At 40.2% G+C, this 57238-nt stretch overlaps 3 protein-coding genes across 6 annotated transcripts; 2 read left to right on the top strand and 1 right to left on the bottom strand.

The window, feature by feature from the left end:
- Positions 1-233: 233 nt before the first annotated feature.
- On the bottom strand, positions 234-11736 carry seh1l (SEH1-like (S. cerevisiae)). The gene is made up of 9 exons (XM_047361808.1): positions 11346-11736; positions 10967-11017; positions 9936-10082; positions 9637-9848; positions 7813-7911; positions 7581-7721; positions 7226-7380; positions 2227-2380; positions 234-533 (listed from the first exon to the last, which is right to left on the bottom strand). Exons 1-9 carry the CDS (start codon positions 11454-11456, stop codon positions 353-355), a joined length of 1251 nt encoding a protein of 416 aa, XP_047217764.1. The 5' UTR covers positions 11457-11736; the 3' UTR covers positions 234-352.
- Positions 11737-13305: 1569 nt separating this feature from the next.
- Positions 13306-27883, top strand: ptpn2a (protein tyrosine phosphatase non-receptor type 2a). 4 transcript variants are annotated; one of them, XM_047361293.1, is made up of 9 exons: positions 13310-13573; positions 15175-15265; positions 15353-15453; positions 15573-15671; positions 19643-19780; positions 21983-22192; positions 24820-24984; positions 25953-26125; positions 26831-27883. In XM_047361293.1, exons 1-9 carry the CDS (start codon positions 13517-13519, stop codon positions 27015-27017), a joined length of 1221 nt encoding a protein of 406 aa, XP_047217249.1. In that variant the 5' UTR covers positions 13310-13516; the 3' UTR covers positions 27018-27883. The 4 variants fall into 4 exon arrangements, with proteins under 4 accessions (XP_047217250.1, XP_047217251.1, XP_047217249.1 ...); XM_047361292.1 differs by having other exon boundaries at positions 13317-13573; positions 25941-26125; XM_047361294.1 differs by lacking the exon at positions 26831-27883 and having other exon boundaries at positions 13306-13573; positions 25882-26082.
- Positions 27884-38977: 11094 nt separating this feature from the next.
- cep76 (centrosomal protein 76) lies at positions 38978-54633 on the top strand. Its single transcript, XM_047362086.1, has 13 exons — positions 38978-39166; positions 43542-43697; positions 43922-44006; positions 44103-44327; positions 44410-44595; positions 45800-45897; positions 46917-47045; positions 47282-47470; positions 51497-51663; positions 51968-52127; positions 52348-52521; positions 53076-53293; positions 54241-54633. Exons 1-13 carry the CDS (start codon positions 39104-39106, stop codon positions 54377-54379), a joined length of 1989 nt encoding a protein of 662 aa, XP_047218042.1. The 5' UTR covers positions 38978-39103; the 3' UTR covers positions 54380-54633.
- The last annotated feature ends 2605 nt before the right edge of the window (positions 54634-57238 follow it).

Raw genomic sequence — 57238 nt, 5'->3', positions numbered from 1 at the left:
CAGTTACTCATACATGGAGTCTGGTTTGGACGCAATAAAAATGGGAAATGGCTTAAAATGACTTAAACTAAGTTCCGCAGCACTAAAAAAAAAACATCCCGTGAGCTGAATTCACACATAATTATTTTAGTGAAGCGCTCCCATACCTTACTGTAAAACATTTCCTTTCAATACAGTATAACCCATTCTAAACACATTTTATCCTCCTTTTCTATTTTATAATAAGAAAACACTTTACTTTAGAAAAACCTTTATTACAAGAGGATGACACAAAGATTACATTCCAGCATTGCATTTTCGAATAAACATACACACTAAAAGGGAAATAAAATAAAAACCCTCATAACTCATATCATTGCTCTTCAGTTTCTGGCAAAGATAGCAGCGCCCTAGAGGAGTGTCTGTGAGCAAGAGCCAGTTGCTGAGGTTGAACAACGGGCTCAGCATCACAGTGCTCTATGAGGGACGAAGGAGGCAGCAGGTGACCATGCCTGGTCCCCCCTCTGGGAGGATCCAGAGGTGGAAAGAAATACCTGAAGGAATAAAGAGGGGAGAAAAAGAAAGGAGACAAACATACAGACAAGAAAAAAACAACAACAAATGGAATATAAGAGGAGATGCATGTAAAAGGAAGTGGCAGAAATGGCTACATCAAGATGGGTGTGAATAAAAGTTATTAAACACAAATGAAGCTCAGTCACACATTACAAAAACAAAGCATGGACTACATGTGTGCAGTCTTCATGCCAAAAGTGGAAAAACTAGCACTCTGCTATGAAGCTTACAGCACAACGACTTGTATTTCAGGCAAATGGTCATCAACAAGTGTCATTAGTAATATGCAGGACTCTGGTTTATCTTTGGGGAGGTCAGCTGCCGCAGGGGAGGAGCAAAGGGAGCTCTCTTGGCAGTCCTGCATGCAACAACCAATAGAAAAGCAAATTAACTTCAACAAACCAAGTCCACACTTCTCTGTCAACACAAGGTTACTGGGGGGGGGGGGGGGGCATGTGGGATCTGTTTATACAGGTGACAGTGATTATAGGGATTAAACTGAAGCTGAGAAACAACATCAGTGATGTGTTCATTTTTTTCACTGTGTTGAAAAGGTAGGGAGATGCATACAATATCGGTGAATGTTGGTTATCGGCCATGACAGAAATATTAATATCAGATATAAATATCGGTCCAAATTGTCACATCGGTGCATCCCTGGCTAGGACGCGTTGTGGATAGAAATCTGACAACCTATAACACTAAAAACATTTATTTGTAAGAGAAGATCACACAGTGAATCGATCTAATGTTACTTATGTTAGAGGTTAATCAAGAGTTAGGTCTACAGTAATGGATTAAAGCTGTTGGGTTGAACATGAATACAGCCACGTCTACTCAGTCAAAACCAGTTAGTCCTGACTCTATAGGTGGAATACAAAGAAAATTATTCTTCAAGTAGTGAAAAACTGTTTTAACCTGACAAATTAACATTAAAAAGTGACTGAGTAAAATTCATAAGCACGATTCCCAAAGCAGAGCTTTACTGCTTAGAAATTAAATTAGCATAAACTAACAAGATTTTCTGTCCACCTAAAAAATTAAAAAGGCTATATTCATACTCACACATTGATTCTTTTACAGTTGGTTAAAAAGGTTCATCAAAGCTTCCTTCTCTTCAGCAAAGAGTTAGGCAAGACTTGCTCAAGAATACATTCCTTTTAAAAACAAATGAGGAGAACTTGGAATGGCTCTATCGCTCATTTCATAATGGAAACTGTCCCCAGGGTGCTGAGAGGCTCTTGAAGGAAACATTAACGTCACACATCAAGACTACCAAGTTCATTCATTTTGCTGATTTTCTTCAAGCAACTGGAGCAAGTCAAATAATGGTCACAAATCAAATTTATATAAACAAAATTTATTTTCCTAATAGTGAGGCAGTTAGTCCTTGCAAAGGGGAAACATAACACCACTCAAAACAGACATCAGTACAAATCAGGGAGAAGCCAACACCACACAGCAGCTCCACAGGCCTGATCCAGACAAGCTGCATGCTGGAAACCAGGAGCCAAGCTCTTTGCCTCAGGGCAGCACTGGGTCGCTGTGAGTCCAGAACTGTTGTCAGTGGTCAGCTGCTCTCCAAGTCAGTGTGAGGCACAGTAAGGTTAGCAGTTCTAATTGGCTGCTCTCCGACTGGGTGAGTGGTGTCAGACACACGACACCACCTACCTTCCTGCTGACATCCCATTCAGGATGTTCTGAGAGTTCTGAACAGAGGAGCCCACCACCACGCTCATGGCTGTGGGCTGACCAGATGAGCCTGTCAGCGGGCTGCCGTCTCCCTTCAGGATGCCTGTGCACTTCCAGTTCTCCATGTAGTTAGCTGCAGAGAAAAAACAGCAACATCAGCTGTTTTTCATTTCTTAATGTCGGAAATAAATTAGGACCCAATACTCTAGGCTAGCTTCCTCTGCCCCCTACTGCCTACATTAAAACCTACAGGTCCTTCTCAAAATATTAGCATATTGTGATAAAGTTCATTATTTTCCATAATGTCATGATGAAAATTTAACATTCATATATTTTAGATTCATTGCACACTAACTGAAATATTTCAGGTCTTTTATTGTCTTAATACAGATGATTTTGGCATACAGCTCATGAAAACCCAAAAGTCCTATCTCACAAAATTAGCATATCATTAAAAGGGTCTCTAAACGAGCTATGAACCTAATCATCTGAATCAACGAGTTAACTCTAAACACCTGCAAAAGATTCCTGAGGCCTTTAAAACTCCCAGCCTGGTTCATCACTCAAAACCCCAATCATGGGTAAGACTGCCGACCTGACTGCTGTCCAGAAGGCCACTATTGACACCCTCAAGCAAGAGGGTAAGACACAGAAAGAAATTTCTGAACGAATAGGCTGTTCCCAGAGTGCTGTATCAAGGCACCTCAGTGGGAAGTTTGTGAGAAGGAAAACGTGTGGCAGAAAATGCTGCACAACGAGAAGAGGTGACCGGACCCTGAGGAAGATTGTGGAGAAGGGCCGATTCCAGACCTTGGGGGACCTGCGGAAGCAGTGGACTGAGTCTGGAGTAGAAACATCCAGAGCCAACGTGCACAGGCGTGTGCAGGAAATGGGCTACAGGTGCCGCATTCCCCAGACCTGGGCTACAGAGAAGCAGCACTGGACTGTTGCTCAGTGGTCCAAAGTACTTTTTTCGGATGAAAGCAAATTCTGCATGTCATTCGGAAATCAAGGTGCCAGAGTCTGGAGGAAGACTGGGGAGAAGGAAATGCCAAAATGCCAGAAGTCCAGTGTCAAGTACCCACAGTCAGTGATGGTCTGGGGTGCCGTGTCAGCTGCTGGTGTTGGTCCACTGTGTTTTATCAAGGGCAGGGTCAATGCAGCTAGCTATCAGGAGATTTTGGAGCACTTCATGCTTCCATCTGCTGAAAAACTTTATGGAGATGAAGATTTCATTTTTCAGCACGACCTGGCACCTGCTCACAGTGCCAAAACCACTGGTAAATGGTTTACTGACCATGGTATCACTGTGCTCAATTGGCCTGCCAACTCTCCTGACCTGAACCCCATAGAGAATCTGTGGGATATTGTGAAGAGAACGTTGAGAGACTCAAGACCCAACACTCTGGATGAGCTAAAGGCCGCTATCGAAGCATCCTGGGCCTCCATAAGACCTCAGCAGTGCCACAGGCTGATTGCCTCCATGCCACGCCGCATTGAAGCAGTAATTTCTGCCAAAGGATTCCCGACCAAGTATTGAGTGCATAACTGTACATGATTATTTGAAGGTTGACGTTTTTTGTATTAAAAACACTTTTCTTTTATTGGTCGGATTAAATATGCTAATTTTGTGAGATAGGAATTTTGGGTTTTCATGAGCTGTATGCCAAAATCATCCGTATTAAGAGAATAAAAGACCTGAAATATTTCAGTTAGTGTGCAATGAATCTAATATATATGAATGTTAAATTTTCATCATTACATTATAGAAAATAATGAACTTTATCACAATATGCTAATTATTTTTAGAAGGACCTGTACATTAATAAGTTGTACCATACAGTGCATTGCCAAGGTATTCAATCCCATTGAACTTTTTAACATTTTGTCACAAATGCGACAAAGTAGATCATACCTGTAAATTGGAAGGAAAATGCCTGAGTGCATTTATATTCATCTCCCTTTCCTAACTAAAATCAACCAACTGCTTTTAGAAACCCCCTGGGAGCAATTTAATCACTGGACAAATCCATTTGTTCTGTGAAGGTCTCAGAGGTTTATTAAAGAACAAACCTGATCATGAAGACCAAGGAGCACAGCAAACAGGACACGAAAAACATTGTAGGGATGTTTAAACCAGGTTCAGTAACACTGTTACCTTTAACCCTTTGGCTCTGTGATGCACGCAATAACTGCCCCTTGCGCAATGAGACAGAGAAGCAGACTGTGGGGCCCAGAATGTCGCTTTTGGTCCAGATTCCTGGACAGGTGTTGTCAATAAACTAGTAAGTGAGTAAAATTATAATATATGGGTTCTTGTACTTGTATCAACAACTTTGTATCATTTGAGCTTTATCCCCAACCAGAGGAGCAGTCTGAGCTGAGAGGGGATGAAACACATCACACACGCAGGGGGAGAAACGAAGAGGGCTGTGGCTCTCTGAGCGGGAGGAGACCGGTGAGGAGAAGCTACTATTTTTCATGTTTTATCACTCAGACATTATTTCGTTGTTGTGTCATGAGCTAGCTGCTAGGTAAAGACTCTTCCCTTTAGCGTTAACAGTTGTCACTCAGAAGTATTACTATAATATTGGCAGAAAAGCTACTCTGAGGAGATGTTTGATGATCTGATGCATCGGTGCTGCTATTTATATTTATTTAATCTTTTTTGGGGGCCAATGAAAATGCAGTTATTCATTACCAGTTTTACAAGTTAGAATGAAGTAAATAGCCTGTCACAAACAAATCATTATGTAGATTACATGACAAGTCAAAATGTGTCTTCCCAACTAATAATGTGGAGTTTTTATGTTTCAATTTAATAAGATATGATTTTATCAAATATATTATCTTTTTTCATTCTTTCAAGACATTTATAATGACTCATTTCCATGAACGTGTTTAGATAGTAGTGGGTGAATTTTAAATTTCTTGTATAAGTTTGAATGATTAGCTGATCACTACTATCACTATCTCCCACTTGGAAGCTGATGGAGCACACACACCGCCTCATAAACACACAACCACAAAGTATGACAACAAGCACCGGTCTGGACTTGGCTTATAATTATTTGGACTGAAAAATAAAAGAGCTGGAAATAAGCTCTGAATTTTGAAATAAAACATTAGCTTCCTCATATTATTCCTGATATAGTCCTGGATAGATAATATATGTGTTGACCAGTAAAAGTGCTTCTGTCCCGCGAACGTGTAAGATTAGTAAAACAAAAATAAACAGGACCCAGACTCAAAGCAAAAATCCTTATAATACAGCCTGCAGAGACTCTCAATGTCTCATTTTCTGTCAAATAACTTCGGTTATGCTGAGCTAATGACTAAATAATCATTTTTGTTTTAGCAAGGAGAAAAAAAAAAAACCAGGTACTGTATTTTAAAATATTTTTTAGATCATCATTCATAGGAGGTTAGTTTTAGTTCAAAGATCCCTTATAAAGAAAGACGTCTGAAACAAACAAGGAAGGAGCTGCTTGAAGCAGCCAAAGGTTGTGGATTGTTAACCAACTGGGTAAAAAAGAGTACAACACAAATTTTACAAGCAACCAGTTTAAGATTAAATAATTAGGTTAAGATGTACTGTTGTTAAATGTAGATTATTTGATTTCTTGCCTCTAGAGTGACTAATCAGATGAGATGGAGACAGAAATAAAGAGACACTGAGCTGCAGTCAACCCATGGAGGATGAGACAATGAGGACAAGAGAGAATAGACAGAGAAGTAAAAAGTAGAGGGAAAGAAGGAAATATATATACAAGTAATCACAAAACACAAACACACCGATAGAAGAGGTTTAACGTAAAGTTTGGTGGTCAGTCAGCAGTGTTAGTAGGCTTTAACACTAAGGTAATGTGTATTAACAGCTCATTTCCGTTTTGTCTGCAGGTCCATGTTAAAGTTTGATGCCCCTGTGCTATTCTGAATGGACCATCTTTACCTCCAGTGTAACTACAGAACATCCACACTGCTTTATTTGTTATTAGGGCCTTTATTACTGTACACTAAAAGATTGTATTGTGCCCCTGTTTATATTTGATCAGTGTAACTATCAAAAAACTAAATGTGTTTGATAGTCTATTCCTCTAATTTACACATTTTGCTCACATGTGGGTTTGAATCTCTCAGTACTTCCCTATGATGAATGAGTCCTGCAGAGTGAAATTCTGATCACAATAAAATATTTAATATATATGCATGGTGGTGTGTTCTATATTATAGCTTTCCCTAGATCTGATTCAATTGTGCATCTCCATGCTTACTATTTGAAGTATATCATAGTACATTAAAGTGTAAAAGCTGGGTGAGATTCTTGTTAATATTTCACCCTAGAATCCAGCTATATAGCCCTTTCTTTGCTTTGAGCACTTACCCCTTTAGTGGTCTCTGCACTGTTCTGGTCTGATGTAATATTCTAATCCTTCGTGTTGCATTTTTATTAGTTGTAGGCAGAAAATGATCATAATTAACAGAAATAAAGGCTTGAAAAGATCAATATGTGCGGAATTAAGGTATCTAATGTGTTTCACTTAGTGACGGAGTTACTAAAATAAATGAACTTTTCAAAAATATATTGAATATGTCTGGATATGCTCGTGTTTGCATGGAATCCCATTTTTCTTGTTCTCCATAAAAAACAGTTCATTATGTTAATAAAGCGAAGTAGCTGCAGTTTTCTTTCATGTCTGACAGACAGTGATTAGAGGCAACTCGTTTAACATACACATTTCTAGAGAAACTGCAATTTTCAGAACAACTAAAATTAAAATTTACTGTTTTTAAATTCCTCAAAACCTTCAATTCTTCAAATGTTTTCCATTATCGATGTCTACTGAATGGCTTTATTGTATCTGGTATATAAACGCATCTAGAATTTGATGCTTGTAACATGCAAAGAAAAAAAGCAGAAAGTTGGGGTAAAAAAATAAAATAAAAATCAGCGACGAGTGAACAATGGTTTTCCCACCTTTCCACAAACGGACACAGCCATCATCCCCGGAGGAAGCCAGCAGGGTGCTGGTAATGTTCCAGCTCACACGCCACACTTGGGAGTTATGGTTGTCGAACTGAGCCACAATCTGCACCTCAAACTTGGTGGGTCCTGTAGCGGTGCTCTCCTTTCTGACAGAAGAACCCAGAACAAAGCACTGTTTGTGTTTTTCCCCCGTTTTAAAACCATTTAAAGAAGTGGGGGCAAATAAACATTTCGACTTAAGTACACATAGGTTAATCACAAAATAACTAGCACATTAAAACGCAGGTTCACGGTTGTTTTATTTAATTAACATTACAAGTACGAGAAAAAAAAGGAGAGATGTTACCTCAAAGGAACAAGCTTAAATATTCGGACATCTTTTGTTGCAATGGCGAGTACATGGAACGATCTCCCAAGGTTCGGGGCAAAAGCAATGTCATGGACCGCATCAGTGACTGTCATCAGCGTTTCCGCTTTACTGTATTTCCTTTAAAATAGGATAACATTAAACCACGTTTACAGCTGTGGTTGTTATGCCGTACTACAACGTTTACCCTCCTCAAGAGTGGATTTCTTACCGCGTGTTTTCATTATATTCATAGATCTGAACCTTCCCGCCATATGCCACGTTGCCGTCATCGCTGCCAACAGCAAACATGGGGGGGTGGGCTCGGGAACTGCAAGAAGGATGGAACAATATCACACAGAAATACGTTAAAAGAATACTAGTATTTGACATGCTGCATTATTCTGGAATAATACTAGAGAATTCTACATCCTGAATCATTTAGCAGAATAGTTGTATGATGAACTGATTCTTCCCTGAACCCACTGTCCCTGTCCGATAATAAATCTTATGTCACATATATTCACCAGTTAGGTTGAGTGTATATACATTAATGTTCACTAATTATCACTCACATGCATTTCATCTCTATTCTAACCATCACATGTAAATGTGACCCAGTGTCTGGCTCTACTCAATTATTATCTTGGTCTGTGTGCAGCTGGTCTTGCAATAACCGAAGGCAGTACCAACTGTCCCTGTTTCCACTCCCCAACTGAAACTTGTAAATATCACACACCCATCTGATATGTCTGTACACTCTACTGTATAAATAAACGAAGCTAAGGTAACCACACTTGTAGCTCACATTCTCGTGTGTAGTTGCCCTTGCTGCAAGAAAATTAAAGAGTCTCTGTGTCGTTCCTCTGAGTCTGACTGTTGGTTTGGGTTGGCCAGTCACTCCAACCACCTAACATAACCTATCTGAGGAAACTGTTGCACAGCAGAACTGTTCTACCAAGATGTACAGACCCAGCTCGACTGTGCCATTCAGAGTGCGTTTAATGTTGGCTCTTACACTGAATTGCACTCTTTGGATCAGCAGATGATTTCATGGACATATGAATAATTGATCAGTAGTTAAAAAACAAAACTAGTGTTAATTAAATGTTCTCATTTGATGTAAATCGATCACACCCCAAAGTGTTTGGATGATGGAGGTGGTAGACCTGCTATTTTAGTTGGGGACCCCTGTTATAAAGCTATGCCACCTGAGAACTTCTGGGTAGAGCATATTTACAGAGAAAGAAGAGTTTTTTTATTTCCCTTATTTTCTGTACATTTTTGGCTTAATTAATGCTCTAAATAGGTTGTTCTTGTATGGCATGTTTTAGAGTCTGTATACTCCAGATAATGACCCTTCGATCACTAAATTAGTTTAGGATTATTTCAACAATCGATTATCACGATCAATCAAATTAATTGTTTCAGCCCTACACCATTATCAACATTTAGTAGTACAAGGAATGTACTGCTACATTCTAACCAGTGATCAGGAGGTCAAACGCTAAAAATTCATTTAATGCACTAAAATCTAAAAATCCCACGTCCATAAATGCATCAAACATGTTCTTTGATGCACTTATTGGAGTCAGGTAAAAATCCGATAAAGGTAAGGGACATATGCTTTGATGCAGGGAAAATCTTTTAATCCCTTCATCTTCTGTTGAATCCAAAACAGCTTATTTTATCAGGGAAACTGCAGCACATTTCAGAGGTTTTAGCAACACGTTTATAATTGGGTCCAAATTTGGTTGTAAATTTGAAAAATAACTACAATATAATGTTCATTTCGAAAAGTATGTCCTCATTTTGGAAAAACACATTGAAAAAAGCTGTAAATGCTTTAAGAGTTGGACCTGTTGGAAACAGAGATGTTCCATGGTAATTCAGATTCTTTTTTTAGATTCTTAAAAATGGATTATGGAACAGGACATGGACAATATAGAACTTCCCCTATATATTCCCAGAGCTAAAAATACAAAGTCATACAAATGTTGCACACTTTTTAAGACCTTGTAGGAACTATATTGCCATGTAAACATGGCCGTCTAACCTTGAGGGGTTCCACGAAATGCAGCTGCAGCTAAGCTTGCATGAGATCTCGTGCTGCAGGGACCACTGGCTCAGGTTCATTACATCGGGAGCCTCATAGATCCTCACCACTCCGTCCGCAGAGCAGGTGGCCAACATCAGACCCATGTGTTTAGGAGCGAACTTCACATCTGTCACTGATGTTCTACTATCCACAAGCGTGGTTCTCTTTATCTAAACACAAGCAACATTGACAGCTTGGATGGCAACTCAAATGAAAAGAAACCGGCTAGTTTTAGGATGGCTTGCAGTTGTACTTACCCAGTGGCTCAGTCCTCTCTGCTTGTCGTTGGACTCCCCGACAATCTCCTCCCAGACAGCGGCTGTTCTGTCAAATGAGCAGGAGGCCAGAACTTGGCCAAATTCTGGATGAGCCCAGGTTACCCTCCACACCGATCCACTGTGTGTCTGCAGGCCAGAAGGGAAAATTTTCTCAGACAGCAATTTAATGGCATTTAAACATGGGCGAAGGAATTTATCAAAATGCTTATAGGTTCCCATGACCAATCAATGCCATCAAGACTAGGGATGCAACGATATAAAATATTTGGGTTGATATCGATATTCAATATTAATATTGCGGTTGTGGCCGATATTACATATATCAAAAATGTATTTCTCTAACATTCTGACACTGTGAAAAACTGACGGCATCGCTCTGACATTTCTGCCTCAGTTAAACACCCCACAATCCTGTGCTGCATCACTATCACAGTCACCTGACCAACCCCCTCCCCTTCTGAAAAACACACACAAAGGGCAACAAGATGGAAATAAACATCAGTTGTTAATACCAGCCCACTTCTACGATAGCGATGTGTTGAAAAATGACCAATATCGGCCAATACAGATGTTAATGCTGAAATATTGTCCGTGCCTTGTCAAGACTGATGTTTCCTTCAATTATTTTTAGGATATTACGTCTCCTTTATTATGTAAACTTCTGAATAAATCAATCAATAAACCAGCAGAACGATAATGACCACAGTAGCATCAATAATAAATTGTTTTTATCCATTTGTAATTCTGTGGCACAACCAGCAGCATAAATCTGTTTTAACTGTATTATATTTGTTAATTAGTTTGATCTCCAAAAGGATCTTAAGACCCCTTCAAAACCCCTGGCGGGGGCCGATCCCTACTTGGGTCAATTTGCGGATAGCTTAATAAGAAAATAGTCATTAGTGACAGTCATTAAATGTATAAAAGATGACCAATACCAGGATTTTCTATTTACCAGGGAGGTATTTGACAGCAATTAAAATGATAGAAATCAGGAGCTGAGTGTTTACCTTCCAGCTGGCTGTGCATTGCCACTCTCCATTCTCACTTTTGTCCCACACCTGAGAGGCAGAAATTCACTGAGAAACATTAGTGCCATTACATTATCAGTGTACATTTACGTTTTCTAAACACATTTTGAATTTGACTCAGTCCGACTAGCAGTTGATTAAACAGGTTAAATATACTAACTCAATTTATAAAGTAAAGCTGTCTTGCTGTAAAAGAGGCTTACATTTCTCAAACACTTCTATACTGTTCTCTCTCAACTTAAACGAGTCCATTAGGTTGATTGTAGGGCTCGTAGCTTCTAACGTGGGGAATGCTAACATGCTAGGCTTAGCATTAGCGTTAGCATTGGCGTTAGCATTAGCCCCGAATGTGGCTCACCTTGACACTTTGGTCGCTGGAACACGTTGCCATTCTCCGGCCGTGAAAATCATACGAAACATCGTGAATCAAATCTTTATGGTCAGCGGCGATGCTGCGAGCAACGAACATGATTCCAGCACCTCTAGTTGCAGTGGTTAGCTAGCAGGCCTGTCATGTGTCTCCTACCCAGGCGGCTGGAGTTTGGCGCCCGCGACTGTGTTGCTGAATTCAGTTGACCACTGCGGGGCGCCTTCTGACAAAACTAAGGGAGCGGATTGAACAATGGTCTTGCTTTGATCTAAGTACTTTACAATATGATAAAAATGTCATATTGCATATGAATAAAACACAAACATATATGATCAAAATCTAAAATTTGATTTTTGAACCCTAAAGGAATGTACAAAGTTACCACTGTTCACGTCTAATCGAGAAGGTTGCCATGTTTGCTTTAGCATGCTACACTATGGTTACTCACGTTACACAGTTTTTGCCTAAATTTAATATTGTTATATTAAATTATTATTCACAAAAAAAAAAAAAAATTCAATTGGTGACTGACGAATGCAGATTTATTTTGTCGTGCCTCAATCATGAGGCTCTGATTTTTAAATGTGACAAAAACCTTTTTCTTTTAACCATGTATGATAGGGTAGACTAAGTCTATGTTTATTACACAGCTCTGTACGCTAAATATATCTCGTTATAAAACATGTATACAGAGATTGACTTTTTTTTAAAGGGGCTATATATATATATATATATATATTCTAACCTAGGGCTGATGTTGTCATTCTTTCCCTGAATGAGTTTTCTTTTGTGTTTTTGCACGTCCCGTCAGCATGAATTCGCGCTCCCCTTGTGGTTTGCACAGAAAACTGAATGGATGACTGAGAATATATCTGATTGACAACCTTTGAGGATTGGTGTAAAATTAAAGGGCTTTTTCAATGTTTTTAAGGGGACTTGACTGCATTTGATCATATCCATATCATTGCACATACTTAGACTGGGCATACACCAATTGAATAATTCTGCACTCCACTGAGCTTCTTTAAAGCTATTTTAAATTCATGAAACCTTTATTCAATTTGTGCTTTCCTGGTATTAAGACCACCTCAGATTGAGAAAACAATGAAGTAGATCAGTCAAACCAGAACTAATTTATAAAATTGCCACAGTATTTCCACTGACATAAATTCTGATCCCCTTGTGACCAGTCAACTCTTATCAAAATATGAAAGATTGTGACCTAAATCCAAAAAAAATAACTATGAGCATCTTTCTGCTTTTATATTTATTGGTTATATGCTTACATATTTATTATTAACAACATCTTGAAGCAAACAATGAGCACTTAATAAAAATTACTTGAAATCCCGTGCTGGTTCAGATCAATCCACGCTTTTGCCATTTCATTTTTTGCCCTTTAATACTTTTTTGTTACGTTTTTGTCATTTTGTCCCAACCAATTTTTCAGTCTGAATATGCCATGGGTATGTTTCATACTAATGTTGACAACGTTAGATTAAAAAAACTCGATTATCTACTTATGGGTAGTGTACTGAAAATGGGTTTTATGTTTTAATTTATTTTGACCATAAGAGTCAACTAAGGATCAGAACCAAAATAAATCAACAAAATGTAATACAAATGTTAGCATGTTTTCCGAAGTTATTAGTGAGTTGAATTAAACCATAGCATACATGATATTGGAACATTTTAGTATTTGTATTCCAGAAATTAATTAGTTAAAAGAAATAAACGGACATACAGTGGTTTAAGCACATGGGTACGAAGTGATCTGATTGTTCAAAGTAGAAAGGGACGGAATGGGAACGTTTAGGGGGTACCGCTTGGCACATCTTGGGGTATCATTCGTTGCCAAAGCAGACACGAAATTAAACATCTCCAAGGCGTGTACGAAATGACGCAAATCGGCGCATAAAGACCCAACCTGCGGAAGTACGCAAAACGGGCGAAGGGGTTAAAATGACCAACGTTCGTTACGCAACCTGGCAACCCGCTAGAGTCAGAGAGAAGGAGAGGCAGATTGACTCCCCGCAGGGATTCATCAGGTTTCACACATTGCTCTTTAGATGGCTAACCGAGAGGACTAAGTTGGATAACGGTTCCGTAAGCACCCTGAAGTCATTTGGCCGGCTGCTCAGTTCATCAACTTCGACATAATGGAGCAAGAGTTCGAGGATATTGATTCGTTCGGGAAATGGCAGAACCTTTACAATGTAAGTCGGGACACCGAGGGCCTCTCGTGTTTCTATGACGATCTGTTGCTAACGAACTTAGCCAGTTCACTTCTCAGACTCATCTGCTTGTGTTTGAATACTTTTCTGCTTTTCGGGGGCGCGTAGTTTAACTAAAGGGCTTTATGTCACTGCGTAGCGCAGACATAACGAGCACCGCAGGAAGCCAGTGAACACTTTCTAGTGAGAAAGTAGCGAGTTGCGCTAGCAGGGGCTGACTTCCGTAGCTGGGAAACGTGCATCGGCGGTCCTCTCTGCTTGGTGACGCTTGCAGACGTCAACTGCAGTTTCTGAGAACTCGCCAATACTTCCAGAGAAAGGGCGCAAGTGTTTTATCACCAGCATTGTTGGCCAATCTGGTATATTCAGGTTCAGTTTCTAATACTTTCGTTCCTGTTTAACTCGGGCTCTGACCACGCGACTTGTTCCTGGGAACTGACGGATGTCAGGTAGATGTTTTTTTTAGGAAACGTAAAAAAAATAGAAAATATTTCTATCCATACAAGTTTTGTGATTTACCTTTTTATTTAAAATGAGGACCTCACGGACTCTTACTTTAAGAAAGACACATTGAGAGTATTTTGATGTGATCTTTAAAGAAGTTAACTCTAATCACCATTGTTCTCACTCAAATAATAAGCACCACAGCTTGCACTATTACAGGGCACAAAAACAGTCTGGAACAGGATGGGGTTGATTTAAGTTTGATCCAAATCTGAATAAGTACGGAATTAGAAAATAATATATACACAACATATAATCACAGTTTTATTCTGTATTGAATGATTTTGATAAATATTCAATTCAAAAACACGCCAAAACAAATTCCTTGTATGTCCAAAAACGTACTTGGCAATAAAGCTTTTCTGATTCTGATTCTGATTTATTAATCATAAAGGGAATTAAAATAATAAAATAAATTATGTAATTAAATAATACAAGTTTTTATTATGATACTGTTTCAATTTAACAATCCAGATCCTAATAAATCACCTATTTTAATAAAAACTGAAAAAACTAATTAAAATGAACATTAATAACCAATGGCATTTATTGTCAGAACCTACCATAAATTTAACACATAATTAGTAAACAAACAAAAAAAATAGATATTCTCCACTAGCAATTATATTGATGTACAAAATCCATCTGTAGTACTGTGTAAGAATGTGAATATGCTTCTTTTCCATGTTGTAAAATGCTTCAATATTGCTGGACTCACATACTGCCTGATAGTCTTTAAAACTCAATAAGACAGAATTAATGTGGCCTAACTTCATAATTGTTACAGTTTCTGCTCCTCAATAAAATATTGTAATTGTTTAATTGTACATCCATCCATCCATCCATCCATCCATCCACATGCACTTAGAGGTAGAATGCATAATATAAGATAATCCATTAGTCTAAATGTCTAAACATTTTCACTCATAACATGCCAAGCTAAACAGAACACTTTAGGTGAACCAAGCAGAACAGAGTGACTGTAATGAATGCATTTAATCTCTTTGTGTGGTGTTAACCTAAATGCCGTGTTTATAACCTAATGACTAACCTTCATTCCATCTTCTTCTTTGCATCAGGATATCCGCAATCAAGCCATCGAGTATCCGTACAAAATAGCTAAACTTCCAGTGAACAGGAATTTGAATCGCTACAGAGATGTCAGTCCATGTAAGTTTAGGCACAGAAGGAGATTTGTTATTTGCTGAGAATTGCATTGTTGTCATTGCTTTCCTGTCTCTTGTTTCTTGTCATCAGATGATCACAGTCGAGTAAAGCTTGAAAACTCAGATAACGACTACATTAATGCAAGTTTAGTTGCAATTAAACAAGCTGAGAGAGCTTACATCCTAACTCAGGTATGGAGCCTATTGAATAAATGCTGCTGTATGCATACATCTTTCTACTCAAGATGTCGCCGAGACATTTGAACTTTTATTTAAATTTCTTACACTTTGTTTCCTTTTATTGCCGACAGGGGCCTTTGAGGAATACGTGTGGCCATTTCTGGCTGATGATCTGGGAGCAGTGTTCTAAAGCTGTTATAATGCTCAACAGAGTGATAGAGAAAGGATCTGTGAGTAACACCTCAGCAAATTGGGATCAGTGATCTCTGATGTGATTTTCCTGCTTTAGACACAACTTTCACATACAAGGCCTGTGTTTACAAGGCCTTTTGGGTCTTTCGGTTTAAAAGGTGTTTTTGCCATCACTCAAATCTTCAGCTCCTCCCACTGGTTTTCTGTCACTTTTTGGGATACTTCCACAAGTCAGGATGCTTGCTGAGCTACTCTTCTACGGTATTACTTCCGGTCAAAAGAAACATGTTGGTCAACTTCTGTGATAACTCTAGACTTAAATCTGCTAATGGTATGAATCATTTTGGGCTTATCGGTATGTTAGGCATTCTTTGCTGTTTAACTGCAGTAAGAAAAAGCTTTTTAAGATGTAACTGTGGCAGAGAAAAGCATTTGTAAGTATTTCATATGAAGACGTGCTGTTGGCGACAGGTGTTGCTCTATGAGATAGTCCCACTGTTCATGGAAAGATGAATGTACACTCTTTGAAGTTCTAAGGTTTTTTGTTTTTTTTTTTATCTCTGGACATCAAAATAGAAAAAAACATCTTATCTATTGTTAAGCCTTTAAATATAAAAAAAAAATTCTACCCCAAAGAGCAAAAAACACATGTTGCAGGCAGCCTGTTTCAGTTTCCTGAGATTTTCTTTTTTTTCCAAAAAGGGTTGCGGGTTCCTGTTTTTCCCGTCTTGTACACATTATGGATCTGACCGTTTTGTGGACAACTTTATTTTCTTTATTTATGAAACTTGAAACTGTTTGTATGGCACGTGAGAGGCCACACTCACATTGTTTATCTCTGTAGCTCCATTGTGCTGCAGCACACTGAGCAGTCTAATATTCCCCGCGAGCTGAGGACGAAGAGAAGCGGGACTAACCTGGCATCAGCGTGCTTATCGAAAGAGCAGCTTAATTATCCTGACTAAGACTTAGCTAACAGCACAAACTCAGGATACACACATAAATATGGATGGTTTTCAGTTACTACGGGCCAACAGAACCAAGGAGAGTGGTAAGAAGAAAAGAGGGGGTCTGGCTGTGTTTGTAAATAATAGACAGTGCAACTTTGGGCTTTTAACTATGAAAGAGACGCTCCACAGTAAGGACATTGAGCTGTTAGCCTGAGGCCATATTATCTGTCGCAGGAGTCTACACATGCTATCACACGAACAGTGTATGTTACCCCCTCTGTTAATGCTTCAGCAGCCGTTGACGTTATCCTCAGTTACCAGCAAACTCCAAATACAGCAGCCCCAGGCCCTTTTCTTGATATCCTGGGATTTTAATCATGTGTCCCTGTCCTCCACTCTCCCCAACTTCACTCACTATGTTACCTGCTCCACCAGAGATGATAAAACGCTGTACTTATTGTATGGCAACACCAAGGACGCATACAGCTCAGTACTTCTCCCTCCCCTGGGGGGCTCAGATCACAACCCTGGTTCATTTCTTCCAGCCCCTGTGTATAAACCCCTTGTACACAGAGAACCAGTTGTGAAATGCACAGTGAAGAGATGGTCTAAAAGGAGAATGAAGAAGCTCTGAGGGACTGTTTGAGCTCCATTGTGTGGGAAGAGCTCTGTGTTTGTCATTGACCGCCTCACAGACTGCATCATGGATTACATTAACTTCTTTGTGGACAACACTGCACCTCAAGAAGGTATGGTGTTTCTCCAATAACAAGCCCTGGATCAAGCCTGAAATAAAGGCTGTCCTCAAGGAGATAAAGAGAGCATTTAGATCAGGGAACAAGGTGGAGCTGAGAACTGTGCAGAAGGAACTGAGAAGGAAGATCAGGGATGAAAACATCTACAGGAAGAAGATGGAAGACAAGCTGCAGCAGGACAACATCACTGGGGTTTGGCAGAACCTGAAAGCAATTTTAGGTCACGAACCAAACTCCCAGGCTGTTTGAGATTTAGGGTGGGTGAATGATCTGAATCCGTAACTCGACAAGATTGATCAGACACTCACCCCTCCCCAGCCCAGTCACCCCTGCTGCAGCTCCCCTGCTTTTCTTCCCCGAACCTCTCAGCTCTCAGCCATCACTCACCTCCTCTGTTTCAAAGGATTCTATTCCACAGTACCCACCACCCCCCAGCATCCCTTTCAAAACTTAATCTGAGGAACAAGCTGATCAAGGTTCGAAAGGCTGTAGGTCCAGATGGTATCAGCTCCAGGCTTCTGATGTGCTGCACAGATCAACTGTGTGGCATCATGGGACGCATGTTCAACTAGAGCCTGAAGATGGGGAAAGTACCACACATGTGGAAGACCTTGTGTGCGGTACCAGGGTCCAGGACCACATATCCGAAGCATCTCCGCAGCTACAAGCTGGCAGCCCTGACCTCGCGCCTGATGAAGACCCTCAAGAGCCTGGTTCTTTGCCATCTTCACCCACAGGTGAGGTCTTCATTGGATCCACTGCAGTTCGCTTACCAGCCTGGCATTGGGGTGGATGATCCCAACATCTACCTTCTGCACTGAGCTGTGACCCACCTGGAGAAGGCTGGAAGCACTACAATAACCAAGCCAAATTTCAGGAACAGTAGGAAAACACACCCCATCCTATGATCCAGTGTTGGGTAGATCCATCTTTAGCAGCAACAATCAGATGTTCACCATCTCTCTTTTTTGAGCTCTTTTATTGTTTGTCTACTTGTGCACACATTTTTTTCCTTTATGTATTTTATCTTTATTTTATCGCTGTTTTATTATGTGTATTGATTGCTTTTATTTTTATGCTCTTCATAGCCCATTGAGTCTATGATTGTCATATGAAACGGGCTTTAGAAATAAACTTGACTTGACTCTTTGATCTTATCACTCTTCCATTGTGAAGGAATACTGATTCATTATGCTTTGCAGATATTTTTATGCACAGCTCTGTTGGAGTACACTGCTTCATTGTCTGGGTCTCTGCTGCATCCTGATCACAACTATCAGTTGTATGTTTCTGATCATGACAAATTCAGCCAAGCTTCAGCTGACTGACAGAGAGGCTCACATTTAACACTAGAAAAACAGAGGAGGTCATGTTTGAATCAGGCTGCTTTGTGCCTATGTTCCTGTGGCTGTAAAATAAGCCCCTAATCTTAGTCCTCCACCACTGTGCTCAACAGTTGTTTTAATGCATTTGGTTATTGCTGAGCATGTTTCTCTGGAATATGGCAAAACAGCTTTACTTTACAAGCTTGTGTGTTCTTCAAATTCAGTTCTCCAGACCATTCCCCTCCCAACCCGCTCAAATAAGCCATACTGGATTTTAGTAACTGTTTTGTCATGAACTTTAACATACTGAGGTCTGAGAAGTGTTTTTCTTTGAGCACTGGAAGACTGACCTTCGGATAAACTTTCTAAAAGGTTCATTCCCGGAAAAATGGGCAACCGTTTTTCACTTTGTTTTGGAAATTGTCACTTATTGTTAAGTGACTGAACACCAAAAACAATGGAAATTGCTTTTTAACTCCTGAAAATGATGGACAGCCACAATTGCTTTACTAAGGTTATTGCTACTACTTGGACTCATGGTAACACACAAACAAATGCTAATGAAAAGAAAGCTTTCAAAGCTTCTGCTTGTAGAAGACTTAGGCATCCCGCAGATCGGTTAATCAGTGCATTTGTTCTGCAGCTACTTATAATCTCAATCTCTATCTTCAAAACAAGGCTGGTCTTAGTTTTTTCACACAATGCTTTTGTATTTCAGCTCATCTCTTATGAAACAATGCAACATGTCCTATATTATCTATATTATCTATTTGGCCCCTGCTCAGGATCACACAGATGGTATTATTTTATGTGCAGTATGGAACACATCCTGCACCTATAGTAGTTTTTGTGCTAGATACAGTTGGATTCTTTGAGTTTTTAGAATGGCTAACACCTAATGCTGCTAACTGAGTCTGAGTCTGTTCTGCATGCTGTGCTTCCTGTCCAAGGCTGAGTTATGACTTTTCTGTCTCCACAGGAAAAGTGTGCGCAGTACTGGCCCACCTCGGAAGAGATGCAGATGTCATTCACAGACACAGGTTTTGTTGTTCGACTGTTGTCAGAAGAGGACCAATCCCATTATACAATCAGGGTGCTAGAACTAGAGAACACAAGGGTGAGCATGACATGTAACCTATTAAGCAATACATTTTCTATTATATTATACATTAGAAACTACTGTGGTTCTAACACAGTATGCTGCAGTGCTTAGAGAAATAAAGGCTAAAGTTGTACAACTACTGTTTTGCCAATGTCTACTTGTTGGCCCTAATGCAAAGTTAATAGGAGTTAGTAGTAGGTTGGTAACCCACTACATATTGGGACACCCCTTCAAGAAGAAAATATATGATCAGTCTTTTTTTGTTGTAAAAAGACAAAATAACGGTTTGTATCGAGGAACAAAAGTGTCACATGCAGCAAATAAGTTGCAGAATAATAAGTGTTTAAATAATCCCATAATTTAGATAGTCATTGGCTCTGGAGTTTAACTACAGACCTATCACCTTGCCTATAACAGTGTTAGTCCTGCCAGCTGACATTGATTGTCAACGTGCTCCAACACAGCCTTATAAGAAAAAAAAATACTCAAATGATTATATGGTTTTAATATAATTAATTCAAATTGTAAAAATAGAGTCCACATATAATTATTTAATCATGTATTTTATAAAATATTTAAACTAATTATTATTATATAAAAGGGTATCCTCAGCATGGAGCTGGTTGGGACCGGGGATCCCACCTCGGCGATCTTTTAATTTATTCATGTAATTTATCATTTAAATTTCCCAAATGTAACTGCTGTGGTTCAGCAGAACAGGGTGTGCTTTTACAAGGTATTTAAAAATATTTCCCATCATTCCCAGCATTTTAAAAAACATTCTTTTGATGCACAGCAAAAATCTCACATATCTCAAGATTTTATTTTTTTAAAGTACGTCCTCTTTTTAAAAATGCTTTAGAGTTGGGGGTGCGGCGCGTGGCGTACGGCGCGCGACCCATATACAGAAGCCTCAGTCCTTGCCGCAGCCTTCCTGGGTTTGGGTCCCGACCTGGAGATTTCTGCTGCCTGTTTTCTTCCTCTCTCCACCCCACTTCCTGTCTGTCTGCTTTGAAAAAATAAAGGTCACTAGTGCCCCCCAAAAAAAACCTTTTGAGTTGAATTACACACTAAAATATGTCTCCTAAAGAAACCTAGAACCTTGTGCAGACTTGCATTATGATGTGGACCTTTTGGTCATTTTATTTTCTACCATCTGTCACAGAAATCTCTGGGAATATCTGATTCGAAAAACAGGAACTAAATCTTTAATAAACGTGTTCATCGCTTCTACTGATTTAGTTAAATGTTCAAGAGTTAGCAGGCATGGCTGGCTCATGCTAGGCTGCTCCTTCTCCCTGTTTCTGATGGGACTCTCTGTAAATAGTCATGCATTCTTGTGTCATTTGGGTGCTGACAAAACTTACAGAAAAGCTGTTCTCCCTATTCATAGAAATCATTGGGATGTTGTCCTGCCCTTAAACTTTCCGCTAGAGTTTTAAAATTTTTTGGAGGACTTTTTACTACGGGTTGTCGTTTTTTTTTTAGATTCTCCCCGAACATCAGCTTATGTTCATTTTCTCTCAGTCATTAACTTGCTTAGCATACATTTAATGGAAGCAGAATCAGGACACCATTAGATAGATGTAACAACTCCACCGTCCTTGAGCTTTCTAACATGGAAAGCAATAGCGATAATGCAACATGTTCTCATGGTTTTGAGTCTTCCCCAGATAATCAGTCAACATGAACACACCACAACCTGAGATTTTTAAATCTTGACTTTGAAAAGCATTTTAAGAAATCACAAATAAAAATAAATATACATTTATACATATTTTAGACCGCTTGGAAGCCAGTGTACCTGAAGTAAACCCATGCGTTTACTGGGAGAACATTCAAACTCTGTGAAAACACTCCAGGCCACAACTGGAACGTAGGACTTGCTTGCTTCCAGGCCTCAGCGCCACCAATTGCACCACCATGCAGCCTGTTTAAACGTCTAGAAAGCTCCAAATTTAGTAGTAATGTGTTGGCAAAAGGAGTAAAGAGGTATTGCACCTGAATTCTAGTGGCTTTGGTTTACTTCCTCAGTTTCTACTCCTCAGTTTTTACTTCCTCATATCAGGTGACTGTTGCAATTCTTTAAATCAGCCTAGCGGCATCTTTGGTTTTACCAGACATGTATCGATCTCTTTATTTCCTGTTTAAACCAGCAATGCTGAAATTTGTATGTGCTGCACATCACTAATGGCTGACTTCATATGTTTTTGCCAGATAGGGGAATCCAGAGAGATCTACCACTTTCACTACACCACGTGGCCTGATTTTGGGGTGCCAGAATCTCCTGCCTCTTTCCTCAACTTTCTCTTCAAGGTTCGAGAGTCTGGCTCCCTGGGGCCGGAACATGGGCCCTCAGTAGTGCACTGCAGCGCAGGGATTGGACGCTCTGGGTCCTTTGCCTTGGTGGACACTTGCCTGGTCTTGGTGAGAGACTGTTGTTAATAAATGTAAGATTAGGGAGTACGTGATTATTGCGGATTACACTGAGAGCAAAGGTTTAAACCATTTCTGAAGTAATCCTTGTTTGGCATAAGATTAAGGTGAGGCAGTCATCCTCAAACGATATTTGAGTGTACTGATAGCTACAGAGAGAAGTTGTGGCATGTTGGTTCTGAACTTTACTCAGAAAGCATTTAGTTTGTGCGCTGAGGCAGAACATATTAATGTCAGTGATTCCCTGGAAATTCCTTCCCATTTTTCAGGAATCATTCCTCATCTGTGTTCAGATGTATTCAACATCAGGAACTTTGTGCTGATTTTATTTAATCTTTCATCTGAAAATTTCAAACTTAAATTTTTTTTTGTATTTTTAGGAACTGTGCAAGAATTTACCTTCTGCTCACTGTTAAAACTTGGGTTCAACAATGTAAAAAAGGTCAGATTTTTAGCTTGATCAGCCCTAACCAGTGACAGACCAGAAACTCAAAAAGTTTCTCGATCAGTGAACGTACCATACACAGCACTGACAGTTTGTTGTAGTAATAACGGTCTTCTGTGTGGACGCTGAGTGAAAAAGAGGAACTTTTTTCAATGTCAATGAGGTGTTTGCAATAAATCTGAGATGTATACTCTTTTACGACATGTCCATGGTTCATTCAGTATGATAGAGCAAGCAAAAGAGAGACTTTCAGCAGATAGCTGAAAGGACAAACAAAGTACAGCAAAGTTTCCCTTTTTTATCATTTTGAGCTTTTAATCTGTTTGGTATGGAGCACCATGGATTTGGAAATGTATGCAGCGTTTTGGGAATGTCAAACTATTGTAAGGGTTTACATTCTCTGCCGAATACACACAGAAACTGCCATTTTAGCCCTGTTAACCTAGCTAACCGTGCTAATTACAAGTACAAGCTGCTTAAACGACACAGCTTAAAGCCTCAACTTCATAAGCATGTTATCTTTGTATTAAAATAGGAAAAGCCAGTTGTACAGCGAGAGGCTGATGATATGTAACTAATGACCGCTAATGGCAGGGAGGGCTAAAACCAGGGTCAGCAGAGCAAAGCTTTACCAAAAGCGACTATCACACAAAATCCAGAGTTAGAAAAAGTTCTTTTGCAAAGGTTAAAAACAATCTAGGTTTGTTAAATAAAATCAAATGTGCCAACATGCCTAATATAGATCTCTTGTCTACCTTTCTGTGTTTTGTGCCCACTGTAATCTCTACTATAAAACTGGAAGAGAGAAACATGAAGATCAGTGGATGGTTGTGATCTTCAGCTTTGTTGCATGATTTCACTACATCCTTCATGTTTAGTTCTGTTGGGAAACATTGTGAGGTTGTGGACATTAGGGTCACCAGATATAAAATAACTGAATGCGGGACAACAAGGGTGCTTATGAAGGACATGGTGGGACACATTACCAACACTATGATGGCGTCTTAAATGTGAATTTAAGAAAGATCTGACCCTGCATTTTTCAATATCTGCTTCGCCTGATCGTGCATAACAATGAATTAGCACAAGTTTGAAAAAACTTGACAAGTTTTTTAACGTTTAAGACTGGTAATCTCAGCTGCTGTTACCTTGTCTGTCTGGCAGACATCTCTGGGTTTGAGTAAAAATGAGTCCGTAGATCAGCAGGCGGATTTTTCAACTGTGCATTTCTTGTGCTGACTCACTTTTGCAGTGTCTCTTCACATTGTGCTCCCCTCTGTGTGAAATTGAAAAATAACTTTGGCAAACTTCACAAAAATCACTCAGAGATCATCTTTCACTGGCCTCACCCAGTAATAAACCATTTCCCTTTGGCTTTTGTCTTTGTTGTACCTGCATTTTCTTTTCTATGACATGCTTTCCATTATATTCTGTAAGATGTCAGTTATATAAGAAAATCCTTTTCTTATTCTGTTTTATTTTACCGGCATCGTGCCGCACAGGGTGGTCATGACGTGGGTCGCAGCTGCTGCGTATTTTGTTTGACACACTCTGTGATGATGCTTTCTTTACATTTCAATCGAATAGTTATAGACTTATCAGAATTTGACCAAGTCAAATGCGGGACGTTGTTTCTGCTGAGGGGACACTGGCACAGGAGTGAAAAATGCGGCACAGTTCGTCCCGCTAAAATTGGGACACCTGGTCACCCTAGTGGACACAGCAGAACAGTAACTGGAGCATTTTGGCAACTGGAACTGGCAAAGTGACATTTTTCTGCCTTCAGTTGTGTAATTTGTTTGAAATTGTAAATGCTTACTTAATCTTAAAATAATATCCTATATTTCTTCTACCCATACCTATGTACCCCCTTTTTTGAAACAGGGGCCTTTTAAATCATGCCCAAGTACATCGTTTAGATGTAGGGAAAGGGTTGAGTTATGATGTTTCATGCTTCATGACCTAAAATGCCTTTTTTTTTTTTTTTACATTTTTAAAATGAGTTTTATTTTGTCTTACAAGGAGCCCTAAGTTGCATAACAGAGTGACCTTGTGACCTCATGAAACACTGTAACATCCTGTTGAGCAGTCTGATGTGACTCAGTATGAAGTGAAAACACTTAACTGCATAAGCTTTCCAGCTGTGTTCTGTAAACATACATCTGTTTTGCAGATGGACAGGAGTAAGAGCTCCTCCTCAGTGGACATTCAGAAGGTGCTACTTGGTATGAGGGAATATCGCATGGGCCTGATCCAGACCCCTGACCAACTGCGCTTCTCCTACATGTCCATCATCGATGGAGCCAAGCTCATTCTGACCAACACTGCTGTAGAACAGGTATCTGGGTTGCAAGATTGGGAATCAGGGTCTGATGCTAATTATAAGCTATTAAAAGTTAGCTTAGTCTTCGCTTGTGAACTCTAGTTGCAGACACTTAGTTTTAGAGAAGCACATAATAAATATATTTTTCTTCTACAAGAACTTCTTTTATAGATACAAGAAAGTCCATCAAGTGTTTTAAACATACAAAGGAAGATCAAAAACCCCTATTTCAAGCTTTTAGTTTTCTTTGGAAACTATTACAGACAGGAAGTAGTCAGTGTTGAAGCTTGAAACATTAAATATCTAACGGGTTCTGCCCACATAATCAGCTAACATGTTTTTGTAACCGATTACCTTTCTATTATTTCAGAAGGTATGAAGTTGTTTTCCAAACAGTTACCCTAACAAAAGACAAAACCTTTTCCTGCCATCAGCCGTAATGTAAAAATATCTTTGAGTTCTGTTACTGGCAACTGGTGAAGATTCTCATTCAAACCAAAAAAGGTTAAACAACAAAACAACTGGACTTCAGTTCTTGTAGTTGAAGACGTTTCGCTCTTCTCAGCAGGAAGCTAGTGAGGGAGAAGTTCCAAGCTTTTAAGCTTACTGCTTTGCTACTGACAGCATTCATCTGTGGAAAGGTGAGGGGAGGTGTGACAGAGACCAAGAACCTGCAATGGAGTTTGCTGAATATATATTTGCTGTCTCTGTGCAGCATACAGTGACCTTTATGTTACATTTGTCAAGTTTGGATTAGTTTGGAATCACTTTTTCACTTATTATTTACGTATATTTTCTGTTCACTGCTTTCCTCAGAATGACTTGATGCTTTTGTATTTCACTCTAAATCTCTTTTAAAGAGAGCACAACAGCGTCCATTAAATATGAATGCGTTCCTTTTCCTAAAACGAGGTTCGACTAGCTTCCTGCCACCATTTGCCCATGCCTTTGTATGTTGACCTTTACTCAAGAACTCACTGAAGGACCTGCTTAAAGATGACTTGGAGCCAGATTTGCCACCTCCAACACCTCCGCCCAGACCTCAACCCAATGACAGCAGGCCGAACGGCCCATGCCTGGAGCCACAGCCCACCACAAAAGACCACCTCTTAGCAGGAGATTCACATTGCCACAACATGGCTGAGAACTCTGTGCAGTAAGTGATTGTTTAGCATGTTTGAAATATGCCTCTTTTTTTTTTTCATTTTAACAAACAGAATAAAGACATTCCAAACTACAAATAAAGCCCTAAAGGTTTTGTGTAAGTTTAGGACCACACTGTTGAATCAGAAGCTAATTTCAGTAGTGAAGCCTTTTAATAATTGTGGATTTTACAAATAATAAAACTCAACTAACCATTTGTCTCAAATGTCAAGAAAGTAATGGAAAATCTTTAAAGAGTAACAAATGAGAGTCTGGTAAGGGTGGGATTTTAAAATAAAAACAAAACTGATATGTCTTCATAGAAAAGGTTTTTCTATTAGTTTCTGAAAGCTTTTATGCATCATTTGGCTTCTGATACTGAAAATAGCTGACTGATTTTTATCCCACAGTAACAACTTCCCCACCGTGCTGTGGCTAGCAAGGCTTGGTAGACCTTAGGTATGGTGCGTTCACTGACCTGGAAAAAAATCAGATTCTTGAATTTACAGCCAGCTTGTCACCACTCAAACTGAAAATAGGACAATTTCCCTGTACATACCTAAAAGCAATTCCCTTGTGGAATTTCCAGTTGATTTGATCATGTAGAACCTACTCTAACTCTCCACTGATTTATTGTTTCTCTTATCATACAGCGTTTGTATTTTTTGTGAACTGTTTACATATGTTCCTTTTTGCTTAACTCTTTCCGGTATCATAGGTTGAGGAAAAGACACCGTGAAGAGAGGATTGCTGGGACTGCACAGATGGTCCAGCAGATGAAACAGAAACTGACTGACTCAGAGAAGAAGCAAGAGACGTGGCAGAACTGGAGGCCCATCCTGCTCAACGTGGGTGCCGGGGCTGCCCTGCTTGCTGGTGTAATGTGTTGGATGTACTTCCAGTGAAATGCTTTGGTTCCCCTCAAGAAACTGACTCCTATTTTGCACCGGTACCTTGGATTAGGTACTTTAGTAGATTTAGATGGTAATATGTGCATAACTGAGGGTATTTATTGAGGTCAAAATGCAGGAGCACTAGATCAAATGAGTGTGTGTATATTTTTCTCATAAGATCTTAACAAAATAATAACATCTCAGGATCTTTGTGCCAGCACCATGATTTTTTTTTCCTCTCTTTGTCACTGAATGTACTGTGTCATAGAAACATGGCTTTGAATGGAACTTACTAAAGGTGCAGTACATAGAAAAAAATCCTACAGGTTTATTTTTGCATTTATTTGTAACGATCAAATGTGTTTATTGTCTTTAGGTACATTTTTGCATTTAAAAATCACTGTTAATGACTGTCAATCCTACCCTAAAAATGTAGGAAGACCCAGAGCCAAGAGGTCACTTTTGGAATTTTTTTAAATTTATTTATGACAAAATGCATGTTTAACCAGGTTTTTTACAGCGCCATTTGTTCTTCCACTGTTAATAAGCAGGGCATCCCTATTTAGATTTTCCACTTTTTCTCCCTCGTGTCTAAGATGCATTTTCGTTGTCATATATATTATACAAACTGCCAGGTTCCTTGCCATTTACCGCATGTATTTACTTACCCACTGGTTGGGTCTGAGTTTTCCTGTTCTTTTGTTGCTGAGAAAACCAAAGCAAACCTGTCTGTTTTCAGGAAGGTAACAGCCAGGCCAGCTCATGGATGACAAAGCTTTGTACTCCCAGGATGTGGAATGTATTTTTTTCTTCTTGAACCTTTGACATAACTCACACCTGTGTTACTAAATGAAATTACTCATGGTACCCATGAGGTATTTTTGTGTTTGACTCCTTCATTTTAATCCACAGAATTACCAGGTTGCTTTTCAGTTAACAGGGACCACCCTAAAGCTATAACTGTGTGTGTAGAAGCTGAAATAGAGAAGCTGAAGTTGTCAGAAATAGATAATCAAATCTACAAAGTTTTCTAAGAGTAATAGGTGCACCAAGTTGGCAATATTTTCACATATAAATGGATGTAAAACCTGTACAATTCAACGGAAAAACAAGAAGAAAAATAACGGTGCAATGACCTGGTGGCATTCACATCCTTTTACTAATACTTTGTTGAAGCACTTTCTGTTTCAATTTCACCATTCAGTCTTTGGTAAGAGTCTCTCAGCATCCCACATATTGACTTGACATGAGCTACCCACTCTGCCTTGCAAATCCAAATCTGGTTGATTCTCAGGTCATCTCTTGTCCACAGTCCTCTCCAGGGTGCCACACAGGTTTTCGGTCAGATTTATTTCTGGACTTAACGAGGTCATTCCAAAGCTTTGATTTTCTTCTGAGGAAGCTATTCTTATGTTTTTGATATATGCTTGGACTCGCAGAGATGCTGAGAAATTAAATACTTCATCTTCAGCAGAAATCTGAGTAAGAGTTCGGGTCAAAATCCACTGGTATTTGGAGCTGTTCAGAATTTCTTCAACCTTGATTAAAAAACCGAGTTCAGTCTGAAGAGATGTAACCCTGCCTCTTAGACCGGACATAAGGAGAATATAGGGGATTGTTTATATGTGTAGAAGACAACCAGTCCTAGTTGGAAATACTTCAGTATTGCTGTCGGGCTCTTGACAGCCTGACCATTTTCAACCGTTTCAATAATTCCGGAGAAAGATTAATGTCTCTGTTGTCCCATATTTTCTCCAGTTATTGTGTTCATTGTGCCATGGTATAAACAGATTTAATTCTGTTCTTGTCTCCTGGCCAATACCTTTGTAAAATGAAATCCTCCTGATCCTTTGTAATCTCTCTGGCTTTAGCTAAAGGATGTAGATGTGGAGGTGTCAGGAAAGTCCAGCTAGGACAATTGAACTTTATTAATTAGATCCACTGTAGTTGCTGGCAGATGTGAGCTCAAGAAGACTAAATCAATTGGAGATTAACCAAGTTTTAGTTTAAAGGTGTGTGCACATGTGGTTTATATGCTCAAAACAGGGCAGAGACTGCATACCTCCGCCACCCAATGAAGGGTCACTGAGGCAATAGAAGAAGTTCCTGTGTCCGGATCATGTTCTGGATCAGCACCAACATTTAATGGATTCTTCCCTGGGCTAAGACATGCCTCTGGTTAAAAATTCCTAACAACACACACACACATACAGGGAAACTAAACTGCAAACATAACCTTCTTAGTGGAGGTAACAACAGGTTCTTGCACCATTTTGATTTCCATTTTATGTTCACCCCATAACATTTTTGATTTTCAGATTCATTGGGATAATTGTCACATTATATGAGGAAAAAAAGTTTATATATGTATATTTACCCATAGCATTAGAGTTTAATGTAGTGCTTCATGAGCAACAGAGAGAATGTGGTGGTGTGTTCAGAAAACAGTTGTACTTGAAAAAACAATAAAAACCTTTTTTTTATGCAAAGCTGTTTTCTTTTTGGGTGTCAGTGTGAGGAGTTATAACCAGGCATGTTTCTCACAACTCTTGTCATCTTACACTACCATAATCTTACGCTGAAAAATCTAGACAAGTCCAACTTTTAAACACATGTATAGTGTGGGGAGAAATAATTCCCATGTTAAGGAGGAAGTGTGTTTTTATGTTCAAATTCCAGTTCCACAATTGGTGCCCCTGCTGTCAATTTTTTGTACAACCCCCTTTTCGAAAAAGAGCATAACTTTGTCTTACCTTATAACAGTTTACAGGGTTGGAGCATACAGAGAGGGATCTCTGACCATTACTTTCCCCGCAACCTCTTTAGATCATCCAGTCCTGGGTGTGTTATCTTTGGTTCTCCTCTCTTCAGTTCATTCTCCAGCTTTTTTAGAGGATTTACAACGCCATTTCCAATGAAGTTTGGACTTTCTGTAAAACGTAAATAAAAACAGAAAACAATGATCTCCAAATCTTGTTCAAACTATATGCAATTGAATACACTACAAAGACAAGATATTTAATATTTATTCAAACTGATAAACTTGTTTTTTTTGCATAATTCACTCATTTTAAATTTGATGCTTGCAACACGTTTCAAAGCAGCTGGGACAGGGGCAACAAAAGACTCGCAAAGTTGAGGAATGCTCTAAAAACACCTGTTTGTAAGATTCCAGAGGTGAACAGGTTCATTGGAAAGAGGTGAGGGTCATAATTGGGTTTAAAAGGAGCCTAAAAGGCTCAGTCGTTTACAAGCAAGGATGCTGGCAAGGTTCTCCACTTTTTAAACAACTTAGTGAGTACCATTGCAAGAAACTTAGGGATTTCATCATCTATAGTTCATAACATTATCAAAAGATTCAGAGAATCTGGAGAAATCTTTGCATGTAAGCAGCAAGGTCAAAAACTAACATTGAATGCATGTGACCTTTGACCTTTCAGGAGGCACTGGTTTAAAAACTGGCATCATTCTGTAACAGGTATTACCGCTTGGGCTCAAGAACCCTTCAGAAAACTATTGTCAGTTAACACAGTTCATTGCTGCATCTACAAGTTAAAACTCCACAGTGCAAAGTGAAAGCCATATATTAACAACACCCAGAAACACTGCTGTTTTCTCTGGGCTTGGGCTCATCTGAGATGGTTTGATGCAAAGTGGAAATGTGTTCTTTGGTCTGACGAGTCCACATTTCAGTAGTTTCAGTTGTCTTTGGAAATCATGGACGTTGTGTCCTTAATTGGCCAAAGAGGAGAAGGACTATCTGGAATGTTATCAGCACAAACTTGAAAAGCCAGCATCTGTGATGGTATGGGGGTGTGTTAGTGCCCATGGCATCATGGGTAACTTGCACATCTGTGAAGGCACCATTAATGCTGAAAGGTACATGCAGGTTTTGGAGCAACATCTGCTGCCATCCAAGCAACGTCTTTTTCAGGGACGTCCTGCTTATTTCAGCAAGACAATGCCCAGCCACATTCTGGACGTGTTACAACAGCGTGGCTTCATAGTATATGAGTACGGGTACTAGAGTGACCTGCCTTCAGTCCAGACCTGTCTTCCATTGAAAATGTGTAACACACGATAAAGCGCAAAATATGACAACAGAGACTTCGGACTGTTGAGCAACTGAAGTTGTTCATCAAGCAAGAATGGTAAAGGATTCCACCTACAAAGCTTCAACAGTTACTGTCCTCAGTTCCCAAACCTCACCGAGTGTTGTTAAGGAAAGATGATGTAACACAGAGGTAAACAGGCTCCTGTCTCAACTTTGTAACATAAATGAATATTTGCAAAAAAACAATAAAGTTTATGAGTTTGAACATTACATATCTTTGTTGTGCATTCGATTGTACATAGGTTGAACGGGACCTACAAATCACTGTATTCTGTTTTCATTTACGTTTTACACAACATCCTAAATTTAATTGTAATTGTAAGTGGACAGAAATGGCTATGGAAGAATGTTCATTTTATGTCTTGTGAACCATTTCTTTACAGATTTGGCAATAAAATGTGGGCCCTGTGAGGACAAATGTCTGTTGTAGTGTTTGGTGTAAATTTTTATTTAAATCTGGTAAATCTAATAGTTTATTATTCTGTGTCCTGTAGCTATGTTCCAAGGGCATTTAGGAGGAAACCTTCTTGAAAAAGAAGGTAACTATTTATAGGAGACTGCCTCCCTGGTTTAATTCAGAGCTGCGTTCTTTAAAGCACAATGTTAGAAAATTGGAGAGAAAATGGCGCTCTACACACCTAGAGGATTCCTACTTAATCTGGAAAAATAGTCTACTGTTGTATAAAAAGACACTTCGGCAAGCTAGAACAGCTTATTTTTTATCATTAATAGAAGAGAATAAGAATAATCCCAGGTTTCTTTTTAGTACAGTTGCTAAACTTACACATTCATAGCTCTGTTGAGCCATCCATTCCCTTAGCGCTCAGCAGTAATTACTTTATGGGTTTCTTTATAAATACAATTGATTCTATTAAAAATAAAATCACCGGCCTACTCCCGAATATGATTAATTCATCCTCAGAAAGTGAGACAGCATTGAAGGAAACGATGGAACCTGATCTGTGTTTGGACTGCTTTGATCCTGTGGAGCTTCCTGAGTTATCAGAAATATTAGCTTCATCTAAACCTTCAACTTGTATGTTAGACCCAATCCCAACCAAATTATTTAAGGAAGTGTTCCCTCTGAATACCAGCCCCATTTTAGATATGATTAATCTATCCTTAGTAAATGGATCAGAACCACAGGCTTTTAAAGTAGCTGTAATTAAACCTTTAAGAAACCTTTGCTTGTTCAAGATGACTTAAAAAATTACAGACCTATATCCAATCTTCGATTCTTATCTGTAATTCTTGAGAAAATAGTTGCTAATTTACACAGCAATGACCTGTTTGAAGAGTTTCAGTCAGGCTTCAGAGCTCATCATAGCACTGAAACAGCTCTGCTGAAAGTCACTAATGATATATATAGATTCTAGAATTGCGCCGCTCAAGGTGGCAGCAGGTTGGAGTAGCTCTGTTACTTTTGATTTTGATTTATTCTTTTTTGGGAACTATTCCTCTTGTGGTGGATACAGTTGATTTGTTTTGGACAACTGTCCTCTCCGGTGTCAGATGCTGTGCAGCTTGGAGGTTTTTTCCTAATACTTCCTATTTTTGGACATTTGTTATGATGCATTGCCATGGCAACGGGGTTGTTTCTTACAACCCGGAGCAGCTGATTAATATCTCAAAAGCTCAAATAATACTTCAACTACAACCCCAAATCCCTGATGAGATGAAAAGGAGACGCCGTGGATGCAGAGCAGGAGCTAAGAGAAGAGAGACAAGGTGGAAGTTCAAACCATCTCTTCCGTCGATTATGATGGGCAATGTGAGATAGTTGGGAAACAAGTTGGATGAACTCCAAGCCCTACAAAGGACCCATTCAGAGCACTGGGCATGCAGTATTATGTGTTTTACTGAGACATGGCTGCAGGATCATATCCCCGACTCCAGTGTCTCTCTGCCGGGCTTTTTAACCATACGAGCAGACAGAGATTTAAAGAGGAGCGGCAAATGTAAAGGAGGTGGACTGGCAGTACTTGTGAACAACAGATGGTGTCATCCAGGACATGTTACTGTGAAGTGTCATCTCTGCAGTCCAGATATTGAACTGTTGGCAGTAACATTTCGTCCATATTATTTACCCAGAGAGTTCACCAGTGTTATTTTGGCAACAGTTTACGTTCCACCTTCCGGTGTTACATGTGATGCCATCAGCTCAGTTGTTGCTAAGATACAGACACAAAACCCCAATGCTTTTGTGGCAATTTCTGGTGATTTTAACCATGCTTCACTATCTGCTACACTTCCAGTGTTTCAACAGTTTGTCAGCTGCTCTACCAGAGAAAACAAAACATTGGATTTGTTTTATGCAAATGTCAAGGACTTATATATCTCTACAGCAAGACCTCCTCTAGGCAAATCAGATCACAATCTTGTTTTTCTCTGCTCGAAATATAAGCCCCTTGTTCAGAGGCAACCTGTAATAAAGAGGACTGTGAGAAAATGGTCACAGGAAGCTAAAGAAGCTCTACAAGGTTGCTTTGAGGCTACAGACGGGATGCACTGTGCCAGCCACATGGAGAGGACATCAATGCCATGACTGAGTGTGTAACCGACTATATAAACTTCTGTGTGGATAACATCATCCCTACCAGAACCGTGAGATGCTTCCCCAATAACAAACCTTGGATCACCAGTGACCTGAAGGACCTGCTTAACAAGAAAAAAAGAGCCTTCAGAGAGGAAAACAAAGAATTATTGAGGATTATACAGAAGCAACTTAAAGTCAAGATAAGAGACAACAAGGAGGTGTACAAGAAGAAGCTGGAGAGCAAGTTCCAGCAAAACAATACCAGAGATGTGTGGACAGGGATGAAGAAGATCACGGGCTTCAGGCAGAGGGATGATCGGACCGATGGAGGTCTGGACAGAGCCAATGAACTGAACACATTCTTCAATAGGTTCAGTTCAGAAACAAGCTCAGCATCCTCCTCTCCTGCTCACGGCCAAACAGACATTCCGCCCTCCTTTGACCCACAGGACCCACAGCTGTCCAGTAACACCTCACATTTTTTATCTTCCACCTCAGTCCTAGACCCTTCTGCTTCTACATGTTTGCATTCAACCATATCGGAAGATGCTGATGCTCCCTCTGCTTCCCCCTTCCACCTGTGTGTCTCAAGAAGTCAAGTGAAGAGACAACTGGAGAGACTCAATCGGAATAAGACTGCAGGTCCAGATCACGTCAGCCCTAGAGTCATGAAGGACTGTGCAGAGCAGCTCTGTGGGATTCTACAGCACCTCTTCAACCTTAGCCTGGTCCAGAAGAAGGTTCCGGTGTTGTGGAAGACCTCCTGTCTTGTTCCGGAACCAAAGAGAACTCACCCATCAGTCCTCAATGACTATAGACCTGTCGCCCTGACATCCCACATCATGGAGGTCCTAGAGAGACTCCTGTTGGCCCACCTGAGTAAGCAAACAGTAAAGCATCAGGACCCCCTTCAGTTTGCTTATGGCTGTGGAGTTGGAGTTGAAGATGCCATCATACACCTGCTTCAACAAACCCACTGTCATCTGGACAAAGCCAGCAGCACTGTGAGGATCATGTTCTTTGATTTCTCCAGTGCATTTAACACAATCCAACCTGATTTGCTTTGTCAGAAACTCCAGAAGACTCAGGTGGAGGCCTCAACAATCTCCTGGATCAAAGACTACCTGACAAACAGACCACAGTTTGTGAGACTGAAGGGTTATGAGTCTAACCAGGTAGTCAGCAGCACAGGAGCACCACAGGGACTGTACTCTCACCATTCCTTTTCACTCTGTACACCTCAGACTTCCAGTACAAGACAGACTCCTGTCATTTGCAGAAATACTCGGATGATTCTGCAGTCGTGGGTGGATCAGAGATGGAAAAGAAGCTGAGTACAGGAAGGTGGTGGACCGCTTTGTGGCATGGTGTGGAAACAATCATCTCATTTTGAACGTGACTAAAACAAAGGAGATGATTGTAGATTTTAAGAGAAACAGGAATAAGTCAAAAACTATTTCCATCATGGGAGAAGAGATGGAGGTGGTGGAGGAGTATAAATACCTCGGTGTTCACCTGGACAACAGACTAGAGTGGAGATGCAACTGTGAAGCCATCTACAAGAAGGGACAGAGCAGACTGTACTTCTTGAGGAAGCTTAGGTCCTTTGGTGTTTGCAGCAAGATGCTGCAAATCTTCTATAAGTCTGTTGTGGAAAGTGTGATCTCTTCTACCATCATCTGCTGGGGAAGCAGCATCAGAGCCACGGACTTAAAAAAGCTCAACAAGCTGATAAAGAAAGCTGGCTCTGTTCTGGGGACTCCTCTGGAACCTCTGGAGATCATTGTGGAAATAAAGATTCTTCATAAAATGAAGAACATTATGGAGAACTCTGAGCATCCTCTTCATGAGACTGTCCTACAACAACAAAGTGTCTTCAGTCAATGGCTTCTTCAAATCTGCTGTAAGACAAACTGCTACAGGAGATCCTTCCTGCCCACAGCAATCAGCATCTACAACGGCTCTTTGAAGAAACCTTCATAATGAACTACAACAACGTTTAATTTCCCTTTGGGATTAATAAAGTATTTTTGAATTGAATTGAATTTGAATTGAATTGAATATTGTTATGGCCTCAGATAATGGACTTGTGTCTCTACTTGTCCTCTTAGATCTCAGTGCTGCATTTGAAACGGTAGATCACAATATTCTCTTAGAAAGGCTGGAATATGCTGTAGGGATTAGGGAAACAGCACTTGGCTGGTTTAAATCCCATATTAAACAGGTTTCTAGGATTTCCTTCTTTAATGGCCAAAACATTGCCAAAAATAAAAAATATCCTATCCAGGAGTGACGCTGAAAAACTAGTCCGTGCATTTGTTACTTCAAGGCTGGACTATTGTAATTCTTTACTATCAGGATGTCCACAAAATGCAGTTAAAAGCCTTCAGCTGATTCAAAATGCTGCAGCAAGAGGTCTGCTGAAAACTAAAAAGAGAGATCATATTTCTCCTATTTTAGCTTCCCTTCATTGGCTCCATGTTAAATTTAGAATAGAATTTAAAATTCTCCTCCTCACATATAAAGCCCTTAATGATGTAGCTCCATCATACATCACAGATCTGATTATTCCATATATTCCTAACAGAGCACCTTGCTCTCAGACTGCAGGTCTACTGGTTGTGATGGCCAAACCCATGGTCACACTCCATTAAAGTCGATAACTTCCTTATGCACTGTTATTCATTCAAACACAACACCACTTTAGTTTGCAATGAAATGTTTATTGGTTGGTTTAAATACATTTGTTCTATTTGTAAGTGCGCACGTTTAGTTTACTTATGTATTTTTCTCAACCTATGGTTCATCTTTGTTTGTGCAGTTGTTCTGATTAATTCTTGTTTCTTTTACCGGTACTTACCTGCCATGATCCCTGGGAGTTGCTTGACAAATATGCTGCCCAGGGCTGAGCACACAATACAATGGACTGATTGGACTGCACCACCAGTTCCTGCTGGAGAGGGGGGACTTGGAGTTTTTTAGTTAAACAAGCTTTTCCATTTAAGTGAATATTTGTTTTTAAAGTTTAAGACTTTTGCTTTCTATTTTTTGGTGTTTATTTTATTAACAAACTTAGCTGTACTGTGGTGTTTGGTGTAGTTAGTGATTGTATTTTCTTTAGTTACCCCTATTGTGTGTTAATCAGCCAGCATATATACCTTTTGTGTGTCATTCCTTTGTTAGGTCAGTTATGATTTATTTGTGCAGCTAGTCTGTTTGTTTACATTTTCGCCTGAGTTCAGCTTTGTTTCTTTGACCTCTTTTATGAGCTCAGCATTTTGTAATTAAAATTTTTGGGTTAAAATAAAAACCCTATTTTTCTAATAATTCCTTTGACTCTTCCTGTTTCAACCCGGTTCCCCACACTGGTGGTTCCTAGAGTGTCTAGAAGTTGAATGGGAGGCAGATCCTTTAGTTATCAGCCTCCTCTCCTGTGGAACAAGCTCCCAGTTTTACTCCATGAGGCAGACACCCTGTCTACTTTTAAGGTTAGGCTTAAAACATTTCTTTTTGATAAGATTATAGTTAGAGTGGCTTAGGTTACCCTGAGCTATCTCTGTAGTTATGCTGCTATAGGCTTAGACTGCTGGAGGACATAATGACCACTTTCAATCTCTCTGCTACATTCTCACACTACTCTCCAATTTTGCATTATTTGCTGTTATTTCCGCCTTTAACTTTATGTTCTCTCTCTTTTCTCTTCCTAGAAGCTACACCTGGCCTGACTGTGTCTACCTGTGACACCTTCCTAGAGGGGGACATCGTCCAAGCTTCTGCTGCCAACAACCTAATGCTCACCTACCAATGATACACTTGGCCCTGTCTTTCTTGTTTAACCCTATTTTTCTCCTAGACATAGCGACTAACTGAGCTTTTACTGTGACTAACTGTATGTGCTCTCTCTCATACTCTAAACTTGAAAACTGGCTCAGAGTTGATCTGTTTTTTAATTCCTAGATGAAACGACTAAAGGAGCTACATCCATTAACATTTACTTTTCCTTTCCAGAAAGTACTCCTGGATCAGTGCTTCTTTGTTCTCTTTGTGTATCTGCTCTGTTCTCTCAAACCCCCAGTCGGTCATGGCAGATGGCCGCTCACACCAAGCCTGGTTCTAGTTCTGCAGGAGGTTTCCTCCTGTTAAAAGGGAGTTTTTCCTCTCCACTGTCGCTACATGCATGCTCAGTATGAGGGATTGCTGCAAAATTAACGCCAGTGACTGTCCACTGTCGCTATATGCTCATCCAGGAGGAGTGAATGCTGCAAGTCACTGATTCAATGCAATCTGCTGGGTTTCCTTAGACAGAAAATCTTTTTAACCAATTTGAATAAATAACTGAATCAGACTGCACTGTTCGATAGTTTAATTGGATTAATTGGAATGTATGTACCTGACTTGAAATCTGTATGATTTGATTTAAATGACTTTGTGACGTGCCTTGAGACGAAGGGTGTTGTGAATTGGCACTACATAAATAAAACTGAATTGAATTGAATCGAAAACAGGCCCACACCATCACAGATCCTCCACCCTGCTTACAGTGGGCTTGAGGTGCTTTTCCACTTGTTTCATGCCAAACTCAAATGGAATGTCTTTTGGTGAAAAGCTCAATTTGACCAAACCACATGGTTTTAGGTAAAGTCCCAAAAGAGTTAAACAAACTTCAACTTTATGTTTGTGGTGGATGGAGAAGAAAAGCTTTTTGTGGCGTCACTTCCAAAAAATGGGGTTTCCATGTTGTTGGTGCCTAATGGAGACTTGACTTGACTTGGTAAGAAGCCACTCTTTCGTGCAGGTTTTTCAACTGAGCTTTGGAGGTGTTTGTCCTTTCTTACCCCTCATCCAACCTAGTGGCCAGTAAGGAAAATTATCTGTTTTGTTTTACCCCATGGAAATAGAAAGTCATAGATTACTTAGAAGCTCCTAACATGTAAGTTACAGTAAAAAACAAATAATAATATAAATATATAGAGTAAAAAACAAAATCTATCTCTATCTCTCTATTTATCAATCTCTCTAAACTACAAGGCAGAATGTATTTTGAACTACAAATTTTCTTGCAAACGGGTCCTTTTGCTTGGAGTCGCAGAGTCGCTAATGGTGATGGAGAAGACGACTAATATAAAACCTGAATACATTTCGTTTTGTTAAATATATATTTTGTAGAAGTTCAAAGTTGCGTTTACCATTAAAAATTATATGTATAGCTTTTACTGCCGTATTTAATTTATTCATTTCTACACTATAATTGGTAAGCGGTTTTATTGTTTTCCTTTTCTTTCAGGCATTATTAAGGACGTCTTACTGCCTCCCCAATCACCAAAGTTTAAACTGGCAGTTCGCTGTCGAACAAAAAGGGGCCTGAGCTGACGAGTGTTGACAAATATCAGTTCTAGCTTAAACAAGAAACATGTGTTTCTAGTCGCTGTGTGTGTATCTTCAGCCATCATGTGTCTACCTCCAGAAAAGGCTTCCGAGTTGAAGCAGATAATACACAACCATCTACTCAAGGTGAGCTAACAGAATCACTATTATTTTGCCACGGAGTATGTTTTTAAGCTCCATTTTTTTGCTTTAGTTGGCAAGTTTCGACAGGGACGCTTATATATTCCCCCAATGATTAAAGTATTGTATCGATTGTATATCTGGTGATTATATTTCCAGATATAGCAAACGGATATCCACTTATTATTTACTAATTTATAAAGATTTGATGATCAACCTTATTTTCTTATCGGTCAGTACCGAAGGAAATCTCCTGTTAAATTTGGCTATATGAATTACAGGTCCTTCTAAAAAAATTAGCATATTGTGATAAAGTTAATTATTTTCTATAATGTAATAATGAAAATTTAACATTCATATATTTTAGATTCATTGCACACTAACTGAAATATTTCAGGTCTTTTATTGTCTTAATACGGATGATTTTGGCATACAGCTCATGAAAACCCAAAATTCCTATCTCACAAAATTAGCATATTTCATCCGACCAATAAAAGAAAAGTGTTTTTAATACAAAAAACGTCAACCTTCAAATAATCATGTACAGTTATGCACTCAATACTTGGTCATGAATCCTTTTGCAGAAATGACTGCTTCAATGCGGCGTGGCATGGAGGCAATCAGCCTGTGGCACTGCTGAGGTCTTATGGAGGCCCAGGATGCTTCGATAGCGGCCTTTAGCTCATCCAGAGTGTTGGGTCTTGAGTCTCTCAACGTTCTCTTCACAATATCCCACAGATTCTCTATGGGGTTCAGGTCAGGAGAGTTGGCAGGCCAATTGAGCACAGTGATACCATGGTCAGTAAACCATTTACCAGTGGTTTTGGCACTGTGAGCAGGTGCCAGGTCGTGCTGAAAAATGAAATCTTCATCTCCATAAAGCTTTTCAGCAGATGGAAGCATGAAGTGCTCCAAAATCTCCTGATAGCTAGCAGCAGTGACCCTGCCCTTGATAAAACACAGTGGACCAACACCAGCAGCTGACACGGCACCCCAGACCATCACTGACTGTGGGTACTTGACACTGGACTTCTGGCATTTTGGCATTTCCTTCTCCCCAGTCTTCCTCCAGACTCTGGCACCTTGATTTCCGAATGACATGCAGAATTTGCTTTCATCCGAAAAAGTACTTTGGACCACTGAGCAACAGTCCAGTGCTGCTTCTCTGTAGCCCAGGTCAGGCGCTTCTGCCGCTGTTTCTGGTTCAAAAGTGGCTTGACCTGGGGAATGCGGCACCTGTAGCCCATTTCCTGCACACGCCTGTGCACGGTGGCTCTGGATGTTTCTACTCCAGACTCAGTCCACTGCTTCCGCAGGTCCCCCAAGGTCTGGAATCGGCCCTTCTCCACAATCTTCCTCAGGGTCCGTTCACCTCTTCTCGTTGTGCAGCGTTTTCTGCCACACTTTTTCCTTCCCACAGACTTCCCACTGAGGTGCCTTGATACAGCACTCTGGGAACAGCCTATTCGTTCAGAAATTTATTTCTGTGTCTTACCCTCTTGCTTGAGGGTGTCAATAGTGGCCTTCTGGACAGCAGTCAGGTCGGCAGTCTTACCCATGATTGGGGTTTTGAGTGATGAACCAGGCTGGGAGTTTTAAAGGCCTCAGGAATCTTTTGCAGGTATTTAGAGTTAACTCGTTGATTCAGATGATTAGGTTCATAGCTCGTTTAGAGACCCTTTTAATGATATGCTAATTTTGTGAGATAGGAATTTTGGGTTTTCATGAGCTGTATGCCAAAATCATCCGTATTAAGACAATAAAAGACCTGAAATATTTCAGTTAGTGTGCAATGAATCTAAAATATATGAATGTTAAATTTTCATCATTACATTATGGAAAATAATGAACTTTATCACAATATGCTAATATTTTGAGAAGGACCTGTATTTATACAGGGTTATGTAAAATGGTAGTTACACTTGAATAACCTATTTCGTGCCTTTATAAACATCCTCAAAGAGATTCCGAATTCAAATCCCATCACATGAGCAGCAGTAATTTTAAATTAGATCCTTTATGTTAATTAATTATTCTGTTTATCTTTATGCTTTCAGAAAACTGTCCATAGGTTCTCTTTTGGGTTCAGATCTGTGGAGTTTACAACGAACCTAAAATTTCAGTGTTCTGATTAGGTGGTTTGCCACTGTTGTGTTACGTCACAGTGCTCCATCATCCTGCAAGATCCACACATAATAACCAAACCGAGGACGTTTTGATCACAATAATTCATCTTATGCAGAATTCTTTTTAGGCCTTCAGACGGACTGTATCTGGATGCTCCACAGCCTGCACCATGCAAAACACATGGTTGCTTTTCAGTCAGATGCAGGATTCCTCAGAGAAAATACAACCAGCCTTCAGCTGTGTACTTCTTGCAGAATTTGAGTCTATCCTTGCTGGGGTTTTTTTTGGACAGAATTGGCTGCTTTGTTGTCCTGTCCTTGTCACAAGGCTGTTGTCCAAAAGTCTTCGCTTCTATGCACGTTGATGCTCACACACCTTCTGCCAATGCTGAGCTAGCTCTGCACCGGCATGACAACAGTTCTGTCATAGAAAACTAACCTGGTGCTTTCTAGTTATGCATGGATGTCCTGAAGCTCTCACTGCAGCTGAACCTCTCGCTTTGAAGTTCTTGCTGTTCTTGAGGCTGCAATATTAGAAGCAGTTTTTATTGCACGTGAGCCCACTTTGATTTAAAATAATGTCTTTCTTTTAGAATGAACTGATACTTACTCAAGAAAACAATGAATTCAACACATTGTTCCTCCTTTATAGCAGTTATTCTGCTAATTATTAGATTAATACATGGTTGTAACTCACACTACACAAGTTTTGTTAAAGAGTTGTTGTAGATGATGATGGCTGTAGGTAGAAGTGATCTCCTGTAGGGGTCTGTCTTTCAGTGGTCTGAAGAAGCATCTGATTCTGACTCTTGCTTGTTGTATGAAAATCTCATGAAGATGCTCAGGGTTGTCTGATATGTTCTTCAGTTTATGAAGAATCCTCTGCACAATAATCTTCAGAGTAGTCCCCTGAACAAAGCCAACATTCTTTACCAGCTTGTTGAGCTTTTTCAGGTCTCTGGCTTTGATGCTGGTACCCCAACAGATGATGGCAGAAAAGATTGTTCTCTCCCATTCTCCACAACAGACTCATAAGATATGTAGCATGTTGCTGCAAACACTGAAGAACAGAAGGTTTCTTGAATCTCTTGGATACGGCTTCACTGTTGTCTCTTATGCCCAGACCTAAATAATTACACTCCTCCACCACCTCCAGTTCTTCTCCCATGATGGAAAGTATTCAACCATTTCTCCTTAAATGTGCTTGCTTCACATTTAAGATGATATTCTTGTTCCCAGAAAGTAGCTGAAAGTGGTCCATCTCCGTACTCAGCTTTTTGTCCATCTCTGATACACCTGACAACTGCTGAGTCATCTGAGTACTTATGCAGATGACGAAACTCTTGTACTAGATGTCTCGGGTCTACAGAGTAAAAAGGAAGAGCAAGAGGACAGTCCCCTGTGGTGCCCCTGTGCTGACAGCCACCTGATCAGACACACAATCCTTCAGTCTCACAAACTGTGGTCTGTTTGTCAGGTAGGCATTGATCCAGGCAATTGTTGAGGTCTCCACTGTTCAGTCTTCTGGATTTTCTGACATTATGAATCAGGCTGAGTTGTGTTAAATGCACTGCAGAAATAAAAAAACACAATTCTTACAGTGCTGCCTGCTTTGTCCAGATGACAGTGAGTTTGTTTAAGCAGGTGTATGACCCCTTTATCTCTAAGTCCACAGCAATAAACAACTGGTGGGGATCCTGCTATTTGCTTGTTTGCTTACTCAGGTGGGCCAACAGAAGTTTCTTTATGACATTCATTATCTGGGAAATCAGGGCAAAGGGCTAAAGCCATTGAGGACTGATGGATGAGCTTCCTCTGGTACCTAAAAGAGTACCAAACATCTGCTGGATTCTTTCACAGCTTCTCCTGTGTTGAGCACATAACTATACTGAAATTAAGTTAGCAAGTCATTTCATGCCAAGACAGAAATACATAGAAAATGTAGCTTTTAACGACTTTTTACTGAATTATGAAGCATGTGAGCACCATGCATAATCTAAGAAATGTCAGTTGTTAGCACAAAAACTGGAGTTTTAAAATTAACACGATGCTTTTGTGTTTTTACTGCATCGTTTGTCCTTCACCCTGTGCACACTGCTTATTCCGTTTTTATATGTGCTTTTATAAAGAAATCCCGCTGTGCATTGATTTTCTACTGCATTAAGGTTTTTTCATGTAATTCCTCTCATTCCCATGTCATTTTCTCAGTGGAAAACAGAATGGAAAATGTTAGCAGTTTGTTTTCTGCCTGTCAGATGGACATCCATGGGAAGATCCGGGAGGTGCTGGCAGAGACTGTAAAAGATGATCAAGGCTCATCGCATCAACCTCTGTCTGAGGCCGACTTTGTCCGTGCTCTTCAACGCAGGGGCATCATTGACAACGTGATGAAGGACCTCCACTTCACCCAGGTTTTCCACCGTTTTGCAGACAGTGTTAGACTTCCAAACTCGGTCAATTGAAATCTGAATAATCTAATACTGATTGCTCGTTAGTGAGTGAATGTCTCTGTATCTGTGGATAAATCTGATATGTTTGCTGCTACTTGTTAACATTTAAAATTGTGTATTTTACATTTGCACATTGTTTAATACCACAAATAAGGGACTGAATATTTCTCACTTTTTTATGGTAGGAAACTGCTACAAATATTGGGCCAGAATCTCCTCCCAAGCCTGCTGCTCATTACGCTGACCAAGATAGTACTCATATTAAAAAAAGTAAGAAACATTACCCATAATGACTAATGTAAAATAATGGACTAGGTCCCTGACTTGTGTTTTAAATTACTTTAGCTCGTTCTGATTCTCTTTTAGCTAATATTGATCCATCGAGGCGATACCTTTATCTTCAAGTGCTTGGAGGTAAGGCCTTTCTAGAGCACCTCCAGGAATCAGAGCCTTTACCTGGTCAGGTGTGTTCTACGTTTACACTCTACCTGCACTTCCGCAACCAGAGGTTTCGCTCCAAACCGGTTCCTTGTGCCTGTGAACCCGACCTGAAGGAGGGCTTCCTTCTAGAGATCCACAGGGATGGCTTTGGTAAGAAGAAACCACCTCTGCTGGAAAGAATCATGTGACCTATGACTCTGTCTTTTTTTTCAGTCTGTTTCTGGTGTTGCAGGAGATGGCAGTAAGATGGTGGATGCAACAACCATGCTGTCTATGTGTGACCCAGTTCACATGGTGCTGATCAAGACGGACACTTCCAGTGAAACAACACTGGTCTCGTCTTACTTTCTGGACTGGAGGACAGTCCTCAGCTCGCCCAGCTGCAAGACGTGCTTTGCTGTGGAACTGATGGGAGTCGGTGAGCATCACTGGATAACAGTGAATCAGCTAATATGTGGAACTGCATGGTTCTTTGTGTTCGTGCTTTAAAGCTACATAGAAAATCTGTGACCAAATGTTAACAGAAATATACATTTTTAGCCAGTGGTTTTCTTTTATTTATTCCATTTAGTAAGAACGGTGGCGCAGTTGGTAGCACTGGTGCCTTGCAGCAAGAAGGTCCTGGGTTTGATTCCCGGCCTGGGGTCTTTCTGCATGGAGTTTGCATGTTCTCCCCGTGCATGCGTAGGTTCTCACTGGGTACTCTGGCTTCCTCCCACAGTCCAAAGACATGCCTGTTAGGTTAATTGGTAACTCTAAATTTCCCTTAGGTGTATGAATGAGTGTGTGCATGGTTGTTTGTGTGTTGCCCTGTGATGGACTGGTGACCTGTCCAGGGTATACCCCGCCTCTCGCCCATAGACTGCTGGAGATAGGCACCAGCTCCCCTGCGACCCACTATGGAATAAGCGGTAGAAAATGATTGACTGACTGACATTTAGTAAGAATTATTTTGTTTTCCATTTATTTATTTACTCTATTTAGTAGAAAAATGAGAAACTACAGAGAAGGTAAGAGGGGTCAAATTAGTTGCCGCTCTGAGCCGGAGACTAATGTTATTTTTAAGCTGGATAGAATCAATCTAACTCGATCAAGCCTTGAAACATTTGCACATTCATTTTGTTGAAATGAATAGCACGCAGCAGCATCACAGTAGAGCATTTCACTTCGCTGCCTTTAGAGTGCATGCTCAGTTTTTAAGCTGCTGCTGACACAGGCCTCAATTTAAAAACAAGGCAATTTTCAAACATTAAGCCTATTTGTTCTAAAAACTATCCAGACATATGTTGTTTTAAATAGTTTATTTTCTGGAAACCTTTAGGAATTACTTTTGTATTCTGAAAGCAAGAAGAGCTTTAATCCTTTGTTAAAAGTATAATCCAAACCTTTAAGCCCCTCTGTGAAATTGCTTGCCTCTTAAAGATTAATGTATAACGCCACCATTTAAAGGCATAGGCAGATGAATGTCGCCATGTGGATTCAGTTTAATTTTATTTATTGCAATGTGTGGTGGATCTAATGACTCGATGGATAAAACAGAGCAAAGAGTGGGGGTCTGCATTTGTCTCATCTCCTCAGAAATCATCAGCATACAGCTTTCAGTGATGTGTTTGTGCCACCAGGAAGTGAAAGTAAAATCCCAGCAGGTGTTCTGACTGTCAGTCTGGAGCTCTTCCCTCCTCTTCCAGAGACGTTGAACACTGATATCATCAGCACACAGGTAAGAGCAGCAGTATGTAGAAACCAGGGGCTAGGGACTGGCTCTATGGACTGGGGTTGCAAGATACTAGAAAATATTGCGATGGTGATAATATTGGTAAATAGTGCGATGACAAAATCAGCTGCGATATATTTTCTTCTTTCCTCTCTTTCTCATCTGGTGTGAGCATCAGCTGCTGTGAGACTCTGTCCACCTGGCTAAATATTACACTAGCATCAAAAATGCTAATTCATGACTCTTGGAAAATATGAACAACATATTTGAAGTTAGTCACAATATTTGATGGTATTTATTGCCACAACGATACAAGTTATTGTTCTGGCAATAAACGATCACTTGTTTAATGCCACTGTTTGGACCTAGTCAAAGGCCGACAAACACAAAAACCGCTTGTAAAAATAAAACAAACCATAAAAGAATGGGTTACAGATTATTAGATATGTTTCTTCAGGACTTCAGTTCCATTAAAAAGTGCAGTTGTAACTAACAGTGGACAAAAACAGTAAACGTAACAACTCCAACAATATGTTTGTGCAGTTTGCAAACATCAAGTAGAGTTTATCATGATAAATCTACATTGTTATGACGATCAAAAGAATTTCACAATAAGGATAAATAGTAGGATAATTGCCCATCCCTTACCGGGGATAAGACACTGTGGGTGAAAAGTAGACCTTTTCTACAAAGGTTCATGTAGGCGGTTTTAGGAAAGAAGAGCCAATGTAGGAATATTTTAACCTTTAAAACAGGTGATCTCGTCCAGCCAGGTGGCATTATTGGTGTCAGGCTCCAGTGAGTTTCTGTCTTACTAACTCAGGGACGTCCTTCTGCTCAACGATTTATTCCTCTCCTTTATTTCTCAATTAACCATGTTTAGCATATGGTGAATTAATACCACAGAATTCCATTAATGCTGATCAGACTCAGTCCTCCCAGGAAAAGCCATCAACGCAGTGCAGGGAAAAAAATATGAAAGCATTGAATGGAGGTGCCGATGTCACTATGTACTCTTCCTTTAGCAATCACTGGAGAGGCAGAGGACAGCGGAGAAGGAGAGGCTTTTCTTGGTATATGCCAAACAGTGGTGGAGAGAGTTCCTGGAGATTCGATCGTCTCACCAATCCAAACTGGTCAAGATCTTCGCCCAGGTTTGTCTGTGTTTTTGAAAAAATAAAAATAAATAAATAAAATTTTTCCACTCAAATCTTCCTTCATTTGCTGTGTAATCAGTTTTTTTTGCTCACCTTTTTTTTCCAGGGGTCAGTAATTTAAACAGATGAGTAAACGGATAATAAATTGCCATCTTTCCCCATGACTGTCTGAAATAGTTGAAATCTGTTTCACCTCTCCTTACTTTTTAACTGTGTGTCTGCACTATTTACAGGATGAGAATGGTGTGAACAGGCCGGTGTGTTCCTATGTGCGTGTCCTTCGGGCTGGCCGCCTGCTGGAGAGCCCTCGGCAGGCCGCCCGATTCATCAGCCTGCTGGCCCATGAAAGGGCTCCAGTGGTGGGAGGAGGGGGCAAGCAGGAACAGTGGTGCACATTAATGGCTTTCCTGTGTAGAGGCAAGGTGAGTTTATGGCAATGCACTCACTGTCATGCTAGGTAATTACTAGAGTAAAACAGTGGCAGATTTACAGCTTCTACCGAAGTTCCACTTAAATGTTTCTTTTGTTTTATTTCTTAATTAAGTTGTCAATATGTTGCCTGAACATGTCATTGTCTTTACTGAAATAGTAGAAACAAACAAGGCTATTTAGGAGCTACGTTTGGTAAAAAGGCAAAATCATCTACTTCAATTCCTGAGGAAAGATAAAACAACCTGATGATGTTTTGTAGGTGTGTTTTCACAAAGATTAGCAGCGTCGTTTGTGAAGAAAATGGCTTATTTTTTGTATAACTATCAACAGCCTCAGTGTTTCTAGCATTTAAAATAGTATAAGACTTAACAAGAATGGCTTGTTATAAAGGGTTGGCAGGAGAATGTGTCTTCTCTGTCAAATATCTAAGAACATGGCAGAACCTCTTGAATAATCCAACAGAATGGCTGAAAAAGAAAAAAAGAAAATAAAGGGGTTGGAATGGCCTAGTCAAAGTCTAGACCTCAATCTGATTGAAAAGCTGTACTGGGACCCTTCTAGAGCTGTGCAGGAGAAAATGTTTTAACCCTTAATTTAAAACAGTAATGTATAAAAAAACAGGGATGAAAAACTTCTGATGTGAGAGATACAGTTATACAAAATGAACTATGTTGTTGTATTGTTGCTAAAAGTTGGTTCTACAAGCTGTTGGATCATACGCTGTACACACAGCTCTTCCATTTTGGCTTCATTTCTGATGAATAAATAATGAAATTGGGGAATCTGTTTTTGTTCCCTGTGATTAGATTTACATCCACTTTCTCAGCATTAAGCAGCTCAGCTACAGTGAGAGTTCTTGGTTAGCTTTGAATGATTCAGTCTGGGGAAACAGTCCAGGCTAAAGTGTGGATTTGGGTCAAGTTTTGGGTTGTCAAAAGGCTGGTCCTGCTCAAAGTTTCATTTTTTTTCCACCACTGTATTCTAGACATAAAGAATATGTTGAATCTCAGTATCAATGTGTCCAGTGTTCCAATTGCAAATGTCTGTAGGCTTGAATATTTCAGGTGCATTGCTTTGAAACTCTGTTTGCAAGTAATAGTTTTTGCCACTAGGAAAAACATTTACTGTCTTTAACCCCCAAACCGGATATTTATTTTAGTGACCAAGATGCTAACCCTCAGTGACCTGTAATGGGTGGGTTTCTGGTTAGAACCCCCTCTCTGTCTGTTTGAGTCATTGTGTCCTTGGGCAACATGTGCTGATGGTGGCCAGAGGGCCCGGTGGCGCCGATTGTATGGCAGCTATGTCTACAATGTAGCCTATCACTGTCAGTGTGTGAATGGGTGGATTACTAAAGCGCTTTGGAGTCCTCGGACTTGATAAAGCACTATACAAGTGCAGGCCATTTACCATTTAGGGACAAGTAAATTGTGCCTCACTTATTTAGCACACCGTTTACTCTGAACTGAACTCTCCATTTGACATCTTCATAATGAGCAAAAATTACTCTCCAAACAGATTATAAGAATGTAAAAAATAAATCTGCTGGCAACAGCATAGCAAACATACAGGTGAAACCAAAAATGTACATACAGTGTAAAAAAAAAAAAAACTCCTAAAGCACCTCTGTTCTAAAATTTCTGAACTGAATGTTTCTTGTTTTAGGTCATTTTCTACTTGCTAGATGTCAGAAAAAACACAGATAAATTCTTATTACTTTCCCCAAAGTCAGAAGATTGCATACCCTCAATTTACCATACAACTAGTTGAAAAGCTGCCTTGACATCACCCTAGTGTTTAGTTTCCTAGTTGGGACTCTGGGTTAGCCACCCAGAGAGAACATAATATTACTTCCAGTCAGAACAAACATATAAAAAATATTGCTTTCAACCTAAATCTGCCAGGAGTATGATTAATTTTGCATTTAACTGTAGTTTAGTGCACACCTCAAAACACTGCTTCCTTGTTTTGCATCATGGAAAAATTAAAAGTTATTGTCTTCCCAAAAGTCTGGTTCAACCTCAAGGCGCCTTGTTCGTCTGTTCATATGGGAATGTCCAGCCATCATACAGTCGAGGAAGGACACGGGTTCATTGTCCCAGGGATGAATGTGTTTTGGTGCCAAATGTGTGCATCAACCACAGAAGACAAAAAACAAGTCCTGTACTGACATGGGATGAAAGGCCACTCAGCAAATAAGAAGCAATTACTCCAAAAGCAACTTTAAAAGCCAGATTACAGTTTCCAAATGCACTCTGTGACAAGAAATGTAATATTTGGACATGTCTTTTGGTCCGATAAAACAGAAATCTAAGTGTTTGGCCATGATGACCATTGTTACATTTGGAGGAAATGTAACAAACATTTGTGTATTTTTCAGGATTTATTTGAGTCTCCTGATGTCTCAATGAATAACATGACATATTGTAAAACTCTAGCCAGAGTAGGACAGTTCTTTCTGCCAATTAGTTTTCTCACCTGCATCACATCAATCACTTCAAGAAGAAGATGCAAGGCAGAAGATGTAAGGCAAAATATTGGTAAAGATAAATATACACATATAGTGTGCCATTGCTAGTTAATTTCTTGCTTGGAAAACTGTTGACAGACTTTATCTTCAGAAAGCTTTAGTGGCTTTCTTTTGGAGAAACTAATTGTGTTTAACTGTTGCTTCGGATAAGATGCCCTGATCTAAAACCTAAAATGATGTCTCACAAGTTAGAAAGGGTCACATAAACTCTGCTCAGCTGCCTTTACACGTTCCCCGTTTCTGAGTATGGCAGATTGTGTTATTTCTGAGGAAGAAAGATTTGTGCAGGGTTGACTGGCTGGTGCAATTGATAGTGGGGAATTTCCCAGACCACTACAGGATAAATGTTCAGTGCCTTTCCTCAGTGAGAGGCTGGCAAGATAGACACAGTGCAATTCTCACAAAGTGGCCCTTGTCAACTGTGATATATGAGTTTCATTCTAGGGAAAATTAATTTAGCCTCATCAGACCCCAGCCTGTTCTGATGCTACCATCCATATTAGAGCTTTTGTGGAACATCTATCATTCTGACTTGCCTGTAGCCCGAGCCAGCCCACAGAAGCAGCAGCCCCCTACTCAACCTAGACCTTTTTACTGGAAAAGTTGCGCAAGTGAAATTAGAGTTACTTACTGTTAGAGCCAATTTGATGACTATAGAGCTTATTTCCTCTCCAGCAGACTGGTCTTTTCTCTGTTCAACACTTCTGAGAAAGGCTAACGATGCAGCGAGAACAGGATATTGTATTCTCCAAACAGACCGTGGTAGTTGTATGATGAATTAGCCTGTTAAAACAACACCCTTTCTGTTCATATCTGCTATCATAAGCAGTGCTTCATTTTTCTCAGTACAAAGGTCAAAGTTAATCTGTTGTTTCCTCACTTCTGAGCTTTATGTTATGCTTTAGTTATCAAAGGGGGCACTATTAAAGCAGAAGTTAGCGAGTTGGGATGAACCAGTACATCGTTAACCTCATAGCATAATTGCCTCAGTCATATTTTAGCAAACAGGCAATTATGCTATGAGGCTAACAATATATAGCATATTGTATATTAATTAAATAAAAACTACATTTCAGAAAATGATGAAGGAACACAATATATGAAGGATCTAATTTATAGTTTTTAGTAACAACACAAGGAAAATGCATCAAGCTGTAATGTTGACCTCTGTTCTTCACAGATTTGTCTACAGAGGCTCCAAGAAAAACAGAGAAGTTCTCTTTAGCATGAAAGTCATTTGGTCTTTTGCAACGAGATGTTTACTGAAGCTGATGGTTTGGTTGTGAGCTTCCAGAGGTTTAAACTGCATTTAGTGTTCATTTTTGACAGAACTGGTTTAAAGCTTAATTATTTCACATCAGGGTTAAAATAATATGCCAACGTTTTGTATCTCTATCCCTAACCTTCTGACATATAGAACAAACTTTAACAGGGTGCTATACCTTTAATAGTTACCTTTATCACAGCTCCGTTTGTCCTCCCTCAGGGAGACTGTGAGGACCATGCTATTCTGCTCTGCAGCCTCCTGTTGGGCTTCGGGCTGGATGCATATGTGTGTGTGGGCACCAAGGCCAAGGGTGGTCCACACGCCTGGGTCCTGACACGTGGTACTGATGGAAGCATCACTTTCTGGGAGAGTTTGACAGCACACAGGTTCGACACTTGACAGGTCATGTAACAGTTGCACACGTTTTGGTCCAGATGATCTAAATACAAAGCCCACATAGATGTGAATATAAAGATCAATCAGGAAAACCAATCTGTTGAGTAATTTGGCTCCAGTTAGCTTGTTTGGCTTCATCGGTGCCGTGAACAGCATGTTTGTGCCAGTACTAGAGTATCCCTGTAATCTCAACAAGACATTTTCAGGGAAATTTGTGACAAACAGTAACTTTAAAGTGTGTGTAAATAAAAAATGCTTTTGGGAGACTCATTTGACTCCTGTCTATGTGATCAGATATCTGCACCAGCCCATTGATCCAGATGCTCCACCTCTGGCCCTGCAACCAAAATCCTCGTCTCCCTACCAGACCGTGGGCTGCGTCTTTAACCACCAGACCTTCCTGGCCAACTGCCAGCCTTCTGATGCTGTGGAGCTTTGTGTCTTTGACCTCCAGGTAGGATTACTGTGAACCTCACAGTTCCTTAAGAGAAACACCGAGTTGCTTTGAGCTCATGTGCAGGATAGTGATACACAGACTATTTTCTCGAATTGGAGCTCATACATGTCCACCAGCATCTGTAACAGGTCATTCATCAGCCACTTATGTCAAGTTGCCAAAAGGAAAGACGTCAAACTAGTTTGGATGCAGTTCATTTGGTCTGTTTTTCCTTTAGAATCAGTCACACTGGAAGGCGATGAGCGAAGAAGCTCTGAAGTCTGTCTGTGCCCCAGGCTCCACCACCTCTTTACCCCCTCTGCCTCCTCTTTGTGCCCCATCTCTGGATCCTGCTGTGGTCAGCAACCGTTTGGAGCTGGAGATGCGCTTGCTTGTGTTGGAACACAGAAAGGTAAAACTCGGTAATGGACAGGGTGTGATTGCTCAAGGGTTAGATGTTTTACTATGTCTACCTGGCCTTAAAATGGAAGCTGCAGTGTGGTAGAACTTAGTGGTAGAACAGTCATGCCATATGCTGAGGCTACAGTCCTCATTGCAGCTGTTCCTGGTCTGATTCCCGGCCTGAGTCCATTTACTACATATCTTCCCCTTCTCTCTCTGCCCTACCTCCTGTCCAGCTATTAATGAAAAAATGCTAGAAAACCTTAAAGGAATAAAATTGAAGCTGCTACAAGCTATTTTACAAGGAAAAACTGTGCAAATCCATCTTTCAACTTTTCTGTGTATTTCTGTAGAAAAACACAGGAATACATTCTAGCAGTCAGTTGGAAAAGGGAATGCACATTGTGATCAAAATATTTTATTTAAATGTCAACAACAGAACAAAATGTGTGGTTTCTAACAGCCTGTTCCTTTAAATATCATCAGACCACTTACTGGTAAAATAAACTCAGCATACCTATAATTATACAGTGAGTTTCTGTTTTCTTGGTTCATCTTCTCCAGGATCTTGATCTGGCAACAGTGTGGGACGACCACCTCTCTTACCTGCTGTCCTCCGCCCTGTCGGCCTATGAAATGGAGCGTTGTACAGGCGTCTCCTGTGGCAACGAAGAGTTCCAAGACGCAGTGAGGAGGGCCGTACCGGACGGACACACCTTCAAAGGGTTCCCCATTCACTTCCTGCACTGCAATGCTCGCAGAGCCTTTGCCACCTGCCTCAGGTCAGATATTGTTCCAAACACACAGGAACAGCCTGGTCTTCAGTACCAGTATACTTGATCCACTATTATTATTAATATATTTTATGTAGCATTCAGTCCCGCTGTTAAGATACTTCTAAAAGCAAAAGTCGAACCAGTTTGTTAGTATGAGGCTACAAAAGAACGCTAGGAAAGTCTATAGCGTGTCAGATTCAGGCTAGCATAGTAACTAAAGCTGTGTGGAAATTTAAAGCAACCATGCAAATTGTAGGTTTCAGTGCGTGTATACTTCAGGTAATAATGTAATGTAACAGTTTCTGACCAGTGAAGTCAGGCACTGGTTAGGATGTTCAGGAACATCCCAGGAACCTCCAAAGTTCAAGCCAGCCCGCCATGAACGGTACACTACTGTAACAGCAGTATGACTGTCCACAGTGAGGTGATCTTTATATTACAGTGGACTGAGGTTGTGCCAGATACAAATCGACACCTGTCATCATGGGTACTGGTACATTGCTCAAAGTTGATGAAATAAGGAAGATGAATTACCCCCATGGCCAAGTCTGCCCCAATTAACCAGCATGTTTGAACTGACTCTACCAGTTCTTCCATAAAGGGGCATTTAATATTCAACCAGGCATATGCCAGAAGCTTGTTATGAAGTTGGGGTGCAACCTCTAAGGAAAATTCAACCAAATATTAGTAGGTGGGGTTTGTATATATATTTGACTGTGAGGATAACATAAAAGCCACAATAATTTCAACTTGTGCACACAAGTCTTGTTTTCTGAAATTACTAAAATTGTGGAATGATTTCACCCCAGAAAAGAAACTATCCAAAAATCAATGAAAGCCCAACATTGACCTGATGTTCATCTCTGTTGGTGTATGAGTGTGTCAGACATCTGTATATCTGATGGTGCTTTTTTATGAACTACTCTTTTCAAGCCCTCTCCCATTTCTTACAGGTCTCCATTCTGTGAGGAGATAGTATGTTGTCGTGGCGACCATGTGAGGCTGGCTGTTCGCGTCCGGGTGTTTGTGTATCCTGAGAACGCATGCGCAGTGTGGATGATGTTTGCCTGTAAATACCGTTCTGTACTCTGACCTACAGACAGATGATACATTAAACTAAAGCCTTATGTTGCACATGGACCACAGGGAATTTTGTTAAATCCCTAGAATGACCACAACGACTTGATGGCCCACAGAGCACATGGGTCCACAAGAAAACTGAACTAATATGGAATAAAGTTAAGGAAGGATTTTGCTCTGACCTTTATTTTGTATATCACTAAAATCTTCATGAGTAAAAACTTTTTGTGCTATTTGTTTTTGCAAATAAACTGACATTTTTCGAACTCATTGTGTACTTTTTATAAATATTATTAAAATACATTTTAGTTTTTTCCAGGTCTGCTTTAAGTTGCAATAGTATAAAAATTGATTTTTGATAAAGATTACTCCAGCTTAAAATACCCACATTTTAAAACAAAATACTCAATACTTTTACTTCCGAATGAATCTAGAGATCACAGCTTGTAGAACAATGACTCAATGATGGAAAATAAAATGTATTTTATTAAATCTGCTGAAGTCCTGAAAAGATAAATTAGTTTAGAGCTTCTAGTAATATATAGTATATAATTATATATAATTATCATGAAACAATGTATTTCTTTCAGTAATTCCATTCAAAAAGTGAAACTTTAATATTATATTCTTACATTTCACATAGACTGCTATATTTCAAATGTTTATTTCTTTTAATTTTGATGGTTATAACTGACAACTTATGAAAACCCCAAATTCAGTTTCTCAGAAAATTAGAATATTACTTAAGACCAATAGAAAAAAAGGATTTTTAGAAATGTTGGCCTACTTAAAAGTATGAGCATGTACAGCACTCAATACTTAGTTGGAGCTCCTTTTGCCTGAATTACTGCAGCAATGCGGTGTGGCATGGAGTCGATCAGTCTGTGGCACTGCTCAGGTGTTATGAGAGCCCAGGTTGCTCTGATAGTGGCCTTCAGCTCTTCTGCATTGTTGGGTCTGGCGTATCGCATCTTCCTCTTCAAAATACCCCATAGATTTTCTATAGGGTTAAGGTCAGGCGAGTTTGCTGGCCAATTAAGAACAGGGATACCATGGTCCTTAAACCAGATTCTGGTAGCTTTGGCACTGTGTGTAGGTGCTAAGTTCTGTTGGAAAATGAGATCTGCATCTCCATAAAGTTGGTCAGCAGCAGGAAGCATGAAGCGCTCTAAAACTTCCTGGTAGATGGTTGCGTTGACCTTGGACCTCAGAAAACACAGTGGACCAACACCAGCAGATGACATGGCACCCCAAACCATCACTGACTGAGGAAACTTTACACTGGACCTCAAGCAACATGGATTCTGTGCCTCTCCTCTCTTCCTCCAGACTCTGGGACCTTGATTTCCAAAGGAAATGCAAAATTTACTTTCATCAGAGAACATAACTCAGCAGCAGCCCAGTCCTTTTTGTCTTTAGCCCAGGCAAGACGCTTCTGACGCTGTGTCTTTTTCAAGAGTGGCTTGAGACAAGGAATGTGACAGCTGAAACCCATGTCTTCCATACGTCTGTGTGTGGTGGTTCTTGAAGCACTGACTCCAGTTGTAGTCCACTCTTTGTGAATCTCCCCCACATTTTTGAATGGGTTTTGTTTCACAATCCTCTCCAGGGTGCGGTTATCCCTATTGCTTGTACACTCTTTTTCTACCACATCTTTTCCTTCCCTTCGCCTTTCTATTAATGTGCTTGGACACAGAGCTCTGCGAACAGCCAGCCTCTTTAGCAATGAGTTTTTGTGTCTTGCCCTCCTTGTGCAAGGTGTCAGTCATCGTCTTTTGATTGTCAAGTCAGCAGTCTTCCCTATGATTGTGTAGCCTACAGAACCAGACGGAGAGACCATTTAAAGGCCTTTGCAGGTGTTCTGAGTTAATTAGCTGATTAGAGTGTGGCACCAGGTGTCACAATATTCTATTTTTGTGAAATACTGAATTTGGGGTTTTCATTAGTTGTCAGTTATAGTCATCAAAATTAAAATAAATAAACATTTGAAATATATCAGTCTGTGTGTAATTAATAAATATAATACACAAGTTTTTTGAATGGAATTACTGAGATAAATACCAGAACCCGGTGGTGGACACCGGCAGTAAGTCTGCCTTCCACCGGCTGTGGTTGGCTTGTGGGACTCCTGAGGCAGCTGATGGGTATCGTGAGGCCAAGTGTGCCGCGGCCCGGGTTGTGGCAGAGGCAAAAATTCCTGCCTGGGAGCAGTTCGGTGAGGCCATGGAGAAGGACTACCGGTTGGCCTTGAAGCGATTCTGGCAAACCGTCCGGCGCCTCAGGAGGGGGAAGCAGTGCTTCGCCAACACTGTTTACAGTTGGGGTGGGAGGCTGCTGACCTCGACTGAGAACATTATCGGGCGGTGGAAGGAGTACTTCGAGGATCTCCTCAAACCTGCCATCACGCATTCCGTGGTGGAAACAGAGGCTGGGGACTCAGCGTTGGACTCTTTCATCACCCAGGCTGAAGTCAGGTGGTTAAAAAGCTCTGCGGTTGAATGGCTTCGGGGGTGGATGAAATCCGCCCTGAGTACCTCAAGTCTCTGGATGTTGTAGGACTGTCATGGTTGACACGCCTCTTCAACATTGTGTGGCGGTCGGGGACAGTGCCTCTGGACTGGCAGACTGGGGTGGTGGTCCTCCTTCATAAGAAGGGGGACCGGAGGGTGTGTTCCAACTACAGGGGGATCACACTCCTCAGCCTCCCTGGTAAGGCCTACGCCAGGGTATTGGAGAGGAGAGTACGGCCGATAGTCGAACCTCGGCTTCAGGAGGAGCAGTGTGGTTTTCGTTGCGGCCGTGAAACACTGGACCAGCTCTATACCCTCTACAGGGTACTTGAGGGTTCGTGGGAGTTTGCCCAACCGGTCC

The sequence above is a fragment of the Girardinichthys multiradiatus genome, chromosome 3, assembly GCF_021462225.1.
Source record: "Girardinichthys multiradiatus isolate DD_20200921_A chromosome 3, DD_fGirMul_XY1, whole genome shotgun sequence".
NCBI classification, from domain to species: Eukaryota; Metazoa; Chordata; class Actinopteri; order Cyprinodontiformes; family Goodeidae; genus Girardinichthys; species Girardinichthys multiradiatus.
This window is presented reverse-complemented; position numbering and strand designations above follow the sequence as displayed.

Bases quoted from the DNA above. Each gene is read 5' to 3' on its own strand.
- seh1l (XM_047361808.1), bottom strand. From the start codon at position 11,456: ATGTTCGTTGCTCGCAGCATCGCCGCTGACCATAAAGATTTGATTCAC. The intron at 2,381-7,225 runs GTGGGAAAACCA...TTTTCTCTGCAG, and splicing joins CTGTGTCCGTTTGTGGAAAG to CTAACTACATGGAGAACTGG. The intron at 534-2,226 runs GTAGGTGGTGTC...TTATTCCTTCAG, and splicing joins AATGGGATGTCAGCAGGAAG to GTATTTCTTTCCACCTCTGG.
- ptpn2a (XM_047361292.1), top strand. From the start codon at position 13,517: ATGGAGCAAGAGTTCGAGGATATTGATTCGTTCGGGAAATGGCAGAAC. The intron at 15,454-15,572 runs GTATGGAGCCTA...TATTGCCGACAG, and splicing joins GAGCTTACATCCTAACTCAG to GGGCCTTTGAGGAATACGTG. The intron at 26,126-26,830 runs GTAAGTGATTGT...CCGGTATCATAG, and splicing joins ATGGCTGAGAACTCTGTGCA to GTTGAGGAAAAGACACCGTG.
- cep76 (XM_047362086.1), top strand. From the start codon at position 39,104: ATGTGTCTACCTCCAGAAAAGGCTTCCGAGTTGAAGCAGATAATACAC. The intron at 44,596-45,799 runs GTGAGCATCACT...TTGTGCCACCAG, and splicing joins TGTGGAACTGATGGGAGTCG to GAAGTGAAAGTAAAATCCCA. The intron at 47,046-47,281 runs GTTTGTCTGTGT...CACTATTTACAG, and splicing joins TGGTCAAGATCTTCGCCCAG to GATGAGAATGGTGTGAACAG.